This window comes from Quercus robur, chromosome 10 (genome assembly GCF_932294415.1).
Source record: "Quercus robur chromosome 10, dhQueRobu3.1, whole genome shotgun sequence".
NCBI lineage: Eukaryota > Viridiplantae > Streptophyta > Magnoliopsida > Fagales > Fagaceae > Quercus > Quercus robur.
In genome coordinates this window covers 48494621-48566709 of record NC_065543.1, presented here as the reverse complement: position 1 = coordinate 48566709, position 72089 = coordinate 48494621, and the positions used below count along the sequence as shown (strand labels likewise).

At 35.4% G+C, this 72089-nt stretch overlaps 4 protein-coding genes and 1 pseudogene across 4 annotated transcripts in view; 1 reads left to right on the top strand and 4 right to left on the bottom strand.

Annotated features, from left to right (window-relative positions):
• Window positions 1-3070, bottom strand: part of LOC126702910 (C2 and GRAM domain-containing protein At5g50170) — a 5993-nt gene extending 2923 nt beyond the window's left edge. The window contains exons 1-4 of the mRNA XM_050401770.1: window positions 2435-3070; window positions 520-1728; window positions 212-394; window positions 1-103 (exon numbers count right to left, since the gene is read on the bottom strand). The exon at window positions 1-103 is cut by the window's left edge and continues 181 nt beyond it. Coding sequence (XP_050257727.1) covers window positions 1-103; window positions 212-394; window positions 520-1728; window positions 2435-2783 — 1844 coding nt within the window. The 5' untranslated portion in view covers window positions 2784-3070. The remainder of the gene's footprint in view (window positions 104-211; window positions 395-519; window positions 1729-2434) is intronic.
• A 16014-nt stretch (window positions 3071-19084) lies between these two features.
• On the bottom strand, window positions 19085-22979 carry LOC126703382 (C2 and GRAM domain-containing protein At5g50170-like; annotated as a pseudogene).
• Window positions 22980-31296: 8317 nt separating this feature from the next.
• On the bottom strand, window positions 31297-58289 carry LOC126704273 (uncharacterized). Its single transcript, XM_050403282.1, has 3 exons — window positions 58122-58289; window positions 57660-58039; window positions 31297-31507 (listed from the first exon to the last, which is right to left on the bottom strand). The coding sequence occupies exons 1-3, from the start codon at window positions 58287-58289 to the stop codon at window positions 31297-31299; spliced, it is 759 nt and encodes a 252-aa protein (XP_050259239.1).
• A 6328-nt stretch (window positions 58290-64617) lies between these two features.
• Window positions 64618-66953, top strand: LOC126703031 (uncharacterized). The gene is made up of 2 exons (XM_050401929.1): window positions 64618-64821; window positions 66645-66953. Exons 1-2 carry the CDS (start codon window positions 64678-64680, stop codon window positions 66798-66800), a joined length of 300 nt encoding a protein of 99 aa, XP_050257886.1. The 5' UTR covers window positions 64618-64677; the 3' UTR covers window positions 66801-66953.
• Window positions 66954-71471: 4518 nt separating this feature from the next.
• LOC126702835 (uncharacterized) overlaps window positions 71472-72089 on the bottom strand; it is a 981-nt gene continuing 363 nt past the window's right edge. The window contains exon 2 of the mRNA XM_050401693.1: window positions 71472-72089. This exon is cut by the window's right edge and continues 38 nt beyond it. Coding sequence (XP_050257650.1) covers window positions 71712-72089 — 378 coding nt within the window. The 3' untranslated portion in view covers window positions 71472-71711.

Genomic DNA, 72089 nt, shown 5'->3' with positions numbered 1-72089 from the left:
GCATGCCCAAGTGAGGGGGTTTGGTCAAAGGGACAATCAAAATCAAAAACTTCCACATCTAAAACTGATGGCGGTTCTTCCATAGCATCAAACTCAAGTATCTCTGCATGATTTTATAAAGATCAGTCATGCAGTAAAATTTGGAGGAACACATGTCAATGGAAAAATAATTCAAAAACAATAGAACAAATCCAGCATTTAATGGCCTCACCATTCCATTGAGGCTTGCGAGGTTGGAGCTGGACAGAGCTTGTTCTTGTTTTACCATTGCAGGTGAAAACCACATAGGGAATGCAAAACTCTGTTGATTCCAAGGATGCTAAGTTGATCCCTTCAATTAAAGCTATGGTAAGAACCCAACCGTCACCTTGGGATTTAACTCCATGATCACTTCCTGTAGAAATCGAAGTGAAAAATAAGTGAATCCCAGGTCAAAGTTGGAAAAGTGGCACCGAGTGTGAAAGTGCTTTAGATTCCAGTTGGTTAATAAGATATGAGCTAGGTAGCATAATTTGTTACCTCTCTGAAACCTAGCTTGTATGAAGCGTGAGATCATGTTATAAACTCGCTCCAACTGAATGAATAAGAATCCACAAGTAATAAGCTCCTCAATGCTGTCGGGCAAATCAATTCCGTTAAATTCCAAGCCTTGCATTTTCCTGGGCTCAGAAAGTAGAATATGCACTAGAACATACAAAACCATAACAATGGTTGCAACAACAGTGAAATTCCAGAAGTATTCAGTTGTCAAATTCCAGTCTGATTGATGTTCTGTTTGCAAAGTTGCCAGCACATCATCCTTGTTGGATAAGTTCATGGAATCCAACGTTTTAAAATTCTGAGCAAGCAAGTTTGCAAACTGCTCAAAGCTCTCTTTCAGTCCCTGCCGAACTCCTCCTTCAATCATACCTCTCATCATTGTGTTTTGGAGAAAGTTGATGCCCCAAGACAAAACAAGATGGGAGGATTCTTCTCCTGAGGATAAAGCTGGTCCAGACATTATCTTGTAAAGCAATTCCACCTTGAATGTATTCCCATATGGAACTTCAGGTGTACTTACACTTACTAATACAGCAAATTCCCCTCCACCTGCTCTTATATAGGTTTGCTCCTCTGTAGCCTTAACAGCCTTGACTAACTTTGATGCAGCTTTTATGTAGGAAACATTTCGTGTCAGACATGATGTTTCTCCTGATTTCCAAATCCAACACCCCTCTTGCACATCTATTGTTCCCTGTAGTTCAGCTAATTCTTTTCTAAACTGTGAATCGGGAACAAAAAGAAATGCATTAAGATCATAGGGTGGTACTGCATATATCTGATCTAGAAGAATGCCGCCCTGCAGGTTTTCAGGCATTTCTTGTCCATTGTTTCTTGATAGCATTGTATCAATTCCCTCTTCAAAACTAAAAGTAGAGGGATGTTCTTCCATGCAATCCTCATAATCAGATAATGTACTGGACGTCTCCATAGAATCACCGTTTCTTGGGGCTTCTTCATTCTTATTGAATAGCCTCTCTAGACGACTAGCAACTGCCTTCATCAAAATTTTCCCTTCTGCCATCTTTCGTCTTGGAGCTTTTGAGCCAACTATGTCCTGACTTGATATATGAGGACCTTCCAATTCTTTAGGCTCCTCAATTTTGACATTCGAATGCACATAATGGGGTTGCTTGGTCAAAGAATCATGGCCTTTTCCATGAAGAGAAATGGTTAGAAGAATTTTCCCTGCATGCAAGGGGCAAAATTATGACAAACCTAAAACATACGTTCCCCAAGATGCCTAGAAAGCAAAAACCAAACGTTGATTGAATTGACAACAGAGCCGGTCATGACAACGACCACTCCATCAATCTAGCCTTCAAATGTTATGCCATTAACATACTGTCCCTCGAGTTAATAACAAATAAGTAATAACCAATATGCAAACTACAAATTTAAGGGCAAACAACAGGATCCAAGCTTAGTCAAAAGCCATAGTGCATTTTGTTACCTAAGATAATAAATTCACATTAGGAAAGAGGGTCACCTTTTTCCTATACTATAAGACAACAAAATTGGATCTCTTAAATCATGAGTAGAAAAGAAGAACGGAATTTCCAAGCGTCCCTCGCATACATGAAATCTGCATAATTTGCTTCTCACTAATTGTATTTATCTACTTATTTTTTTTCAAATGTTATCATTCTATCAATGGACGCCCTTAATTGTTGATAAACTATTTTAGGAAAGTTTTGACATTACTTTTATTAGAAATATAAAAAATTATCAACACAATTAATTGTTTAATCATTTTCCAATAAAATGTTTTTAAAAATAGTTCTTAAACCAATGCATTTGGCATTTGTTAACATTTCCCATTGACTTATTGCACAATATTGAAACCAATTGCTTAAAACATAATAAAAGAAATAGTACTGAGAGAGGTACTAACCATAATCTTCATTAATAAATTTCCCAGCCTTAGGCCTTTCAAGCGGAAACCATGTAGGCAGCAAGGTATGATTTTCCTCAGCAGCAATGGACCAGACAGGAATTCGAACCCGACCCACCAAATCCCTTGAGCCATGGAGCACTCTAGGCTCATCATCATGGTGAAACAAAGACACAACAAGCTCTTCATCCATGTCATGGACTCTGAACACAAACTCTTCATTCCAAACTGGCATCATGGTGTTCCTCAAAATCCTAGTCTTGGACTTGTGCTTCTCAACCTGAAGCTTCACGTACGAGTCCTTCACACTCAAGTCCTTGGCCTCCAACACGTACACATATAGCCTCATGTCTATTTAAAAAAAAAAAAAACTTACACCTCTAATACTATTTGAAAAAAAGAAAACTGGGTTTGAAGGGGCTTAAAGTTAGAGACTTGGGGTGGTTGTTGTTGTTGTTGTTGATGTATTTGTACTTGTTTGAAGAGAGAGAGAGAATTGTTTGTGAAGCCATGAGGAGACGTGGATGAAGAAGTAAGAGGACACGAGGGAGGTAAGTAAGTACGAAAATATGGAAACCTGTATCTAGAGAGAGAGAGAAGTAGTGTTGGTTTGGTTTACATTTTCGGTAAAGGTTAAATGGGGCTTTGATTTGTTGATATTGCTACTTTTAAACAGTTATCCACTTTGTGCTCTTTGTTTGTATTAGTTTTATAGTGACGCTTTTGCATTCCCAAAGCTGAGTTTGAGAAGTTTTTGGAATCAGAAAAAGAGTGAGGGGAGATGGGGACACAGGAGTACACGCTCCACATGGGACCAGATTTGATTTGAAGAGGAATCGAAACTGCTTTTATCACACGCTCTGATTTCCTTCGTTTATCTAGCTTTCAAAGCCTAATTAACTTCTACCTTTTTCAGTAAAAAAAAAAAAAAAAAGCCTAATTAACTGAACTAAGCAAGTTCTATTTAAAAACTCATTATTCGGGCGTGTAAAGTGTAGATCCTGTTTCTTATAATGGGCTGCACATGATTGGTCTGAAAAGTAGCATCAGGGACACCTAGAAGGTGAGTTTGATGGATTCGAAGAATAATTACCACATTATACCTTCATGAAAATTTTAAAGGGTCTCATAGATAAGGAGTGATATAGTCTGGCAAAAGATTAAGATGTAACTTCCTTCTTTATAGAATTCGGAATTGAACTAGAGTTTTTTTTTTTTAAAAAATTTATAATTCGATAAAAAATGAGAATTTAAACCATAGTTACTCTAATACAAGAGAATACATTATGTAATTAAATTACAAGATTTTGATGAGTTGAATTAGTTTGAGCATCATTATGACTTATGAGAAGCTTTTAATGAGTGAAGACCTATGGGAAGTAGCAAGCATTAGGAGAGATGAACTATGTCGCAAAAATCTATTTCTTTTTAATAACATATTAGCAAGAAATTGGACTATATTGAAGCACTCATAAAAGCCTTATTCATTCAAATTATTTGAAAACAATCTCAATCCAAATAGTTGAGTAAAAAATGGAAGTTGTAAAATAAGACACATTATATGTGGCAAAGTTTGGGAAAAATGGGCTTTTGCCCTTATTTTTAAAATATCTAGTACAATGTCTCTTTTTTGATATTATTAAACACGGTGTCTCTGTTTTGAAACTCAATTTAAAAAAAAAAAATTTTGAGTTACAGGTGGAACTTGATAGTAGTAATGTTGAGTTTTATATATATTTTGACACTTAATTTTTTTTTTTTTGAAAATTTGAGTGAAACTCAACATTGCTAATGTCAAGTTTCACTTAAAAATATACATATAACTCGATTTTGAGGATATTGAGTTTTATACAGAACTCGAGTTTCAAAAACATGGGTATTCTGCTTAATAGTTTCAAAACATAGACGTTGTGCTAGATATTTTAAAAAATGCTAAAATGCAAAACTCACCCCCTAAATTTCACATTTTTTCACTTCAGTCCTTTAAGTTTGGGTTTTGTCATATACCTCTTGTGTGTGGGACCTTGTTCGTATACCTTTTGGACTCATGAATTTTTCACAATCTAATAGAGGGACCTTTTCAAATGTTTGTTTGTATCCATAAATGTTTTTATTAGGGGTGTGCAGAAAACCCACCGACCCGCCAAACCTGACCCAACCCAACCCAACCCGTCGGGTTGGGTCAGTTTTTAAGGCTTGGTGGGTTGGGTTGGGTTACAAAAATTTTTTTTTATGGCGGGTTGGGTTGGTTTTGGGTCATAAAATTACAAACCCACCAAACCCAACCCAACCCACCCATATTTAATATATATTTAAAATATATTTCATATTTAATAATTTTTTTAAAATCAATTTTAGGGCACTTTTATATATATATATATATATATATATATATTATATTTAATAATTAAAAAAAAAACAGCTGTAGAGTAGCATTTCCTCAGTTCCTCCTACTAATACTAATTTAATATATATATATATATATGTAATATTATATAATTAATAATTTTTTTAAATAGCCAGTTCTTCCTATCCTATATAAAAGCCAATTAATTCACACAAATCCTAATAAATTACTATTGTTGTTTAGTCATTAGTGTTGTTTGCCTTTAAGAAGTTACATTAATACTAATCTTTAAGTTTTTTTAATATATTAATATTTTTTTTTCTACTCAATTTTATAATAATAATAATAATAAAAATTTGTCAAACCCATGGGTTCAACCCGACCCAACTCGACCCATGTGGGTTGGGTTGGACTTATGTGACGGGTTGGGTTGGGTTGAATTATTTTTGACCCACCATGATGGGTTGGGTCAAAAAATCCCCTCAACCCGACCCAACTCGACCCATGCACACCCCTAGTTTTTATACATATATACCTTCTTAGCAATGTCTAGTGGACCTTATGAATTATGTTTATGATAGGAATGCATAAAGTGTTTCGTGGAGGCCTTTTGTTCATTTACCTTGTGGACCTTATGATAGACATGCAAAAGTAGTGTTTCATAGAGGGACCTTTTGGACCTTTTCAAGTGTTTGACGGGAGTCATGGAACAAAGTTTCTCTCCAAATTAGTTTGGAAAGATACTCTTCAAACTTTTCATATATTTATTTTTTGGGGTTGAATTTTAAAAATCTAACCATTGAATTTCATATTCCTTATGTTCTTAATATGCATATCAAATTTTGTTCAAATTGGATGTTATTTACTATTCAATCAATAAACTTATTTTTTATACATAATTTTAGATCACAAAAACTTAAAATTTTAACTTTTGTTTGATGACATTACAATTGATTTTTTATATTTTTGAAATTTTGCAAGCATGAAAGATATAACAAGAACATGTAATTCAGCGATTAGAAAGCACTTAACACATCTCTATCACTTAACGTATATTAAGACAGTATGACCATGGGTTTTATAAATTTTATTATATTTTAATGGAAAAATTAACGAATTCTCTGAGGGTATTGGTCTAGTAAATAATTTTTTAAAATTTTTTATGAGTAAAAAAAAAAAGGCAAAATTTTGACAATTTTTTATATTTCTTATGAAAGTAGTATCAAAACTTTTCTAACTCGGTCAATTAATAAATACTCCAATGGCACTTGTTAATTGGATCTATATTCCAAAACTACCTTGTCAATGTGTTAGTTTATCAAAGATCTATTAACTACTCACCTTAATTTTTCCTATGTAGGAGTTATTAATTTAACTAAAGCGACAATTTAAATGTGAATATTCTTCTTTTTATTATTATTATTTTTATAAATATGATAAAATTGGAAAACTACAACAATTTAATTTATGATAATTTCTTTTTATCATCAAATCAGATTACATATAAATACTTATAGGATTTGATTAACGAGGGCCCCTAGAATATTTGTTAATTAACAATTTTAGGAAAATGTTGGTACTATTTTCATGAAAAATATAAAAAGCTATCAAAAAAAAAGGAAAAAGTTTAACTACAAAATTGGTTGTAAGTTTAGACTACAACCTTACTCAATATTAAATTATATATTCTTCTTATATCCTTCATGCTTGCAAAATTTCTAGAAAATTAAAGATCAATAGTTATATTATCAATAAATTGTTTAAATTGTAAGTTTTGTAATTTAAAATTATGCATAAAATATAAACCTAAATATATAGTAAATAATATTTGATTGACACAAAATTTGACATGTGTATTAAAAACATAGAGAATATGTAATTCAACGGTTAGCTTTTCAAAATATGTAATAATGTATATTTTATTGAGTAAGGTTGTAACCTAAGGTTACAACCAATTTTGTAGCTAAACTTTGTCTTCAAAAAAATCAGTTACTTTTTTTTCCCCTCAAAAAGAGTTTTTAAAAATATTTTTTGCACGTTATTTTATTCATAGAAAGTTTTAGCAATTTTGCGTTTTGGCCTTTCTAATTCCTTATTCATTGGACTGAAACAAAATCACTTCTTGGCTCATTACAAGATACCTAACAATGGGATGATTTAGTTGATCAATGATATTGATACCATTTATGACCCAAACTTGGCTCAGGCCGGCCATATTTGTCTTGCATCGTGTATAAATTGTGTGTGTATATATATATATATATATATATATATGTTTTGAATTTATCCATTGTACTTCATAAATTGATGTGAATAAAAATCTTCATAAGATTTAGTTGCCAATTAAAGTCCGTTTATTGTTCTTCATAGTCTATGCATGAACATTTTAATGGTATAGATCACCCATATATATTAATCTGGATCTCTTGCTGTATAACATGAAATATATAAGCAACATGTTAGCATGTTTACTTTCTTATTGTGAAAATTCACATAGGATTTCACTTTAGAAGGGTAAAGTGATCCAATGTTGCTCCTCAAACAATCCATTTCTTCGCTAGAGATGGCCTAATAAGTTTTGTTGTTGATCCACGATTAAAACGTTGCATCATTAATATCACCACTACATGAAATTGCAAGGTGATTGGAAATTTTACTTGTCACACTACCACTTGAAAATTTCAACATAGGACCACTTGCGCAATTTTACAGTTTTTTTTTCCCAACACAATTATGCAAGAGTTATAAAGAGTATTAGAGTAACTGAGTAAGTAATAGGTTAGAGGATTCATGGCTCATGCTCATCAAAAAATTTATACAAACAAATATTCTTTGCATTTTTCCCATCTCATTCCTAGCTCCTTCTCTCAATCAGGCCTCAAGAGTCATTGGCACTATAAATCTTGATGAGAATTCCTATATAATCTCTAATAATCAATTTTTTTTTTAGGTAAAGCAGTAATAGTGAAAAAAAAAAAATCCATCATTTTTTTTTTTCCCACTATTGTATTCTTTTGTTATTCATTAAGCTAATACATCATCAGGGCATTGCTTCTTCATCCTTTAATTCTTTTTAGTTTCTAGTGGTTTATTTATGGTTGGCAGTAACTACTTAAAAATATTTTCCTTTAGAGATTAAATTCTATAATGATGTGGTGTAAAACCTATGTTTTACCCTCCAATCTTAACATGCCACATCACCTTATCATATATTTAAAAATAAGCACAACCATACTCAATCAATTCTAATACCCATATATAAATTTAATCAACTTGAGAGTTCATAGAGATATTATTAGATGTGGTAGAATGTATTGAATTTTAAGTAAAATGCTGATGTATCAATATTTTATTGGAAGGTGTAAAACATGAGTTTTACACCCTATCCTTACCAAATTTAGACTCTCTTCTTTGCTATGGTTATTATTTTTATGATCAAATTGGCAATTAATTGATTGGAATATTTCTTCTCAAAAAACCAAAAAAAAATTGGAATAGCATTTAGATTAATTTTTGGGGAAAAAATGATTCATACTCTTAATTGTTAGTTTTTAGAGAGTTTTTTTTTTTTTTTTTTTTTTTTTTTTTTTGAGAAAATGGTTTTTGGAGAGTTAAATGGCCCAAAACAAATTTTCTAGTTGGGTTAAAATGTTGATCAACCCATTAAAACCAAATGTCTTCAACACTCATCTACCAAAGAGGTTAAATTTTTGGGCTATTTAGTTGCATGTGTTTGGGTCAATCAAATGGTTTGGATTCGAAGCTTAAGTCTAAAGGTCATAGGTTTCACTTGCTTCTCACTCCTAAATTTTATGAATTTGTATTGTACTATTGTATGTCCACTAACCCAAATTTGGCATTTGGAAAGTACTTTGTTATACCACATAAGAAAAGGGAAAGATGGCTCAAATGGACAAGGCAAACTTATCCCAAAAATAAAAAAAAAAAAAAAAAAATCCTTATTTGGTTTGTCAAAGAAAACAATAATGGAAACCTAGTTCCAGATCATACAAAAAAGCAATTAGATCTAAATCATAGTCCATGTTGATTGGTGATTAGGAAAATAACTTAGAACCATTTTTTTTAAAAATGATGAAAAAAAGTGACCTATCCATGTCGATTTGGGGCTTCTATAAAAATCCATACAAATCCACATTTAAAAAATGATGAAAAAAAGTGACCTATCCATGTCGATTTGGGCTTCTATAAAAATCCATACAAATCCACATCTCTAGTGAAGATTTAGCTTTGAGGCCCAAAACAATTTCCTCTATGAAAACTTCACAAACATGCCAGCAGAAAGAAAAAGGCCCAGATCCACACTATCATTCATAGACCTCAACAAGTTTTTGAGGAAAAAAAAAAAAACAGAGGATTAAAAAAGCCCACAGATCCACACAACATATATTTTCATGACCAATTAAAGAGGATTAAAAAGTACAACAGTTCAAATTTTCATGACCCATTAAAAGAGGATTAAAAAGTACAACAGATCCACACAAGATATATTCTGCAAAATGGGAAAAATAGTACGTAAGTAAATTGCAAACCCCACACTACAGGAAAATTCAATTCAAGCAACGTAATTCAAACATACCAACGAAAACAGAGCATGGATCATAGTATATTGGAGACTCAGACAGCGTTGAAGTTCAGAGCTATAAGTTCGATATTGTCATGGTTGCTGCTGTTAGTAATGCCATCGGTGCTAGCAACGTTGCCTTCAGGAAGAGTTTGGATAGCATTTCCAGTGTTGTTAGTTGTAAGCTTGCGAAATGCAAGAATGAGTGTGATGATGAGGACGAGCAGGCTAAGTATTTCTGCCGCAAGCTTAACGATTGAAAACAACGAGGTTTGTTCCCTGCATCAACAAGAGGAAATTAATTCTATGAATTACTGGAACCGACGAAAATAAAATTACAAAATAAATTGCTAATAAAAGAATATGTAGCTATTGTCACCTGTTTGGAGGAGGAGACAAAGAGGACGATAGGATTGAAGGAAAAGGGACCAGAGAATATGGAAAGAGTTTTGCCATGTTTTGGATTGAAGAGAGCAATTTTAAGTCTTATATATCGTAATATATATAGCTCTCTGTGAGTGATGCGTATATAGAAACTCATAAAGGTCCTCTCTCATACAACTCCTCTCCCATAGTTGCTCTATAGAAACTCATACAACTCCTCTCTCATAGTTGCTCATAGTCATAGTTTTTGGGACCCGCCCTATAGAAACTCATACAACTCCTCTCTCATAGTTGCTGATAGTCATAGTTTTTGGGACCCGCCCTATAGAAACTCATACGACTCCTCTCTCATAGTTGCTCATAGTCATAGTTTTTATAGAGGGTCCTTTCTTATAGTTGCTCATAGTCCTTTCTCATGGTTGTCCTTTCTCATAGTTTTTGGTACCCGCCCTTTCATACGACTCCTCTCTCATAGTCCTTTCTCATAGTTTTTGGTACCCGCCCTTTCTCATAGTTGCTCATAGTCATAGATGTTTTTTGCTCATAGTCATAGTCATAGATCCCCTATGACGTAGATAATAGATCTCCTAATAGTTTGCTCAGTCATAGTCAGATACCGTGAGGCGTTTTTTTTATAGGTACCTTTTTTGTTTGTGGGCCAGGCAGTTTTGTGAATATTTCGACTTCATTATATTTCGGAATAACCTTTGTCAATGGGTTAGTGCTACAAAGATGTATGAACCATTCATATGTGTTATTACTATCCTATGTGGGACTTAATCATTTAACTAATTAACTAGGTAACTTAAACATAAATTTAAAAATTAGAACATTTATTTATGATATTTCTCTTCATCATTAAATCAAGATATTATATGAATATTTATGTGTACTTTTTTGTATGTATACTCATATAGTATCATACTAGTATCTATTTCAAAATATGCAAAACATTTTACATCAATTCAAGACTGTGCTTTGTTCCTGCAAAGCAATATCAATATTTGTCAACCATTTAGCTAAAATATAAATGATTATAATTGATCTATTTCTCAAAATTATACTTGATGTGCTTTAAGAGATTTAATGTACAACAAATTCTAAGAATTCATAGTAGATTAAAGAAATATATAACCACTACAAATAGTATATAACTCAATTAATACTACATTAAAATTATTAATTTTTATCATCATTCTCTAAAAACATATACATAAAACAAACTAGATTTATTCTCTAAAAGTTTGGTGTATACTTATCGTTGCATTTGGTGCAACATTTTTTATTTAACATAGATTTTGTTGTTACATAATAAATGTTTTGAAATACTTTAACACATGCCAAAAGTCTTTAACTCACCCATCCCCCAATTATTGAATCATAAAATAAATAAAATTGACACAATAATTCTAACACATGTACACATATATATACAAAAATATAATTACACACACAATTTTAATTTTTATATAGAGATAAGCCAAAATTCAGGCAGATACCTTGGGTCAGGTTTATGACAACCCTTTGGGAAGCATGTTATCTTTCCTATAAGTTAAACCTTTGATACAATTCCTTAGGTGTGTTGTACATTATGTTTCTCATTTAAATTCAAACAACTGATTACATTAAATGTAATTGTTTAAGGGAAAATAACATAATTTGTATTGTATTGGTCAATGCAATAATGTATTTGATTTTAATTAAGAAACCTAAAGTAAAACAAATAAAAAATAGAACATAAGTTTGTCATTATATATAAACAGATTCTAAAAAAAAGAAAAGCACCAAATTAAATAAATATATAGTTACTACTTACTAGTAAAAATACATAATTAAATCAATATTGCATTATAATGATTAATTTTAATCATTTTCTAAAATTAGCCTTGTTGGCTTATGTGAAAAGATGTCAGTGAAGTCAAGCCCATCCTATTGAGTGTAGCCCTTGGCCACAAGTCTTACCTTATATCTTTCTACAAACTCAATAGACTTATACTTTTTCTTATAGACCCACTTACAACTAATTGTTTGTTTCCTAGAAGCTAAAGTTCGGTGCCTTACTTATACAGTTAAACTTATGGCATGTTGTTTTATTCATTGAAAATTTTAGTAATACGTTGTGTTTTGATCTTTCGTATACCTTATGCTTTATCAAGTTGCAAGGTGATTGGAAATTTAATGTGCCACACTGCCATCTGAAAATTTCAATGTACGACCACTTGTAAAATTATACAAAGAGTTAAAAAGAGTAAGTAACTGTTGAAGCCATTGAAGCTTTTGCTGCTAATGAAGTAGTTCAATTTGCCAAGGATCTTAGCATTCACAAGCTTGAAATTAAAGGGGACTCATTGTTGGTCATCTCGGCCTTGAGAGACAACAGACTTTCCTATGTTTTGCATGGCCATTTTATGGAAGAGACAAAAATCTTGTCAAAATCTTTACAATGGTTTAATTTTAAGCATGTTAAAAGGGAGGGCAACTATTTAGCCCATGCCCTTGCTAGAAGAAAGGTACATAACCTTCTCTTTGGTGTTGGTCACTACCCTGTGGCCAATTTGGATCCACAATAATAGAGTAGTGTTTGAAGGAATTGTTGCTAATGCTTTATCCATTTTGCATCTAATTTTAAATATACAATGCAAGTACAAATAAGTTGTGTCAATAGGAAAGAATAGCGAGAGGCCTCACCAGAAAGCCCAGAGAGACCCATTTACTGCTACACGTTAATCGTGAGAACTGAGAAGCATTTCCCACTCTAATCAATTAGTTTAATTTGTTACAAATTCTATTTAAAAGAAATGCAAAGTCATCTTGACTTGTCTCCAAATGACACACACGTACAAATTGAGGAATTAAATGCAACTGCCTACCTAAACAATCAATTATTGAATTACATTTGGACATTTGACACTTGCTCTCCAATCTTTATCATCTTAAATACAAGTAGTATTTTGTATCAAAAAAAAAAAAATACAAGTAGTATTTTGAAATATTTTACAAAAGTAATCTCCTATTACTAGCTCTTTTTACTTCAAGGGCTACGTTTTGAAGATTATGGTGTAAAATACAATTAGAATTGCATGACAGAGGACATAGTTATCTAATTCCAACTTGTCTCGACTTAATTTAATCCTCTCAAAACATCCGAGCCAACTGTCATGGAATAGTTAAATTAGTGAGTATACAGAGTTTCTGTTGGAATCAAATAAAGCAGATGAGATTCAGGAGAATGAAAATGTAACACTCCAAGAGTAAACAAAAATCAAATAACTTAACTTAGAGGTAAGAAAAAGAAAACACCCATGGCCCATTTGGCCAATTAACAAAAATGATATTAACTCTCACACCCTATAAAGATTGCCAAACTACAGCAATATTTGATGCCCAAATTGACAAACAGCAAGGTAGAAGGTATAGATAAGATCAACATATCCACAGTACCACAAGGCCAATTAGCTCTAAAAAAAAAAAAAAAAAAACCAAGTATAAGTAAAAACAGAGTTATGCCAACAATATGAAACTAGCAAGCAATTAAAATGAAGAATGCACATATATAATTTTTCTTCTATAATTGTAATTTGACAGTAATTATATAGCTCAAGGTTAGTTTTATGATTGTGAATAGAAATTTATGAAGAAAACCTAAATCTATAGTAATCCCCTCACCATAAATCCAAAACTTCGAGCCACCCCAAAATGAACTGTCCCACTACCATCAAACCACACTAGTGCATTTGATGTTCACGTGCATCACATATCAATTGAACGACAACACTTAAACTTAGCTTCTTAAATACTTATAGAATTCTTAAAATCCTATTTATTTATTTCAAAATAAGTGAATTGAAATTTACAATACTACTTTTTTATTTTTATTTTTTGGTGAAATACTAAATTTGGTGATAGTTAATTTTTATTTAAATGTTGTTAATGTAGTAAAATTCAATCCTTTTATTTCAAAATTGATAGATAGGATTTAGGAAATCGATGATAGAATTATCTTAAAAACTCTCAAAGATCTTAATCCACTAAGTTCATCTAGCGGTTATAAGTACTATATTAATTTCCTATCAAAAGTAGCTCCAGCTCCTTAAATACTCTTGGAGCAGTACATTGTAAAAATTACAATAAACTTGTAATCACAATGCGCCAAATATATATATATATATATATATATATATATATAACCTGTCCGGGCTAAATCTAATTCTCTCAATTCTCAAACAAAAAAGTCAAATATCATTCATTAACTAAATCTGTGACTAAAATTTCCTCCTAAAATAAAATAAAGTATACAAGAATGAGAATGATAATGTAGTAATAATAATATTAAAAGCACTCATAAATCATTCCACAACCCAAATATATTAAGAGAGGTGTCAGTCCAAAATCAAAACAGACCAAATCCGAAAAGTCCATGAGCAAAATGCAAGAGTCATGTGTGCACCTTTTTTATTCTAAGTTCGGCTATGGGCCTCGTAAGTTGTAACCCTCACAGCTTGGAACAGAACAGATAAAACCAACAAAAAGAAGAAGAAAAGAAAAGAAATCAGTCATTTTGCAATTCGTTGAGCAATTTGTCTCGCTCACATTTATAGTCTTTCTTTAAAAAATAAATAATTAAAAAAATTGTATGGAAAGCCTGTTAAAAATTTTATTCAAATCATAATGAATGAAGCACATCTTTGAGCCAGTACTTGCTTTTTAATATTAGGAGTTTCTTCAATCCTCAGTCCAGCTTAAATATTAGTTATTTTTTTTGCATGTTGAGCCAGTAAATGGGATCTTCCACCAGCCTATCCTCTTAATATTGTCTTATTGAACATTAATTAGGCTTAACACTCAATTTGTAGTAGGAATACACCTAATTTGAGAGTTAATTCTTTCCAAAAAAAAAAAAAAAAAAACAGCTTTAATTTGGAAATAATGGATCCAAAAATATAAGGAATAATTGATTGAGCTCATTTATGAACTCTATGGAAACTTGAACCAATAGTCTTGCAACCTTTCAAATTATTATTAGAGTAATACTAAGACCACAACTTTTGCCACAATTTATTCATGTGACGAGTTGTAGGTGGTGGGTCTTTTACTCCATTACTCACAATTTGTCACATGAGTAAATTATGACAAAAATTGTGGTCTTAGCATTTTTCTTCTTCTTTTTCTTCTTCTTCTTCTTCTTCTTCTTATTATTATTATTATTATTATGAAGAAGTAAAAAGCTTCATCAAAAAATGAAAAAAGAAGTAAAAAACAATTAAAATGCAGAATGAGATAGTGGAGTTGTTGGTATACAAGTCAAATAGAATATCTTGCAAAATAAGTACATTTAAAAACATGACCAAAAAGTAAAAGGAAAAACCCCCACAAGAAATTTAAGGCCAGAAGAAATCCTATTTAGACAATCAAAGAGAGGGATTTACTTCTTTTTTTTTTTTTGGTAAAATATTGTTGAGGACTCTATTTTCACCCCACATGGCACTACTTTATTGGCAACCCACGCCACATCAACATATTATCGATTTTTTGGGTAAATCTCTTTAAAGTCCAAAATAAGCTCATATCTCATTCAATTACATGGATTGAGCTCACATGACCCACAAGATCCTTACTTCAAGAGGTGGATTCATGGTCCACATTTCCTCTTCATCAATTGGGATCATAACCCCATGACATCATCAACATCAACATATGGATCAGGCTCAAGCAATGAATCAAAGCTCACTATCCATATTACCTCTCTCATACTCATGGAAAGCAGCTTCTCCAACAAAAGCCCATATTTACACAAAATGACAACAAAACCCAAGGTACATCATCTTATCTTCGGCTTATGATCCAAGCTCATGAGTCTCTTCGAGGAAACTTTAGGAGCTGTGGTTTGGAGGGCCAAGAGGTATGTTCAGTAAAACTCCAGCGATTTAAAGTTGATAAAAGAAACATGTTGCTTGGCATGTCTTCTCCAACTCCCTGAACTCTAACGAGTCCGTGTGTAGCTAGTAACATATGGTAAGCCTCTCTAATCATATAGTACTTAAGATGATAAAACTCCCCATTACTTGTTTCCTAAAACTTAATATTCATCATATGACAAATACTCAATATCTCCAGCCATCTGAATGCTGACAAAATAACTATTCATTCAATCTCCAGCTGTTGCTATACGAATTAAGAAACCTAATTCTATTATTCTACATAAATCTCATTACTACTTTCAGCTAAAATCCAACTCAAATGCATGGCCTAATCTGATTGGCTATCTTTAATCTCCAAATATATAGAATATTCATGATATCTCTAATACCTAGTTGTCATTTGTCACAATTAGACCAAATATTCCTCTACCAGTTGCTAGAGCAGAGCATTAAATGCTCTTCTTGCTCATCAAGATTAAATCACAACACAATGAGACCTTGATTAGATCTCTAAAGCTTTATTAACTATCGATCAATCATTCTATTACTTACTAAAAATGTATTGTAATAGAATCTTGGACCAAAAATATAAACACCCAAAAAATGAAATATTTCTAGTAGAACACCAGCAGTGTGTTCAGCACTTGACACCTGACTAAAATTGATATCACTAGCCATTTAATGCTCAAATCCCAGCAGCCAGCTGCTATACCCAAGATAGCAAGATATCCTTAAAAGAGATCTTACCATTTTCAGTCAAACCCATGAAATAAATGCTGAATATTCTCTCCAGCAGTCTGATATCATCTAGCTGACCTCCTCTACTTCTGCCCCAAGTAATAGTTGTCTTGTGACAGTCGTGACAGCTTTTTTTGACAGTTGAGATAGTTTTTCAGAACAGCTGTAATAGCTGACCTAGGAGCCTTGAAATTACAAATTTTCCTTATTTGGCTAAAAATCAAAACCAACTAAAGAAACTATCATTTTCTTGCTAAAATCATTTCCTTTTCTGCTACTCTTTCCTCCAGCAACTATTACCTAAAACAGTAAGAATGCCTTAAAGCTAAACATACCATTTTTGGCCAAACCTAGGATGGATTTTCTGAAGATTCATTGTGGATTGGGACAGATTTTGGTTAAGATTATTTGCTAAACACCCCCATAAACTCAGCTATAAATAGAGCCCTTCATTAGCACCTTAAGACACACCAATATAGAGAAGAACAACTCTCTCATAAACTTCTCTATTCTCTCTCCCTCTAATTATCTTCTTAAGCTCTTAATGAAGTCCTGAGCTTCTGAGTTTTTAGTTTCCAAATTAGGAACTAAACTCTTCAGCCCTTAACTCATAATTGCCCTTCATAAGCCCTTATCTATCCTCCTGCAGAAAATCCCAGCAGTATTGCTAAACACACTACAACACCATTATTCTCTTATTCTCATTCTCTCACTCTCCATATTCAAAAAATACATCTATCTTGCTGCCCATATCTCTAAACATCTCTTTCTCCACTTCTTTTACACAATCTTATACACACTTAATACATCATTACATATAACACACCACAACTCTTCTGAACTCCACTCTCATTCTGAAATTCTACTATTTTGTTGCCCATAAACACATCTCAATATTCTTCTCCACCTCTCTTATAAAAGCCCTTCTCATGGAAGACATAAACTTCTAATATTAAAACCCTTCTCCTAGAAGGCACCAAGATCTCATATCAAAACCTTTCTCATGAAAGGAATAAATCTATCTTACACAAAACCCTTCTCTTAGAAGGCACAAATACTCCATACAAAAGCCCTTCTCATGAAAGGCAACACTATTCATAAGTTCACAACAACTAAAAGAGCATTGTCAATGGGGAAACTCATTTAAGTGCATGATAAGAGGGGCAAGCTTAACCAACCTCTACACACAGCTGGACATACTCTCTCTCCCTCCAATTACACCAATTTTTCCCCTTCAATCTTGAAGTTATCATGGCAAACTGCCTCTCCACTGCTGGAGTCATTCTGCGGAAATATTATCAACTCATTGACGCTACACAACTGGAGCTACAAATCATACAAAGATAAGTGACTCTGCTTCCACATCTCTAAATTTATATCATTGAGTACATGATTACTTCACCTTTAAATACATATTACTTTATTTCAACTACTATTACAACTACTAATCAAATCTATTATATCAAACGCATATTATATATTTATTTAACCATTATCATGATTCTTAAACTTTGGGCTTTACCATTTTCTAGGCTTAAAAGTATGCAGGTAGCTATTGGACCATGTGGCCCAATGTTGAGTTTTGGATGCAACTCCCCATACCAACCCCAGGCCTAGCAAGGTCACCCCTCCAACAGACAACACGTGGCCGAGCAATTGAAAAAAGGCCCTCGAATAAATATCATTTTCGTCCCTAAACTTTTACAAAAGTTTTTTTTTTCGTCCCTAAATTATTTTTAGTTTGTTTTTCATCCCTAAACTTTGCAAACTGTTTTACTTTTTATTCTTCCGTCTACATCTGTTAGTTTATGTCACAATTAACAGGCATATGTGACTTAATGGAGGGCTGACGTGACATCTGACTTGGACTAAATTATTTTATATATAAAAAATAGATACGTGGCAAAGATTTATTGGTACCCTAATAACAATTATTTAAAAGGACAGAATTACGCGCACACCTTTAATGATCCAGCCATACTCTCTGCTCCACCACCCAATTTCTTTCTCTAAAATCCCATCACATTCCTCCTTCAATGTCTTCTTTAGTTCTTTACCTTTACTTACTCTTCGAGTCCAAAATACTATCTGACCCAACGGCAAGTTCTACCCGACCCAATCAGGTGATGACCCACCCGAAGCCCCAAAGGTTCAACTCATGGAGTCTTCGAATTCCAGCAAATAATCCACCGCCAAGCCTCTAGAACCCGAAAGCTTCAAGAGCAAGACTTTATTAACAACCGTTGGGTTTGAGAGGTTTGATAAAGATGAGATTAGTAAATTTGCAAATAGCAATAGTGGGTCTTTGTCAAATTCTAATTTTGATTTGGGTTTTGATAGAGTTATTGCAAAGTTAAGAGTGGGATAGTGAAACCCAAGTTTAGGATGAGCTTAGCTGAGCTTTTGGAGGAATGTATTGGGGATTAGAAAGAGAAAGTGGGGTGGTAGAGGGAGAGAAAGCGTGGCTGGAGGGGTGAAGTGAGGTCTGAAGGATCATTAAGGGCGTGGGGGTAATTTTGTCCTTTTAAATAATTGCTATTAGGGGGGACCAATAACACTTTGCCATGAGTCTTTTTTTTTTTTTTTTTTTAATATAAATAATTGCTATTATGCTTAATATTCTATGAATACAAGTTCAATGCATGGAACTTGTATACACTTTATGGATAGAAGTTACTATATCATTGTCAATGCCATCTTCATCACTGTATAGTATTTGATTATGCTCTGCAACTGTCTACTTAATAAGACCACTAGACCAACTTTAACAAGCTCATTTTTTGGCGCACTCTGAGTTTAGTTTAAAGACCATTCCTTAAACAGACACGTACTCCCCTGGTGAATATATCTAGTACCTGTAGATGCATTTTTCTCTTCAGGGAGCATGCATAGTCACTGATAAGAAACTCTTCTGGTGGCAAGCCGAACAGTTTCTGGAATGTTGAATTCTTCTGAGGTGATCGTAGATTCAACTGTCAAGCAACCAACAAGCCATTAGATTCACAATTCTGACAGAAAAATAAAAAGGCTGGCAGGTTCAACAGCAAAATGCTAAATAACTAGCACCACCATGACAGAAAAATTGTTATGCATGAGTATAGGTTGGATAAAACTGAACTAGATCTCATCATATGCATTCACATATAAATTACAAAAGATAATCAAACAAGAAGGTATATTAAGTGCTTACCTTCTTCCCAACTTCCTTTTCCATCTTGGTCAAATACACCCTAATTGTTTCAACTCCATTGTTATTGTCCAAAAAAATTCTCAAGTGCAATTTTGACTGAGAAGACTGAGCAAACTTTCCTTCAAGGGACACCCACATGTCCGCGAGTTCAGTAGATGTGTGTTTTACAAAATTGATCTCAGCATGCCCAAGTGAGGCGGTTTGGTCAAAGGGACCATCAAAATCAAAAACTTCCACATCTAAAACTGATGGCGGTTCTTCCATAGCATCAAACTCAAGTATCTCTGCATGATTTTATAAAGATCAGTCATGCAGTAAAATTTGGAGGAACACATGTCAATGGAAAAATAATTCAAAAACAATAGAACAAATCCAGCATTTAATGGCCTCACCATTCCATTGAGGCTCGCGAGGTTGGAGCTAGACAGAGCTTGTTCTTGTTTTACCATTGCAGGTGAAAACCACATAGGGATTGCAAAACTCTGTTGATTCCAAGGATGCTAAGTTGATCCCTTCAATTAAAGCTATGGTAAGAACCCAACCATCACCTTTTGATTTAACTCCATGATCACTTCCTGTATAAATCGAAGTGAAAAATAAGTGAATCCCAGGTCAAAGTTGGAAAAGTGGTACCAAGTGTGAAAGTGCTTTAGATTCCAGTTGGTTAATAAGATATGAGCTAGGTAGCATAATTTGTTACCTCTCTGAAACCTAGCTTGTATGAAGCGTGAGATCATGTTATAAACTCGCTCCAACTGAATGAATAAGAATCCACAAGTAATAAGCTCCTCAATGCTGTCTGGCAAATCAATTTCGTTAAATTCCAAGCCTTGCATTTTCCTGGGCTCAGAAAGTAGAATATGCACTAGAACATACAAAACCATAACAATGGTTGCAACAACAGTGAAATTCCAGAAGTATTCAGTTGTCAAATTCCAGTCTGATTGATGTTCTGTTTGCAAAGTTGCCAGCACATCATCCTTGTTGGATAAGTTCATGGAATCCAACGTTTTAAAATTCTGAGCAAGCAAGTTTGCAAACTGCTCAAAGCTCTCTTTCAGTCCCTGCCGAACTCCTCCTTCAATCATACCTCTCATCATTGTGTTTTGGAGAAAGTTGATGCCCCAAGACAAAACAAGATGGGAGGATTCTTCTCCTGAGGATAAAGCTGGTCCAGACATTATCTTGTAAAGCAATTCCACCTTGAATGTATTCCCATATGGAACTTCAGGTGTACTTACACTTACTAATACAGCAAATTCCCCTCCACCTGCTCTTATATAGGTTTGCTCCTCTGTAGCCTTAACAGCCTTGACTAACTTTGATGCAGCTTTTATGTAGGAAACATTTCGTGTCAGACATGATGTTTCTCCTGATTTCCAAATCCAACACCCCTCTTGCACATCTATTGTTCCCTGTAGTTCAGCTAATTCTTTTCTAAACTGTGAATCGGGAACAAAAAGAAATGCATTAAGATCATAGGGTGGTACTGCATATATCTGATCTAGAAGAATGCCGCCCTGCAGGTTTTCAGGCATTTCTTGTCCATTGTTTCTTGACTGCATTGTATCAATTCCCTCTTCAAAACTAAAAGTAGAGGGATGTTCTTCCATGCAATCCTCATAATCAGATAATGTACTGGAAGTCTCCATAGAATCACCGTTTCTTGGGGCTTCTTCATTCGTATTGAATGGCCTCTCTAGACGGCTAGCAACTGCCTTCATCAAAATTTTCCCTTCTGCCATCTTTTGTCTTGGAGCTTTTGAGCCAACTATGTCCTGACTTGATATATGAGGACCTTCCAATTCTTTAGGCTCCTCAATTTTGACATTCGAATGCACATAATGGGGTTGCTTGGTCAAAGAATCATGGCCTTTTCCATGAAGAGAAATGGTTAGAAGAATTTTCCCTGCATGCAAGGGGCAAAATTATGACAAACCTAAAACAAACGTTCCCCAAGATGCCTAGAAAGCAAAAACCAAACGTTGATTGAATTGACAACAGAGCCGGTCATGACAACGACCACTCCATCAATCTAGCCTTCAAATGTTATGCCATTAACATACTGTCCCTCGAGTTAATTACAAATAAGTAATAACCAATATGCAAACTACAAATTTAAGGGCAAACAACAGGATCCAAGCTTAGACAAAAGCCATAGTGCATTTTGTTACCTAAGATAATAAATTCACATTAGGAAAGAGGGTCACCTTAGTGCATTTTGTTACCTAAGATAATAAATTCACATTAGGAAAGAGGGTCACCTTTTTCCTATACCATAAGACAACAAAATTGGATCTCCTAAATCATGAGTAGAAAAGAAGAATGGAATTTCCAAGCGTTCCTCGCATACATGAAATCTACATAATTTGCTTCTCACTAATTGTATTTATCTTTTTTTTTTTTTTTTTCAAATGTTATCATTTTATCAATGGATGCCCTTAATTGTTGATATACTATTTTAGGAAAGTTTTGACACTACTTTTATAAGAAATATAAAAAATTATCAACACAATTAATTGTTTAATCATTTTCTAATAAAATGTTTCTAAAAATAGTCCTTAAACCAATGCATTTGGCATTTGTTAACATTTCCCATTGACTTATTGCACAATATTGAAACCAATTGCTTAAAACATAAGAAAAGAAATAGTACTGAGAGAGGTACTAACCATAATCTTCATTAATAAATTTCCCAGCCTTAGGCCTTTCAAGCGGAAACCATGTAGGCAGCAAGGTATGATTTTCCTCAGCAGCAATGGACCAGACAGGAATTCGAACCCGACCCACCAAATCCCTTGAGCCATGGAACACTCTAGGCTCATCATCATGGTGAAACAAAGACACAACAAGCTCTTCATCCATGTCATGGACTCTGAACACAAACTCTTCATTCCAAACTGGCATCATGGTGTTCCTCAAAATCCTAGTCTTGGCCTTGTGCTTCCCAACCTGAAGCTTCACGTACGAGTCCTTCACACTCAAGTCCTTGGCCTCCAACACGTACACATATAGCCTCATGTCTATTAAAAAAAAAAAAAAACTTACACCTCTAATACTATTTGAAAAAAAGAAATCTGGGTTTGAAGGGGCTTAAAGTTAGAGACTTGGGGTGGTTGTTGTTGATGTATTTGTACTTGTTTGAAGAGAGAGAGAGAATTGTTTGTGAAGCCATGAGGAGACGTGGATGAAGAAGTAAGAGGACACGAGGGAGGTAAGTAAGTACGAAAATGTGGAAACCTGTATATAAGGAGAAAGAGAGAAGTGTTGGTTTGGTTTACATTTTCGGTAAAGGTTAAATGGGGCTTTGATTTGTTGATATTGCTACTTTTAAACAGTTATCCACTTTGTGTTTTTTGTTTGTATTAGTTTTATAGTGACGCTTTTTCATTCCCAAAGCTGCGTTTTCTGAGTTTGAGAAGTTTTTGGAATCAGAAAAAGAGTGAGGGGAGATGGGGACACAGGAGTACACGCTCCACATGGGACCAGATTTGATTTGAAGAGGAATCGAAACTGCTTTTATCACACGCTCTGATTTCCTTCGTTTATCTAGCTTTCAAAGCCTAATTAACTTCTACCTTTTTCAGTAAAAAAAGAAAAAGCCTAATTAACTGAACTAAGCAAGTTCTATTTAAAAACTCATTATTCGGGCGGGTAAAGTGTAGATCCTGTTTCTTATAGTGGGCTGCACATGATTGGTCTGAAAAGTAGCATCAGGGACACCTAGAAGGTGAGTTTGATGGATTCGAAGAATAATTACCCCATTATACATTCATGAAAATTTTAAAGTGTCTCGTAGATAAGGAGTGAAATAGTCTGATAAAAGATTAAGATGTAACTTCCTTCATTATAGAATTCGGAATTGAACTAGTTTTTTTTTATAAAAAAAAAAAATTTATAATTCGATAAAAAATGAGAATTTAAACCATAGTTACTCTAATACAAGAGAATACATTATGTAATTAAATTACAAGATTTTGATGAGTTGAATTAGTTTGAACATCATTATGACTTATGAGAAGCTTTTAAAGAGTGAGGACCTATGGGAAGTAGCAAGCATTAGGAGAGATGAACTATGTCGCAAAAATCTATTTCTTTTTAATAACATATTAGCAAGAAATTGGACTATATTTAAGCACTCATAAAAGCCTTATTCATTCAAATTATTTGAAAACAATCTCAATCCAAATAGTTGAGTGAAAAATGGAAGTTGTAAAATAAGACACATTATATGTGGCAAAGTTTGGGAAAAATGGGCTTTTGGCCTTATTTTTTAAAATATCTAGCACAATGTCTCTGTTTTGAAACTATTAAACACCGTGTCTTTGTTTTGAAACTCAATTTAAAAAAAATTGAGTTACAGGTGGAACTTAACAGCAGTAATGTCGAGTTCTATGTATATTTTGACACTTATTTTTTTCTTTTGAAAATTTAAGTGAAACTTGACATTGCTAATGTCAAGTTTCACTTAAAAATATACATATAACTCGATTTTGAGGATATTGAGTTTTATACAGAACTCGAGTTTCAAAAATAGGGGGATTCTGCTTAATAGTTTCAAAATATGGACATTGTGTTAGATATTAAAAAAAATACTAAAATGCAAAACTCACCCTCTAAGTTTCACATTTTTTCATTTCAGTCCTTTAAGTTTGGGTTTAGTCATTTCAGTCTTCTAAGTTTTATTCATTCCCAATTGAGTCCTCTGTTAGTGTTCTATTAGTTGCTGCCGTCAACTTACCAAAACGGCGTCGTTTTGGTCATTAGTTAATTTTTTTTTTTTAATTTTACAAAAACATTAATTAAAAAAAACATAAACTAAATTCCCCACGACTGAAGAACAAATATTCCCACCCCACCAATACCTGAGAGACAGAGGGAGAAAGAGGGGGTTAAGAGATACCAAAACCAAAGAGACTCATATGCTCAACAACATTTTATCCTACAAAACAAAAACACAAACCACATTCTGAGCTCAGAAACAGACAAAAGAGACACATTACAATGATTCTTGAACCACTAAGCACTTTCATGTGCAAACTGTTCGATCCTATCCTCACCAAGATTCAAATTAGCATTGCTATCCTCCAACCCACAACTAGTCTCCACCAACACATATAGATCATTGTAATGCCTAACAACTTGAATTATGCCCTAAATATGCTTATATGGATCCAAACAATTGAAAATCTTAGACTCCAAGAACATGCCATCATAGCCTAATTGCATCATCAATGCTGTGTCGGCCGGAGTCACGATGCTTCCGACGGCAAATTGAACCATTGGCAACCTACCCATTTGCTTGGTTTAAGCCACGAGATCATAGGGTGTACTTTTTCTCTCTCTTTCCCCACCTCGATCTCTCACACACTCTCTCTCTCTCTTTCCCCCTATTTCTCCTTCAATCTCTCGATCTCTCACTGGCAGTTTTTTTTATTATTTTTTTTATAATAATAAATAACGTTTTTGTTTAATTAAGAAATAAAAAAAATTATATATTAATTAATGACCAAAACTGCATTGTTTTGGTAAGTTGACGACAACAACTAACAGAACACTAACAAAGGACTTAATTGGGAAAGAATGAAGCTTAGAGGATTGAAATGACAAAACCCAAACTTAAAAGACTGAAATGAAAAAATGTGAAATTTAAAGGGTGAGTTTTGCATTTTGGTCTTTTTTATTTATTTTTTTATTTATCAATTCCCATATATCTAAAATTAAAGTACAATTACAATTATAAATATAGTAAAAAACATATAAAAACAATGATAAATTAAACAATAATATCAAAATAACTAATAACTTTATAAGCAAAACAAGTCAAACAAGTTTACAAGTTGAATACGAACACGGCTTATTTATAAAACAGGTTAGTTGTGTTAACCCAAATATAATCCAAACCCGTTTAGGCTCAGCCCATGACGTGTTTATAAACGAGTTAGTTATGTCGGGTTTGTGGATCGTGTCAAATTTTGCCACCTTTAATCCATGATATAGTTGAGCATTCATATCCCTTTACTTCCAAAGTCCATCAAATTGGGGGAATTTCAAATGGTGGGTTTTCCTCCCCATCTCCTTCCCTTTTCCTCTACACCATCCATATCCTAAAGTTGGTGGAGAATTCTCATCTTAGACAACAGTCCCATAAAGACTTTCTTTCCATTCTACACCTTGCTTAAGGATGGTCTAATGTTGTGCATTAGTTTAAATCTTTTGGTAGTTGAGATAGAGCTTGATGCAAATACTATGCTTGGTTGAGTTACTGAAGAATTTAATAGTAACTTACAAATGTGCAAAAACCTTAGCAAGAAAGGCTTGGATTCAAGTCAAGATTATGCTTTTTAATAGTCCGCCTATGGACTTAAGTATGTTGTTATTTTTTGATAATTCTGGTTTGTATTGTGGTCTTTCAAGATAGTGACAGTTTAAAACAACACATTTGAGTTGCTTAATTGCTTTTGTTACCAATAAAGGAGGGTAGGCCATCTTAGATTCATTCCTTTAGTAGGGCATAACTTCCCACCATTTATTTATGGTTTATTTTTGGCTGACACTAAAAAATTGTAAAAATAAAAGTTTTTTTTTTTAAACATTTTTACTATGAATGTAATTTTAATGATCAAATTTTGCATTTACTTTTTCTAACTATTATTAAAAAAATGGCAACTATTTGATTGGAATTGTCAACTTTTGGATAATTTTGGTAAAAGACCGTTTGTTAAATTACATATTCATTTGTTAACTTTTGGTTTTTGTTCCAAAATTATTATTATACTTTAAAATGTTTCAAAAATGTCCTTCAAAATATCTAATGAATAAAAAATATTAACGTATAAAAAAATTCATTTAATCGAGGCCACTTCAATGACATGAAGCCCATGATGTTATATAAAGGACAAAGTTTAGCTAAAAAATTTGTTGTAGTGTAAGGTTACAACCTTACTCAGTATCTTTTTATTGGAGGTGAATTTTAACAAATCCACTATAGGATTACATCTTCTTTTTATATCTTCCATGTTTGCAAAATTTCTAGAAAATTAAAGATTAATAGTTATGTCATCAATAAATTGTTTAAATTGCAAGTTTTTGTAGTTTAAAATTATGCATCAAATATAAGCTTATAAATCATATAGTAAATAATATCCGATTGATACAAAATTTGACATGTGTATTAAAAGTGTAAAAAACATATAATTCAATGGTTAGATTTTCAAAATATGTAGTAATGTTTATTTTATGACTAAACATTGTCTTGATATAAATTCCGTTTATCATATCAACATTTGTCATCCTTACATGTTAATAACTAGCTTTTTGAAATAATTTTGAAAATATAGGAACTAAAGTGAAATCTAAAAATAATAAATAAAATAAAAGTTTGTTTGGTACTTTTAAATGTTCGTCTCTAGGAGTTGATAGTACAAAACATTTGAATCGGTGATACTGAGTTTGCCTCATTCCTTATCATAAATATAGCCCAAAGCAAACCAAAAATAATTATACTAGTTGAATTAAAAAGGATTGTGAGACATGATCAAATTTAGGGCCACTTATTATTGATCTAGTTTTTGTTTTTGGTTAAACCCAATATTTTGGATTGGATGCTATATTTGTACTTTTATAGGTCACACATTAACATTATATCCGCCAGCCCCAATTTTTTTGAACTTGTATTGTATACCCATTGACTATATGATAGGGTAGAAGGAAGTGGAGGACGAGGAATAGAGAATATGGAAAGGGTTTGGTCATGTTTTCTTCTAGGAGACTGGTACCCAAAAAATGCCCGAAGAGAGCAATTCTGAGTTGATTATATCATGGTATATAACTCTTTTGTGTGGGAACTTGTTCATATACCTTTTGGACTGATGAATGTTTCATAATCTAATAGAGGGACCTTTTCAAATGTTTGTTTGTATCCATAAATGTTTTTATATATATACCTTCTGAGTAATGTCTTGTGGACCTTATGAATTATGTTTATGATAGGGATACATAAAGTGTTTCATGAAGGCCCTTTGTTCATTTACCTTGTGGACCTTATGATAGACATGCAAAAGTAGTGTTTCATAGAGGGACCTTTTGGACCTTTTTAATTGTTTGATGGGAGTTATGGAACAAAGTTTCTCTCCAAATTAGTTTGAAAAGATACTCTTCAAACTTTTTATATATCTATTTTTTGAAGGTGAATTTTAAAAATCTAACCATGAAATTTCATATTCCTTATGTTCTTAATATGCATATCAAATTTTGTTCAAATTGGATGTTGTTTACTATTCGATCAATAAACTTATTTTTTATACACAATTTTAGATCACAAAAACTTAAAATTTTACTTTTTGTTTGATGACATAACAATTGATTTTTGATCTTCTTGAAATTTTGCAAGCATGAAAGATATAACAAGAACATGTAATCTAGCGTTTAGAAAGCACTTAACGCATCTCTATCACTTAACGAATCTTAAGACAATATGACCATGGGTTTTATAAATTTTATTATATTTTAATGGAAAAATTAACGGATTCTTTAAGGGTATTGGTCTAGGAAATATTTTTTTTAAAATTTTTTATGAGTAAAAAAAAAAAAAAAAAGGCAAAATTTTGACAATTTTTTATATTTCTCATGAAAGTAGTATTAAAACTTTCCTAACATGGTCAATTAACAAATACTCTAAGGGTACTTGTTAACTAGATCTATATTCGAAAATTGCCCTGTCAATGTGTTAGTTTATCAAAGATCTATTAACTACTCACCTTAATTTTTCCTATGTAGGAGTTATTCATTCAACTAACACAACAATTTAAATGTGAATATTCTTCTTTTTAATATTATTATTTTTATAAATATGATAAAATTTGAAAACTACAACAATTTAATATATGATAATTGCTCTTTATCATCAAATCAGATTACATATAAATACTTATAGGGTTCGATTAACGAGGGCCCTTAGAATATTTGTTAATTAACAATTTTAGGAAAACGTTGATACTATTTTCAAGAAAAATATAAAAAACTATCAAAAAAGGAAAAAAGTTTAACTACAAAATTGGTTGTAAGCTTAGACTACAACCTTACTCAATATCTTTTTATTGAACGTGAATTTTACCATATCCATTATTAAATAACATCTTCTTTTTATATCCTCCATACTTGCAAAATTTTTAGAAAATTAAAGATCAATAGTTATATTATGAATAAATTGTTTAAATTGTAAGTTTTGTAGTTTAAAATTATGCATAAAATATAAACTTATAAATATATAGTAAATAATATCTGATTGACACAAAATTTGACATGTGTATTAAAAACGTAGAGAATATGCAATTCAACGGTTAGATTTTCAAAATATCTAATAATGTATATTTTATTGAGTTAGGTTGTAACTTAAGACTACAACTAATTTTGTAGCTAAATTTTGTCTTCAAAAAAATCAATTACTTTTTTTTTTCCTCAAAAAGAGTTTTTAAAAATATTTTTTGCACGTTATTTTATTCATTAAAAGTTTTAGCAATATTGGGTTTTGGCCTTTCTAATTCCTTATTCATTGGACTGAAACAAAATCACTTCTTGGCTTATTACAAGATACCTAACAATCTGATGATTTAGTTGATCAATGATATTGATACAATTTATGACACAAACTTGGCTCCAGACCGACCATATTTGTCTTTCACTGTGTATAAATTGTGTGTGTATATATATGTTTTGAATTTATCCATGGTACTTCATAAATTGATGTGAATAAAAATCTTCAGAAGATTTAGTTGCCAATTAAAGTTCGTTTATTGTTCTTTGTAGTCTATGCATGAACATTTTAATGGTATAGATCACCCATATATATTAATTTGGATCTCTTGTTGTATAACATGAAATATATAAGCAATATATTAGCATGTTTACTTTCTTATTGAGAAAATTCGCATAGGATTTCACTTTAGAAGGGTAAAGTGATCCAACGTTGCTCCTCAAATTAACAATCCATTTCTTCACTAGAGATGGCCTAATAAGTTTTGTTGTTGATCCATGATTAGAACGTTGCATCATTAATATAACCAGTACATGAAATTGCAAGGTGATTGGAAATTTTACCTGTCACACTACCACTTGAAAATTTCAACATAGGACCACTTGCGCAATTTTACAAATTTTTGTTTTTGTAATTCAATTTTTTTTAGGTAAAGCAGTAATAGTGAAAAAAACAATCCATCACTTTTTTTTTTTTTTTTTCTAATTTTCTTTTCCACTATTGTATTCTTTTGTTATTCATTAAGCTAATACATCATCAGGGCATTGCTTCTTCATCCTTTAATTCTTTTTAGTTTCTAGTAGTTTATTTATGGTTGGCAATAACTATGTAAAAAATATTTTCCTTTAGAGATTAAATTCTGTAACGATATGGTTTAAAACCTATATTTTACCCCCCAATCTTAACATGCCAAATCACCTTATCATATATTTAAAAATTAGTACAACCATACTCAATTAATTCTAATACCCATATATAAATCTAATCAAATTGAGAGTTTATAAAGATATTATTAAATGTGGTAGGATGTATTGAATTTTAAGTAAAATGCTAATGTATCAATATTTTATTGGATGGTGTAAAACATGGGTTTTACACCCTATCCTTACCAAATTCAGACTCTTTTCTTTGCTATGGTTATTATTTTTATGATCAAATTGGCAATTAATTGATTAGAATAGTTCTTCTCAAAAAAAGAAAAAGAAAAAATTGGAATAGTGTTTAGATTAATTTTTGGGGGAAAAATGATTTTTACTCTTAACTGTTGGTTTTTGGAGAGTTTTTTTTTTTTTTTTTTTTTTTTTTTTTTGAGAAAATAGTTTTTGGAGAGTTAAATGGCCCAAAACAAATTTTCTAGTTGGGTTAAAATGTTGATTAACCCATTAAAACCAAATGTCTTCAACACTCATCTACCAAAGAGGTTAAATTTTTGGGCTATTTAGTTGCATGTGTTTGGGTCAATCAAATGGTTTGGACTCAAAGCTGACTAAAGGCCATAAGTTTCACTTGCTTCTCACTCCTAAATTTTATGAATTTGTATTGTACTATTGTATGTCCACTAACCCAAATTTGGCATTTGGAAAGTACTTTGTTATACCACATAAGAAAAGGGAAAGATGGCTCAAATAGACAAGGCTAACTTAGGAAAATAACTTAGAACCATTTTTATAAAAAAAGATGAAAAAAAAGTGACCTATCCATATCGTTTGGGGGCTTCTATAAAAATCTATACAAATCCACATCTTTAGTTTGTTAGCTCAAAGAGGAAGATTTGGTTTTGGAGGCCCAAATCAATTTCCCCTATGAAAACTTCACAAACATGCCAGCAAAAAGAAAAAGGCCTGGATCCATGCACACTATTATTCATAGACCTCAACAAGTTTTTGAGGAAAAAGAAAAACAGAGGATTAAAGAAGCCAACAGATCCACACAACATATATTATCATGACCCATTAACAGAGGATTAAAAAGTACAACAGTTCAAATTTTCATGACCCATTAAAAGAGGATTAAAAATTACAACAGATCCGCACAACATATATTCTGCAAAATGGGAAAAATAGTACATAAGTAAATTGCAAACCTCACACTACAGGAAAATTCAATTCAAGCAACGTAATTTAAACAAACCAACGAAAACAGAGCATGGATCATAGTACATTGGAGGCTCAGACAAGGTTCAGAGCTACAAGCTGTATATTGTCATGGTTGCTGACGCCATTGGTGCTAGCAACGTTGCCTTCAGGAAGAGTTTGGATAGCATTTCCAGTGTTGTTAGTTGTAAGCTTGCGAAATGCGAGAATGAGTGTGATGATGAGGAGGAGCAGGCCAAATATTTCTGCAGCAAGCTTAACGATTGAAAGCAACGAGGTTTGTCTACTGCATCAACAAGAGGAAATTAATCCTATGAATTACTGGAACCAACAAAAATAAAATTACAAAATAAATTGCTAATAAAAGAATATGTAGCTATTGTCACCTGTTTGGAGGAGGAGAAAAAGAGGATGATAGGATTGAAGAAAGAGGGGCCAGAGAATATGGAAAGAGTTTTGCCATGTTTTTAAGCAATTTTAAGTCTTCTGTGAGGATTGAAGAGAGTAATATATATATATATATATATATATAGAGGCAAAAAAGAAAAAAGTTTGGGTGCAACCTAAACAGTGGCAGTTCGCGTATTTGCCATCATAGTTGCCGTCATAGGTTTTTTATACTTAACCTTTTTTGTCTGTGGGCCAGGCAGTTTTGTGAATATCTCAAATTTTTTATATTTCGGAATTACCTTTGTCAATGAGTCGGTGTTACAGAGATATATTAACCATTCATATGTGTTATTATTATTCAATGTGGGACTTAATCATTTAACTAATTAACTAGGTAACTTACATATAAATTTAAAAATTAAAACATTTATTTATGATATTTATCTTTATCATTAAATCAAGACAATATATGAATATTTATATGTGTACTTTTTTGTATACTCATGCAGTATCATACAAGTATCTATTTCAAAATATTAGCCTCAGCTCCCTCATCTTCGAGCTTTCTCTGCCGCTTCTTGCAGTTGTTGTCTTTCATTTCTTGCCGATGTGAGGCAAGTGTTAAGAGTTTTCTGGGTTTATTATAACAAAAGGGAAGGGAAGGGAAGGGAAGGGGTTGCAGGGACGGAACCAGGATTCATACCTGAGGGGGGCAAAGCTTAAAACCAAAAAAAAATTTATGAAAATAAAAACTAGCATCTATTTCATATTCAACAAAATACTACATACAAAAGAAGTATTTCTTAAACATTTCATATTATAAAACACATTAACAAAGTATAACAAACAAAATGAGTGTTTCTTATTTTGTTCGCGATTTTTGTTTGGTCCATATTTATTTTTTTATTTTGTTTTTGTAGTTAAAAGGGCATGAATTTTTTTCATTTATTTATTTTCTTGTAGGTCAATATCTAAATATTTTAGAGGAGGAGAGACAAATATATATATATATATATATAAAATGGCAAATCTTAATTTTTTATACTAGTTTTTTTTTTTTTTTTAATGGGGGGGGGGGGGGGGGGGTGGTGCAATGGCCCCCCTCTGCCCCAACGTAGATCCGTCCCTGAGGGGTTGAGAGTTGAGACACGCAGAGTTAGAGAGAGAAAGAGAGAGAGAGAGAGAGGGGAAAGGTCTTAGTCTTGGCTTTCACTGGTGTGAACGCGAAACAATGTGTCAACGCAAAGATTGAAAAAAGCTGATGGCTTACTTTTGTATCTAATATCAGACTACAATAATGACCAGGAAATGTTTATGTTGTGTGGCACACTCCATCCTTGCTACTGTGGACTTCATCTTTACACGTCCACTTACCATACCAAGGACTAATCCTCATCCTTCAAAAAAGCATTTTGACAATGAATAATAACATGAGAAAATATAAGACCACAACTTTTTGTGCCACAATTCTAATAAGAAATACCGTAAATGGTGGAGCAAATATAGTGGATTTATGTGAAAGTCCGATGCCTTACTTATACAGTTAAACTTATGGCATGTTGTTTTATTCATTGAAAATTTTAGTGATACATTGTGTTTTGATCTTTCTTATACCTTATGCTTTATCAAGGTGCAAGGTGATTGGAAATTTAATGTGCCACATTGCCATTTGAAAATTTCAATGTACGACCACTTGTAAAATTATACAAAGAGTTAAAAAAAGTAACTGTTGAAGCCATTGAAGCTTTTGCTGCTAATGTAGTAGTTCAATTTGCTAAGGATCTTAGCATTCATAAGCTTGAAATTAAAGGGGACTCATTGTTGGTAATCTTGGCCTTGAAAGACAACATACCTTCCTATGTTTTGCATGGACATTTTATGGAAGAGACAAAAATCTTGTCAAAATCTTTACAATGGTTTAATTTTAAGCATGTTAAAAGGGAGGGAAATCGTTTAGCCCATGCCCTTGCTAGAAGAAAGGTACATAACCTTCTCTTTGGTGTTGGTCACTACCCTGTGGCCAATTTGGATCCACAATAATAGAGTAGTGTTTGAAGGAATTGTTGCTAATGCTTTATCCATTTCGCATCTAATTTTAAATATACAATGCAAGTACAAATAAGTTGTATCGGTAGGAAAGAATAGCGAGAGGCCTCACCAGAAAGCATAGAGAGACGCATTTACTGCTACGTGTTAACAGTGAGAACTGAGAAGCATTTCCCACTCTAATCAGTTAGTTTAATTTGTTACAAATTCTATTTAAAAGAAATGCAAAGTCATCTTCACTTGTCCCCAGATGACACACGTACAAATTAAGGAATCAAATGCAACTACCTACCTACCTAAACAATCAATCGTTGAATTACATTTGGACATTTGACACTTGCTCTCCAATCTTTATCATCTTAAATACAAGTAGTATTCTAAAATATTTTACAAAAGTAGTCTCCTACTACTATCTCTTTTTACTTCAAGGGCTACATTTTGAAGATTTTGGTGTAAAATACAATTAGAATTGCATGACAGAGGACATAGTTATCTAATTCCAACTTGTCTCGGCTAAATTTAATCCTCTCAAAAAATATCCAAGCCAAATGTCATGGAATAGTTAAATCAGTGAGTATATAGAGTTCTTGATGGAATCAAATAAAGCAAATGAGATTCAAGAGAATGAACATGTAACACTCCAAGAGTAAACAAAAATCAAATAACTTAACTTAGAGGTAAGAAAAAGAAAATACCCAGTACCCATTTGGCTGTTTAACAAAAATGATATTAACTCTCACACCGTATATAGATTGCCAAGATATAAACTACAGCAATATTTGATGCCTAAACTGACAAACAGCAAAGTAGAAGGTACGAATAAGATCAACATATCCATAGTACCACAAGCCCGATTAGCTCTAAAAAAAAGAAAAAAAAGCCCAAGTATAAGCAAAAACACAATTTATGCCAACAACATGAAACTAACAAGCAATTAAAATGAAGAATGCACATATAGAATTTTACTTCTATAATTGTAATTTGACAGTAATTATATAGCTCAAGGTCAATGTTATGATTGTGAATAGAAATTTATGAAGAAAACTTAAATCTATAGTAATCCCCTCACCATAAATCTAAAACTTCAAGCCACCCCAAAATGAACTGTCCCACTGCCATCAAACTACACTGGTGCATTTGATGTTCACGTGCATCACATATCAACTGAACGACAACACTTAAACTTAGCTTCTTAAATACTTACAAAATCTTAAAATCCTATTTATTTATTTTAAAATAAGTGAATTGAAATTTACAATACTAATTTTTTTTTTTTTTTGGTGAAATACTAAATTTGGTGATAGTTAATATTTATTTAAATGTTGTTAATGTAGTAAAATTCAATCCTTTTATTTCAAAATTGATGGATAGAATTTAGGAAATCGATGATATAATTATCTTAAAAACTCTCAAAGATCTTAATCCACTAAGTTCATCTAGCAATTATAAGTACTATATTAATTTCCTATCAAAAGTAGCTCCAACTCTTGGAGCAGTACATTGTAAAATTTACAATAAACCTGTTAGGTTTTGAGTTTGTAATATTGGCAAACCATGACAAAACATGACAAAAACTAAGTCTCATTAGTTTAGAATGGTCTACATTGAAGCCCAAGACAAAAAACTCAAGTTCGGGATAAAAACAAATGAGTTACAAGCTGGTTGGTTTGATTGATACTCGATTGATGCTAGTGATTTTCGATTGATCGAAAATCGCATATCAGCAAAATCAGCAAAGGTAAAAAGGCCATAACTTATCCATTTGAAGCCCAAATCGCGAGCCGTTTTTTCCAGTATTTAAAGGACATTATAAGCTAACCCTACGTGGGGTTTTGAGAGTTTTTTAGAGAGATTAGAGTGCATCTTGTGCTTCTTTTGTAGATCTAGGGTTTTGTACCCAAAAACTCTCTTATATCTTCTGCAGGTGTTATTCCTTGAAGAATCTCAATATCCGGTGTTGTAGAAGTTGCTGCCTTCTCTAGTCATCAAAGGTGCTGATGATCTAAACCTTCAAGGGTGGTCTTGGAGTTACAAACAGGAGAGTTTGTGTTGCTAAACCTTTGAATGGGATCTCAAAGTCACAAATGTGGGTGTTTTTGTTTTGCAAAGGCCAAAGAAAGAAGGAGTCCGTGGTCTCGGAGCTTGCACGTAGTCGTGTCAATAAGTTTCTACTGGTGGGTAGCAATAGGATGTTAGTGGTCTACGTCACTATTGTAAAACTTAGATTCTTTCTAATGGATTTGCTTTTTACCTTGAGAATAGCTAGGTTAAATCCTCCTCAGGTTTGGTTTTCCTGGGTTATCATATCGTTGTGTTTTTTATTTTCCACTACTATACATTGATATGATTGTATGATTGTGATAACCTAGATTTGGAATTTGGACTAAGTAATAACTTGACTATTTACCTAGGTTAATTCAATTGTGTTTTTAAAGGATCTAAAAACTATCAAGTAGTATCAAAGCATTCTGTATTTCAATCTAGGATATGTGATGATATTTCTCCTGCCATAAATCCATACAAATTGTTTCATATTCTTTTGAAAAGTTTAAGCTTGTTGGTTTGTGAAAGGAATTTGTAGGATTTGAGTCTTTCTCAGAAGATTGGTGTAATCCCTCAAATACACTCTACTTCTCATGGATTTTCACCTACAAAGCCGAAAACTCGTGCTATATGGGTGAGAAAAGATTTGCTAAGGCGAGTGTTGCTTACCTTAGCAACACTAAGGTACATTTAAACATTCTGAATGATCATCAGGTTGATTCAATTGAGCTGCTGTCTACACTTACAACTGATGGAGAGTAGTTAGGATTGGATTTGTTTTTATGAGCATTATTTTTTTGTAAAGGGCTTTTCTTTGTAAACTTTGAGCTTTTAGTTGTGTTTTGTCATGGATTGCCAAAGGGGGAGTTTGTTAGGTTCTAAAGACTTAGGATCTTATGTATTTAGAACTCTAATGTGTATTGTTGGCAAACCATGATTAAAACAAGATGTTTAGTCGTGTTTAGACTTGCTCAAAATTGGTTCATTTATGTAAAGTTGGAACTAGTTGATGCAGAAATTAATATTCCTTCTCGGCCTAGTTCAATCGATCGAAGCTAGGACAAAAACGTGGCTAGGGTTATCCTAGGTAATTAGCCAAGTTGTTACTTAGTTCAAATTCCAAATCTAGGTTATCACAATCAAACAATCATATCATGCAAAGCAACGAAAAGATAAAAAACACAATGATATGATCACCCAGGAAACCAAATCGATAAAAACCTGGGGAGGATTTAACTTAGCTATTCTCAAGATAAACCTGAATCCACTATAATGATCATTAATCCACTATAATCTTAACACAAAAATCCTAACAAACTCAAAGCCGAAGACTCGTGCTATATGGGTGAGAAAAGATTTGCTAAGGTGAGTGTTGCTTACTTGTCCTTGATTTAATTCTTTCAATTAATTGTGGACATGTTTTCTTTTAGTTTTTGGTTTTTTTTTTTTTTAGGTTGTTTTTTTAAAAAAAAAAAATCCAAAAACATTGAAAAATTTTCAAAAAGACAAAAATATTTTATTTTGAGTCTTGTTTTATTTTTCTTGAGGATTACATGAATTATAATATCTCTCTTGATTTAGAACATGCTTGACATTGTGGAGAAACTTGAATAGTATGTGTTATATAAGTGCTAAGCTATTTATAATTTTGTATGAGTATGTACTAGTTTGTACATGTACTCATGGGTTAATTAAGAAATTGATATTTCTTATTTGTGTACCCTCTATAGCTTAGTTAAGCATTGTTATGCATTCCATCTGCATTGTTCATTTAGCATAATGTGTGCTTTTTTTTTTTTTGTCATAAATTTTTTAAAAACCAAAAAGATATTTGTGTTTTGTATTTCATATCTTGGATTTATAATCAAGGATTGGCCATTTTATTTTTACATAACAAGTTTATGTACCTTGTTTAACCTGGATGAGCTTATTTATTGCACTTTATTAGTTTGACCTTTGTAGTGCATGTTGTGTGGGAGATGTTTATAGTTTTTAATCACTTTGTCTTGATCTTGAAGTCACATGTCTTTGATTGTCGGACTTTAACCTTTTAAGAAAAGCATAAATAACCATATCACCACTGTTTACTAGCTAATCATGAACACCTTAGTGCATATCGTAAGATTTTGTGCTAAAGAAAGTGTAGCACATGCACAAAAAGATCATAAGGTGTAGCCTAGGTTTAAATGCTAAAATTGGTGTGTACATTATTGAACTTAAAGCTAAATCAAATAAATGCTAAAATTGATGTGTACATTATCCTAGCTATTTTAATAAGTTTCTAAACAATTAAAATTTGTGTGTACAATATGAGGCAAAATCAAGAAACTTACATGATTGCAAGCTTATGATCTAGGAGATGTAGGAGTTATATGATGTAACTCTTTAGGTGATAGTCTATTTCAAATTCTATGTGATGAATTTTGTAGACTTTGTGGTTGATTTCTATTTACATATCATCTCACATGTATCTTAAGTTTTTGCTAGTTGCACACATTACACAAGTTACTCTTTGCTAAACTTGGTACATGTTATTGTGTGTGATTTTGTTTTGGCCATCCAAGATTGAAAATGCCTTGATTTTGATGCAAAATGTGTTTAAATTTTGAGATTTGAGGACAAATTGATTGATAATCTTGTTTTTGGAAGATCTAGGTTAAATTCTAGTGTTTTTGAAAAACTTTTAATCTCATACTCATGCATTTTATTCATAAATCAATGTGCAAATATTTTATCTACTCATGCAACTGTTTATGGGTCACATAGTGTCAAGTTTGCATTTATTGAAAGAGAGAATATTTTTCTTTATGTGTATTCTCAACTTAGTTTTTAAGTTTCGTTTGTGTGTCTTTATTTTCCCCACCTCCTAAATTTTTCCCTAAAACAGTTTTTTTCCCAAACACTTGTTTTGTGTTTCCTATTTTTATAGGGGGAGAAGCTTGTTTTTAACCTTTGTTCTTCATAGGGGGAGTTGTCTCTATTTTTTTATAGAGTTAATCTGTTTTATGTTCCCTTGGTTTTCTTTTTTCTCTCTTGTTTACTGTCACTCTACTCTTTGTTTGAGTTGTCTTTGTCAATACGTGACAAAAAGGGGGAGAAATAAATAAAATGTGGGAATCCTATTTGTTTTTGAAAGGGGGAGAATATAAAAACTTTTTGATGTATCTAACTTAGGGAGAGTTAGAATTTACTTTTGTTTTTCATATTCTATTTCATATTATTGTTTATATGTCTTTCTTTCCACACATGCGGTGATGTGTTTGTTGAGTGTTTCAGGAAAGATAGGTACATTCTGATTAAGACCTTTTACCTCTTCTTGCAACTTCTTGGTTAGGAGTCTTAAATTGGGATTTGTGATGTATTTGGGCATTTTATTGTATATGGACATTATGTTGTATGTGTGTTTTGTCACGGATTGCCAAAGGGGGAGATTGTTAGGTTTTGAGTTTGTAATGTTGGCAAAACATGACAAAAACTAAGTCTCATTAGTTTAGAATGGTCTACATTAAAGCCCAAGACAAAAAAAAAAAAAAAAAAAAAAAAAAAAAAAAAAAAAAACTCAAGTTCGGGATAAAAACAAATGAGTTACTAGCTGGTTGATTCGATTGATACTCGATTGATGCTAGTGATTTTCGATTGATCGAAAATTGCGTATCAGCAAAATTAGCAAACGTAAAAAGGCAATAACATATACGTTTGAAGCCCAAATTGTGAGCCATTTTTTCTAGTATTTAAATGACATTATAAGGTAACCCTAGGTGGGGTTTTAAGAGTTTTTCAGAGAGATTAGAGTGCATCCTGTGCCTCTTTTGTAGATCTAGGGTTTTGTACCCAAAAGCTCTCTTATGTCTTCTACAGGTGTTATTTCTTGAAGAATCTTAAGATCCGGTGTTATAGAAGTTGCTGCCTTCTTTAGTCATCAAAGGTGCTAATGATGTAAACCTTCAAGGGTGGTCTTGGAGTCACAAATAGGAGAGTTTGTGTTGCTAAACCTTTGAGTGGGATCTCAAAGTCACAAACGTCGGTGTTTGTGTTTTGCAAATGCCAAAGAAAGAATGAGTCCGTGGTCTCGGAGCTTGCACATGGTCGTGTCAGTAAGTTTCTACTGGTAGGTAGCAATAGGATGTTAGTAGTCTAGTCGCTATTATAAAACTTCGATTCTTTCTAGTGGATTTGCTTTTTATTTTGAGGATAGTTAGGTTAAATCCTCCCCAGGTTTTTTACTAGTTTGGTTTTCTTGGGTTATCATATCATTGTGTTTTTTATTTTCTGCTACTATACATTGATATGATTATTTGATTGTGATAACCTAAATTTGGAATTTGGACTAAGTAATAACTTGGCTATTTACTTAGGTTAATTCAATTATGTTTTTAAGGGGACTAAAAACCATCAAAACCTGTAATCACAATGCACCATATATATATATATATATATATATAACCTGTCCGGGCTAAATCTAATTCTCTCAATTCTCAAACAAAAAAGTCAAATATCATTCATTAACTAAATCAGTGACTAAAATTTCCTCCTAAAATAAAATAAAGTATACAAGAATGAGAATGATAATGTAGTAATAATAATATTAAAAGCATTCATAAATCATTTCACAACCCAAATAAATTAAGAGAGGTGTCAGTCCAAAATCAAAACAGACCAAATCCAAAAGGTCCATGGGCAAAATGCAAGAGGCATGTGTGCACCTTTCTTTTTCTAAGTTTGGTTGTAGGCCTCGTAAGTTGTAACCCTCACAGCTTGGAACAGAACAAATAAAACCAACAAAAAAAAAAAAAAAAAAAAAAGAAGAAGAGAAAAGAAATCAATCATTTTGCAATTCGTTGTGCAATTTGTCTCACTCACATTTATAGTCTTTCTTTAATAAATAAATAATAATAATAATAAATTGTATGGAAAGCCCGTCAAAATTTTATTCAAATCATAATCAACGAAGAATATGTTTGAGCTGTGGGTTCCAGTTAATTCAACTGGTAAAGTTTTTAATGGTTGTATAAGAGATCTAGAGTTCAATCCCTACCTACACCAAAAACTGATTAGTGTCTTGGTCTGATGATAAAGAGCTATTATCAGGAGCGGATACTATAGGTTTGAAACTCTCTCTAAAAACATGTTTGAGCTAGTACTTGCTTGTTAATATTAGTAGTTTTTTCAATCCTCAGTCCAGCTTAAATATTAGTTTTTTTTTTTTTTTTTTTTTTGGGCTTTTTGAGCCAGTAAATGAGATCTTCCACCAGCCTATCATCTTTATATTGTCTTATTGAGCATTAATTAGGCTTAACACTCAATTCGTAGTAGGAATATGCCAAATTTGAGAGTTAATTCTTTCAACAACAAAAAAAAGCTTTAATTTGGAAATAATGGATCCAAAAATATAAGGAATAATTGATTGAGCTCATTTATGAACTCTACAGAAATTTGAACCGACAGTCTTGCAACCTTTCAAGTTATTATTATAAGTTATTATTATTAGAGTAATACTGAGACCACAATTGTTGCCACAATTTATTCATGTGGTGAGTTGTAAGTGGTGAGTCTTTTACTCTATTACTCACAACTTGTCACATGAGTAAATTATGACAAAAATTGTGGTCCTAGTATTATTATTATTATTATTATTAAGAAGTAAAAAGCTTCTTTAAAAAAATGAAAAAAGAAGTAAAAAGCAATTAAAATGCAGAATGAGATAGTGGAGTTGTTGGTATACAAGTCAAATAGAATATCTTGCAAAATAACTACACTTAAAAACATGACTAAAAAGTAAAAGGAAAAACCCCACAAGAAGTTTAAGGCCAGAAGAAATCCTATTTAGACAATCAAAGGGAGGGATTTACCTTTTTTTTTTTTTGGGGTAAAATATTGTTGAGGACTCTTTTTTCGCCCCACATGGCACTACTTCATTAGCAACTCACGCCACATCAATATATTATTGATTTTTTGGGTAAATCTCTTTAAAACTCAAAATAAACTCATATCTCATTCAACTACATGGATTGGGCTCACATGACCCACAAGATCCTTACTTCAAGAGACGGATTCATGGTCCACATTTCATTTTCATCAATTGGGATCATAACCCCATGACATCATTAACATCAACATATGGATTAGGCTCAAGCAATGAATCAAAACTCACGGTCCATATTACCTTTCTCATACTCATGGAAAGTGGCTTCTCCAATAAAAGCCCATATTTACACAAAATGACAACAAAACCCGAGGTACGTCATCTCATCTTTGACTTATGAACCAAGCTTATGAGTCGCTTTGGGGAAACTTAGGGAGTCGTGGTTTGGAGGGCAAAGAGGTATGTTCAGTGAAATTCCAGCGGTTTAAAGTTGAAAAAAGAAACATGTTGCTTGGCGTGTCTTCTCCAACTCCCTGAATCTGACGAGTCCGTGTATAGTGAGTAACATATGGTAAGCCTCTCTTACCACATAGCACTTAAGATAATAAAACTCCACACTGCTCTTTTCCTAAAACTTAATATTCATCATATGACATATACTCAATATCTCCAACCATCTAAATGCTGACAAAATAACTATTCATTCAATCTCTAGCTGTTGCTATACGAATTTAGAAACCTAATTCTATTGTTCTAAATATATCTTATTACTACTTTCAGCTAAAATCCAACTCAAACACATGATTAAATTTGATTGGCTATCTTTAATCTCCAAATATATAGAATATTCATGATATCTTTAATACCCAAATGTCATCTGCCACAATCAGGCCAAATATTCCTTTGCCAGCTGCCAGAGCAGAGCATTAAATGCTCTTCTTGCTCACCAAGACTAAGTCACAACACAATGAGACCTTGATCAGATCTCTAAAGCTTCATTAACTATCAATCAATTATTCTATTACTTACTAAAAATGTATTGTAATAGAATCTTGAACCAAAAATATAAAACCCAAAAAATGAAATATTTCTAACATAACACTAGCAGTGTGTTCAGCACTTGACACCTGGCTAAAACTGATATCACTAGACATTTAATGCTCAAATCTCAGCAGCCAGCTACTATACCCAAAATAGCAAGACATCCTTAAAAGAGATCTTACCATTTTTAGCCAAACCCATGAAATAAATGTTAAATATTCTCTCTAGCAACCTAACATCATCTAGCTGACCTCATCTACTTCTGCCCCAAGCAATAGTTGTCTTGTGACAGCTGTGACAGCTTTCTCTGACAGCTAGGACAATTTTTTCAGAACAGTTGTAATAGTTGACCTAGGAGCCTTGAAATTACAAATTTTCCTTATTTGGCTAAAAATCAAAACCAATTAAAGAAACTATCATTTTCTTGCTAAAATCCTTTCCCTTTCTACTACTCTTTCCTCCAGCAACTTTTACCTAAAATAGCAAGAAAACCTTATGGTGGGCCTTTTTGTGATTTTGGGCTTAACTGCCTCCTGCTACACTGAGCCCTAAGTGTTCTAGATAAGGGAGTTGAGACCAGTCCAACTGCAACTTACTTTGGTCCGACTTGTGCACAAACTATGCCTCATTTGCTAGAAGCTTTGTTCACAACGTTAAGAAACACTTGTAAAGAAAATGGTGGAAGTAAATAGGGAAGAAATGAGTTATCCAAAAGAAAGAAAAAGATCAATCTGTCATACCAAGTTATATCGCAGGACCAGGACCAAGACCAAGGAGGGAACCATTTTTCTCAATGTGAATAATCTCTCAGGAAGATCCTGCCGTAGAAATTAATCACTTTGAGGGAAGTGGACCTAAATGGCTTGTGCCCAAAAGAATCCTTTGCCTCTGGTAGAAAGTATGCCTTTAGAGGGAGAGAAGGGATTAACTTATTGGTGCATGTCTGCTATTCTACACTCTCCGTTTCCTCTTACTATTCTATCCTTTCTCATTGTTTTTTATGACTTCTAATTCTTTTCTTTTCTTCTTTTAGCGCTTACCCATCTAATAAGTTGTGATTCTTTCTTAATGGTTACTCTTACTATTCTCCCGACCCCTTCTGTGCATGGCAAATGTCCTTTATATATTGCCTGCCGTGACTGGCTTTTTATCATTTTAGCCTTTAACTACCTTTGTCTGGTCTAGGTGTCCTTGCTGACCATTACTGGTTTGTCAACTGACTAGCCACCATTACTTACATGTGCTGGCTGCGCCACTCCCCATTACCAGACAAAGAAGATTATTTTTTTTGCTTGCTTACCATGGCATTCCCCCAAAAGAACCCGAGCGAGAACCCGAGCGAGAACCCCATAATAGGTTTTCCACTCTCCCCACTGCCAAACCATACCCTCTTACCTTTGACCTATAACCCACCACTTCTTGTATTGGCTGGGTACAGGCTAGTGATGTCTGGGCCTTGCGCATGCTCTACTTCCGTGTATGTCCAAAACTTGCCCGCTGCTCATGTATTTGCCGTGGTCTGGAGACTCTTCTACACATTCTGCCACCCATCCTTGACTTCTTATAGCGTGAGCTATTTTTTGATCCCCATTCTTTATGGCTTACTCCCTTCAAGGGCTGGGCTTTACTTGATTGTGTGCTCTTCTTCCTTCAGCCTACTCTCTTACTCCTTCTGCAGTCTTGCCACCATTTCCTGTTGTACCACTCTGCCATTCCTATTGTGATGTTATTTGATCCCAGCCTGCTGGGCCTCTTTGGGCCTACTGGGCCTCTTTGGGCTTGCTGCTTATTCTTTTCTCAATGACTCAATATGGTCATTTGGGCTTTGTATTACATTGCTTGTGGGCTCTTTTGTCCCATTTATTTTCTCTTGGGCATACTTGGTCCATTTGCTTTCCTTGGGCTTCCTTGGCCTTTTTTCTAACTCTGCGTTCCCATGAGATTTTACTAACTCTTTTGGACTTCCCTGACCCAATTATTTTATCCTTTATCCTTGGGGCTCATGGGCTTGCCATTAACCCCTTACTTTCTTTGCTTGCATTACTTCAGGCTTGCTGTGGCCCATTCTTGCTTTTCTACATCACATACTACCCATGGGTTTGCTATTTCTCTCTCTGGGCTCCTTTAGGCTCGTTTGCTTCCTCAAGACTCATTTGTTTATTTTATAGGCCTATGATTCATTATTCCTGCCATTTGGACTTAATGATTTTTTCTATCCATTCCTTAACTCTTCTCTGCCCACACTGCTTGGATTCTTCCTTTTACCGGGCTTCCCAAAATAAGCATCAACACACCTTAAAGCTAAACATACCATTTTTGGCCAAATTCTAGGATGGATTTTCTGAAAATTTATTGCTGATTGGGACAGATTTTGGTTGAGATTAGTTGCTAAACACCCCCTTAAACTCAGCTATAATAAAGCCCTTCATCAGCACCTCAAGACACACCAATATAGAGAAGAACAACTCTGTCATAAACTTCTCTATTCTCTCTCTCTCTCTAATTATCTTCTTAAGCTCTTAATGAAATTCTGAGCTTCTGAGTTTTTAGTTTACAAATTAAGAACTAAACTCTTCAACCCTTAGCTCATAATTGCCCTTCATAAGCCTTTATCTATCCTCCAGCAGAAAATCCCAACAGCATTGCTAAACACACTACAACACCATTATTCTCTTATACTCATTCTCTCACTCTCCATATTCAGAAAATACGTCTATCTTGCTGTCCATATCTCTAAACATCTCTTTCCCCACTTCTCTTACACAATCTTATACACACTTACTACACCATTACATATAACACACCACAACTCTTATGAACTCCCCTTTCACTCTAAAATTCTACTATTTTGCTGCCCATAAACACATCTCAATACTCTTCTCCACCTCTCTTATAAAAGCCCTTCTCATCAAAGGCATAAACTTCTAATATTAAAGCCCTTCTCCTAAAAGGCACTAAGATCTCATATCAAAACCCTTCTCATGGAACGCACAAATCTATCTTACGCAAAACCCTTCTCTTAGAAGGCACAAATACTCCATACAAAAGCCCTTCTCATGGAAGGCAACACTATTCATAACTTCACAACAACTAAAAGAGCATTGTCAAGGGGAAACTCATTTAAGTGCATGATAAAAGGGGCAAGCTTAACCAGCCTCTACACATAGCTGGACATACTCTCTCTCCCTCCAATTGCACCCATTTTTCCCTTTCAATCTTGAAATTATCATGGCAAACTACCTCTCCACCGCTGGAGTCATTCTGCTAGAATATTATCAACTCATTGGCGCTACACAGCTAGAGCTACACATCATACAAAGATAAGTGAATCTGCTTCCACATCTATAAATTTACATCATTGAGTACATGATTACTTCACCTTTAAATACATATTACTTTATTTCAACTACTATTACAACTACTGATCAAAGCTATTATATCAAATGCATATTATATATTTATTTAATCATTATCATGATTCTTAGACTTTGGGTTTTACCTTTTTGTAGGCTGGCTTAAAAGTACGTTGGTAGCCATTGGACCACGTGGCCCAATGTTGAGTTCCGAATGCAACTCGCCCTACCAACCCCGAGCCTAGCAAGGTCACCCCTCCAGCAGACAATATGTGGCTGAGCAACTGAAAAAAGGCCTCCAAACAAATATCATTTTTGTCTCTAAACTTTTACAAAAGTTTTTTTTCGTCCCTAAATTATTAAAAGTTTGTTTTTCATCCCTAAATTTTGCAAACTGTTTTACTTTTTATCCTTCCGTTTATATCCGTTAGTTTATGTCATACGTGGCTTAATGGAGTGCTAGCGTGACACTTGACTTGGACTAAATTATTTTCTATATAAAAAATAGATACGTGGCAAAGATTTATTGATACCCTAATAACAATTATTTAAAATGACAAAATTACCCGCACACCTTTAATGATCCTTTAGGCCTCCACTTCACCCCTTCCAGCCATACTCTCTTCTCCACCACCCAATTTCTCTCTCTAAAATTCCATCACATTCCTCCATCAATGTCTTCTTTAGTTCTTTACCTTTACTTACTCTTCGAGTCCAAAACGCTATTTGACTTGACAGCAAGTTCTACCCGACCCCATCAAGCAACGACCCACCCGAAGACCCAAAGGTTCAACTTATGGAGTCTTCGAATTCTAGCAAATAATCCACCGCCAAGCCTTTAGAACCCGAAAGCTTCAAGAGCAAGGCTTTATTAACAACCGATGGGTTTGAGAGGTTTGATAAAGATGAGATTAGTAAATTTGCGAATAACAATAGTGGGTCTTTGCCAAATTCTGATTTTGATTTGGGTTTTGATAGTTATGGCAAAGTTAAGAGTGGGATAGTGAAACCAAAGTTTAGGACGAGCTTAGCTAAGCTTTTGGAGGAATGTTATGGGGATTGGAAAGAGAAAGTGGGGTGGTAGAGGGAGAGAAAGCGTGGCTGGAGGGGTGAAGTGAGGTCTGAAAGATCATTAAGGGTGTGGTGGTAATTTTGTCCTTTTAAATAATTGCTATTAGGGGGACCAATAACTCTTTGCCATAAGTCTTTTTTTTTTTTTAAATATATATAATTTAGTCCAAGTCAGATACCACGTTAGCACTTCGTTAGGCCATGTATGACATAAACTAACAGACATAGACGGAAGGATGAAAAGTAGAACGTTTTGCAAAGTTTAAGGACGAAAAAAAAAAAAACTTTTGATAATTTAGGGATTAAAAACAAACTTTTGTGAAAGTTAAGAGACAAAAATGATATTTTACCCTTTGGATGGTTGCAAGAGAACCCCCATAGACAAATGCCATTTTCACAAACAATTTAGAAGCACTTCTATCAACCATTGATTCTTCACATAGAAATTATATACTTGTAATTACAGAGTAATTAAATATATCAAGGTTAGTGATATAATTATGAATAGATATTTGTGAAGAAACCCTAACTCTAGTTAACTCATTACCAACAAAAGTCCAAGTTGCAAGTTATTCATTGGTTCAGTTTCAGCAATGTTGCAGACATAGTAAATGACAAGTAGTTTAGCTATAGTTACTATAGCTAAACTTGTAGTACTGTACAGTAACTATAGCTAAACTTTTTTTTTTTTTTTTTTTCATCAAAAAAAAAAAAAAAAGTTTAGCTATAGTTACTGTACAGTACTACAAGTTGTATATGCATTGTATTTAATCAGTTAGGCGTTAACACTTGTCATGTTTTCAATATGGTGCATCAGGTCAGTTAGTTAGATTTTCCGTTAGTAGCAGTTACTACATTGTTAGTTTTTTTTCTGTTAGTTACTAATTCTTGTACATAAGAGCAGAGTAATGTAATGTTTATCCCTAATGAGAAAGATGATCGCTTTTCTCTCATCTAAGCTACATTGTTGAGATCATATCATTCCCATTTTAACACTTATCACCATAAGTCCACAACATCAATCTACTCTAAAATGAACTGTCCCAGTGTCATCAAACTACACTAGTGCATTAGATTTCAACATCACATATCAGTGCAACGACAACACTTAAAACTAGCATCTTAAATACTTTTCTGTGTATCATATAGAATAACCAGCCATGTTTACTTAGCTCAATAGCCTTCAGCCGAACTTGGAAAGTGAATATTACAACATGCAAAAAACCACCCATTGCTATACACTTAACACTAACATGGCCAGAACCACTCATCATCTACTGATCTTGACCTCTCTTATATTATTTGTCCTGGTTAAGTTCAATAACTTATTTTTCACATGCTGAAATGATCCAAACTGCAAAGTTCAGAACTTTATTTACCTTTCCTAATTAAGCAACCAAAACTGAACTTATTTTAAGAATTTTAATGCGCATGGTTTGATCACAAAAGGTAGTTGTGTCTATGGTTCTAGAACAGTCATGTATAAGCAGAGAAGCACATATCAAGTAGTTTAACCAAATATTAGCTCAAAAAAAATCCATATTTCCCAAAAGTACAAAAGCTCAAGAACAACATTTTCAACATCCAATTACAAATTTACAATGCAAAGCCATCTTGACTAGTCTTCAAATGACATAGCAAAAGAACTTGAGGAACCAAATGACAATTGCCCATTTGTCCACCAAAATAATCAATCATTGCATTTAAATAACTTTAATGGAGATATTTAAAGTTCAAATCCCATTTCTAATCTATCAAATTATCAACCAAAAAAAAAACTATATGGCTGCAGTTGCTTAAACCGCCTATGTATTAGGATTATAATCAGTTCTTTCAAATTTTTACTTCAAGGAATACTTTTTGAAGAGTCCATAAGATTCACAATATGTTGCAATTACAATTTGCCTAGAAAGGAAAAGGACATATATCTTATGCCAACCTATTTGGGCTAAATTTAACTCTCGATACAACAAAGTCAATCATGCAATAATTAAACCATTGACGTATATTCTCCAAAAATCAAATAAAGTATATAAGAATAATATCTAATAATATAAAAAAGAAAGACCTAGACGATCAAATAGTTAAACTGAAAATTGAAACTAAAAACTAAAAACTGAAAACTGAAAATTATTTGGGATTAACTTATTTTTGCTGAAAGTACTATAAATAAAGGTAAAAGTTAGTTGAAATAGTATAATGAGACTTATAAATAGTACTAAAAAGTGTAGTGGAACCCATGAATAGTAGTAAAAATAAGCTAAATAGTAAAATAAATTAACAAAATTAATCATACCAAACGGACACTTAGAAATGTGAAATACGAAACATTCATTTCACCAAAATAATATAACTCTCACACTCAATACATATTGCCATTTTTTTAATATAAAAAAAGCACATATTACCTAAATCAAAACCACATCTACATTTAATGCCCAACTGACAAAAGCACAAAGTAGCAAGGCAGAGATTAATTAAGATTCAATATAACTTAAGGAGCCAAAATGCTCTAAAACAGAAAATGTAGTGAGCTCAAGTACAAGCGAAAACCAGATTAATGCCTACAATGTGAAACTAACAAACAATCTAAATAGAGATTGTAGATAGAGGAGGTGCAACATGAGCAAGTATATGCCAGGTACAGCATATAATTTTCGGGTGCAACATAGGAAGGAAGTGGAGTTATTGGTGTATCTCTAGCAGTTTCTCTAAATTCTTATATTGTTTGGAGAATGAATAATTACTTTTAGCTTTCACCTACTTACTTTTTCAAATACATTTCAAATAAACTCTCTATCCTTATTCTATTCGATTTAAATATTATTTCTTGAATCATTCTTTAATCTCCTTTATTTATTTTTTAATATTTATTTATTCATCCTCAACAACTTTTTTTTTTCTTATCAAATCTATCCAATTTGGAATGAACTTATTCATTAATTTTTCCTTAAAAATTCTTAATTTTTGTCTAGTTTTTATTTTTTTAATTATTAATATTCATTAATTTTTCATTATCCTTTTATATTTTTTCTTTTTAAAAAAACTATCTAATCTTAATCTAAGAGTAAGAGATTATTATTCTTAAATTATAATTATTTTTCCTTAAAAATGTACTTATCAGTTTCTTCAGTAAAAGCTTATCATTAAATTTTAATAAAAGAAAAACTTAATTTAATGGCCAAATCACGTTTCTCAGTACTACTTTCTCAAAATAAAATAAAATAAAATAAAAATAAAAAACAAAACGTTTCTTAGTACTACTAAATCCTCTACCATTCATTTTTCACAAAGAAAATATCTCCTTCCCTTTTGCCTTTCTTCTCCAGCAGATTCTTCTTCTTTTAGCCAAGCGTATACTCTTGTGTTGGTTATAAAAATTCTTCTATCTGCCAATTGCTAAAATCATTTAGATTATCAATGACCATTTGAAGATGGTAAAATATAGAGCCTGATGGGCCTACCTTAATGGGCCTGACGGATCGAAACTGCTGGGCCTATATAAAAGATGATCCCCTGCGCTTTGAAGGCCCATCGCTGACAGACGTAATAAGGGCCCATGATCCGAAGCCCGTATCGCCTAGAAAAGCCCTAAGATCCAAAAATGGAAATCCTTGCTCACCACGCTCAGAGGAATTTGTATTAGAGTCCCACATGGAAAAGATTTGGAAACCAAGAAGAAAAGTCAACCCTTTATCACTATAAAAGGCCTAACACCCTCAGAAATCGAGGTACGCTTTAATTGACCCTTTCTATCGCTCTAAGTAAAACAGAAGAATTCTAACTTGACCGTCGGAGAGCTTTTGGCCGGCATCACACCGGTGCTCTCTGAAGGACTTCTTTCGATTGCTTCTGTCGTGCAGGTTCGCTTCGAGTCGCGAGTACGGTGTGACCCATTGGTGGCAATTTTTCGACGTCATCAGTTGGCGCCGTCTGTGGGAAGACAAACGTAGTGCACTATCGCTTCCTGGACAAAAGAGTTACATGGTACTCACGCGCTCAATGGCAACCACTAACGACGTTCAAGAAGAGGAAGCCCCTACGACTGCCCTTGAGAGACAGGTCAGGACGCTCACCGCAGCCGTGGAGCGCCTCACAAAACAAAACCACGACCTAGAAGAGCAGCTGAACCAAAAGAGTGCGGCGGTCAATAACCAAGGAGCGGATCAAGAAGGAACCAGCGCTGAAAGGAGGAATCATGACGGACCACAGGAGAGTAACGCCCCGAGCAAACAAGTGCGACGGGACGCTAGCATCCCTTCAGTGACGAATACAGCTCCACAACCCATCATCACGGAGATGCAGGCGATGAAGGAACAGATGGAAGTACTGATGAACGCTCTCAAGGGGTGAGTGTCCAGTGATCTTGACTACCTTGTCAACCGGACTGACTCGCCATTTACGGCAACCGTCAATTCCTTCCCCCTGCCAAGTAAATTCCGCATGCCAAGTATGGATAGTTATGATGGAATCAAGGACCCTCTCGATCACCTAGAGACCTTCAAGACCCTGATGCACCTTCAGGGAGTGGCAGACGCAATTATGTGCAGGGCATTCCCTACAACCCTAAAGGGCGCAGCAAGGATTTGGTTCAGCCGGCTAGCACCAAACTCCATCGGCACCTTCAAGGAGCTGAGCGCTCAATTCACTACGCACTTCATCGGAGGACATCGGTATAAGAAATCCACGGCTTGTTTAATGAATATCAAGCAGAGAGAGGATGAGACGTTACGGGCCTACATATCACGCTTCAATAAAGAAGCGCTCTCGATCGACGAAGCCGACGACAAGATACTAGTGGCAGCGTTCACGAACGGGCTGAAGGGGGGTAAGTTTTTGTTCTCCCTATACAAAAACGACCCAAAGACCATGTCGGAGGTGCTTTACAGGGCCACCAAGTATATGAACGCTGAAGACGCACTATTAGCCCGAGAAGATAGACCCAAGAAAAGAGACAGACAGGAGGATCCCCGACAGGACCAGGGGCGGAAGAAAGGAAGGATGGGAGATCGAAGGGAGGAGAGACGTCCAAAACCCATGGGCGCAAGGTTCACAAGTTTCACCCCGTTGACCGCTCCGATAGACCAAGTCCTAATGCAGATTAAGGACGAGGGATCCCTGACGTTTCTGGGAAAACTGAAGAGTGATCCCAACAAAAGGTCCAGAGACAAATATTGCCGCTTCCATCGTGACCATGGTCACGACATGGCCGATTGCTACGACTTGAAGCAACAAATCGAAGCACTTATCCGACAAGGGAAGCTGAAGAAGTTCGTCAGCAAGGAGAGAACGGATCAACCCCCACAAGAACAACACCCCCGTCGAGAAAACGAGCGACCAAGGCCCCCATTAGGGGACATAAGGATGATAATTGGAGGAACAGCCGCGGCCGGATCGTCGAAAAAGGCTCGCAAAACATACCTTCGGATGGTACAGAATGTCCAGTTGGCGGGTACAGTGCCAAAGATGGCAAGAAGGGAAGGCCCCATTATCGGGTTCTCGGAAGAGGATGCAAGACGCCTACACCATCCACACGACGATGCCCTCGTCGTCAACTTGCGGGCAGGCGACTACAATATGCACCGAGTGTTGGTCGACAACGGTAGTTCGGCCGATATCTTGTACTATCCGGCGTTCCAGCAAATGAGGATTGACAGGGAGCAGCTAATACCGACAAACGCCCCGTTCGTTGGTTTCGGAGGGAGTAGAATATTCCCTTTGGGCGCGGTCACGTTATCGGTGACAGTAGGAGATTACCCCCAACAAATCACCAAGAACGTAACATTCTTGGTGGTCGATTGCTCGTCAGCCTACAATGCTATTATTGGACGACCCACGCTCAACTCGTGGAAGGCGGCAACATCAACTTACCACCTAATGATCAAGTTCCCAACGGAGTATGGGGTAGGAGAGCTACGCGGAAGTCAAATTGCCGCACGAGAATGCTACGTAGCTATGATGGAGGTGGAAGACCAGATCCAGGCCTTGAACATAGAAGAACACCGAACGACGGCAGAACCTACAGAGAAGCTAGAGGAGATAACTCTCGACAGTTCCAATCCAGACCGAACCACCAAGATCGGAACGCTTGCCAAACCCGCAATCCGTCAAGAGCTCGTAGCTTTCTTGAGGAGCAATAAGGATGTGTTCGCCTGGAGCCATGACGATATGCCAGGAATCGATCCCTCGGTCATGGTACATAAGTTGAATGTGCTGCCCTCGTTTCCACCCGTCCGACAAAAGAAGAGAGTATTTGCCCCGGAACGAGACCAAGCAATAGCGGAAGAGGTCCGCAAACTCCAAGAGGCAAGCTTCATCAGGGAAGTCTACTACCCCGATTGGCTGGCGAATGTGGTAATGGCGAAGAAAGCGAGCGGCAAATGGCGGATGTGCGTGGACTTCACCGATCTTAACAAAGCATGCCCCAAAGGTAGCTATCCCCTTCCAAGGGTCGACGTCCTAGTAGACTCGACGGCTCAACACCAATTGCTAAGCTTCATGGACGCTTTCTCGGGTTATAACTAGATCCGCATGCACGAGGACGATCAGGAGAAGACTTCGTTTGTAACCAGTCAAGGACTCTTCTGTTACAAAGTAATGCCATTCGGCCTGAAGAATGCAGGGGCAACATACCAAAGACTAATGAACAAGATGTTCGCACAGCAAATCGGGAGAAATGTCCAAGTCTATGTCGACGACATGCTGGTGAAGAGCCGGAAGGAGGAAGACCACTTGGAAGATCTCAAGGAAACATTCGGCACGCTTCGATCCTACAACATGAAACTTAATCCGGGAAAGTGCGCATTCGGTGTAACGGCAGGCAAATTCCTAGGATTCATGGTATCTCAAAGGGGGATTGAAGCTAACCCGGACAAAATCCGAGCCATAATGGAGATGGCCCCCCCGAGAAACGTGAAGGAAGTACAAAGCCTTAACGGCAAGGTAGCGGCATTGAATAGATTCGTGTCGAGAGCGACGGACAAGTGTTTACCCTTCTTTCGAACATTGAAAAAGTCATTCGAGTGGACGGACGTGTGTCAGCGAGCCTTCGAGGAGTTAAAAACCTATCTATCTTCACCACCTCTACTGAGCCCCTCGCAACCAGGTGAAGAACTCTTCCTCTATTTGGCTGTCTCCCCGGTGGCCGTCAGCGCGGCCTTAATCAGAGAAGAGGACAGGGCACAGAAGCCCGTGTACTACGCCAGCCGGGCGCTCCGCGGTGCCGAAGAAAGATACCAACCTATGGAGAAACTCGCTTTTGCATTGGTCACGGCGGCTCGCAAGCTCAAGCCCTACTTTCAAGCCCATACCGTGAATGTAATGACCGACAAGCCCTTGCGAAGGGCACTGAGTAATCCTGAAGCCGCGGGTCGACTGACGCTGTGGGCAATAGAATTGAGTGAGTTTGATATCAAGTACCGTCCACGTGTGTCCATTAAAGGACAAGCTGTAGCCGACTTCATAGCAGAGTTTACGCGTGACGAGGACAAGGGGGCAGAAGAACCCCCCCAGTGGAACATCTACACCGACGGATCATCCAATCGGCGAGTTGGAGGAGCCGGCATAGTATTGCTGTCACCTGAAGGAGACAAGATTGAATGTATGGTCCGTCTCGACTTCCCCATTACCAACAATGAAGCAGAATACGAAGCGGTGGCGGCAGGACTCGACCTAGCCAAAGCCACCGGAGCTGAAAGTGTGGTCGTGTATTGCGACTCTCAAGTCGTGACCAATCAAGTAAACGGAGATTATGAATGCAAGAGGGAAAGGTTGAAGAGATATCTTGATCAAGTAAGGGTGAGAGTCGACGGGCTAAAAGCAATGGTCGTCCAGATCCCGAGGGGAGAAAATGAGCTCGCCGATCGGCTAGCCAAAGCCGCTTCAGCAGAACATATGATGACACCGGGTAATGTACTTTCCTTTGTTCAAATCTTTCCACTAATAGACCCCGACAACATGCAGGAGATACGCTCCGAAAGAAACTGGACTACACAGATAACTTCATACTTAAAGGACGGGATACTGCCAGAAGAGAAGGAGGCAGCGAGAAAGGTAAAAGTCCAAGCGGCAAGGTTCGTCTTGATAAAATACATTTTTTATAAGAGAGATTTCTCCCGTCCTTATCTAAGATGTCTCGGGGTTGAAGAGGCAGACTACGTAATGAGGGAAGTACACGAAGGAATATGCGGGAACCATTCCGGATCGCGGTCGTTAGTGCACAAACTGGTACGAGCTGGGTATTACTGGCCAACCATGCAGAAGGATGCCGAGTCTTACGTTAAAAGCTGCGACAAATGCCAAAGGTTCAGTAATTTCATCGGACAACCAGCTGAGGAGCTAACCCCTATAACGGCTCCATGGCCGTTCGCTCAGTGGGGACTAGATATCATGGGACCTTTCCCAATGGCGGTAAGGCAGCTGAAGTTCTTGGTAGTGGGTATTGACTACTTCACAAAATGGGTAGAGGCGGAAGCCTTGGCCACCATTACAGAAAAGAACATTAGAAGTTTTGTCTGGCGGTGCATCGTATGCAGGTTCGGTATTCCTAGAGTTCTTGTCTCAGATAACGGGAGGCAGTTCGACAACGGCCACTTCCGAGATTTCTGCACACAGCTAGGAATAAAAAACCACTACTCATCACCCGCCCATCCTCAGGCTAATGGCCAGGTTGAAGTCACGAACCGATCCCTGTTAAAGATTATCAAGACTCGGCTCGAGGGGGCAAAGGGCATATGGCCCGAAGAATTGCCGAGCATACTATGGGCATACAGGACAACGGCGAGGACTCCGACAGGAGAGACGCCATTTCGACTGACATACGGGAGCGAGGCGGTCATCCCAACAGAAGTTGGACTCACAAGTTACAGGGTTCACAACCATGACGAAAGCAGGAATGACGAATCCATGAGGCTACAGCTGGACCTGATAGATGAGGTTAGGTCGGCGGCGGAGCAAAGGATCGCTAGATACAAGGATCGCATGTCCAGACATTACAACACCCGGGTCCGACACAGAAACTTCCAAGTAGGAGACCTCGTACTCAGGAAGGTCATGGGTGCAACTAAAGACCCTGTACAGGGCAAACTCGGCCCCAACTGGGAAGGACCTTATAGAGTTACGTCATGGAAAAGGAAAGGAACATACCACCTGGAGACAACAGATGGAGAGAAGCTACCGCATCCATGGAATGCCGAGCATTTGTTTCTCTTTTAACTGTCTTTTTTGCTAAAATCTTGTCGTGCCCTTTTTAAGCCCAAAGGGGGCAGGCACTTTTTCCTTTACGTATTTCTATAATCAGATATTACTTTGATCTTCTACTTGGATGTCATTATAATTGTCTACAAAATTAACGGAAACTAAATAAAGTCCACAAGATGGACGGACACAAATGCAGTCCACAAGATGGACGGATCATTCTACGGGGATGATAACCTCTTAAAGGGATGATCATTCAAGTCCACAAGATGGACAGATACAAATGCAGTCCACAAGATGGACGGATCATTCTACGGGGATGATAACCTCTTACAGGGATGATCATTCAAGTCCACAAGACGGACGGATACAAACGCAGTCCACAAGATGGACGGATCGCCCTACAAGGACGATCACCCTCAGTCCACAAAATTGACGGACACAAAATGTCCACAAGATGGACGGATCATCCTACGGGGGTGATATCACCCTACAAGGACGATCACTGTCAGTCCATAAAATGGACAGACAAAATAAAGTCTACAAGATGGACAGATCATCCTACAAGGATGGTAGCCAAAATCCACAAGATGGACGGACCATCCTACAGGGATGATATCATCCTACAGGGATGATAACTCAAGTCCACAAGGTGGACGGATACAATCGAAAGTCCACAAGACGGACGGATCGTCATACAAGGACGATCACTGTAAGTCCTTAAATGGACGGACATAAAATAAAGTCCACAAGGCCGACGGGCCATCCTACAGGGATGATGACATCCTACAGGGATGATTACTCAAGTCCACAAGGTGGACGGAAATAATAGAAGAACGTGTCCGCGAAGTGGACGGACCACTAACTACGTTAAAATTTTTTACAAGTCCATTAAGTAGGCGGTACATTTAAAAGTGATATACAACGCCACAAAGTGGACGGATCCTCATAATAAACCTCTAAAAATAGACGGAGAAGGAAAATCCTCACGGATGTAAATGCTCAATCAACACAAAATAATAAGTCTGCAATGTGGACGGAGTATCACGGATAAACGAATATTCTCATAAAAATCCTTCCTCAAGAAGAAGGACGGACTTTTAAACAAATTCCAAACAATGATAGAAAGCATATGAACATTAAGCCAAAAGCCCGGAAGGCAAGTGTTTAATACAATTAAAGAGGACGGATTGTTCTGAAAAGTAAATTAAAAAAAAAAAAAAAAGAAGAAAAAAAAAAGAAGAGAAATGACGGATTGTTCTCAAAATAAATTACATAGAGATTAATCTTTCTTTGGTTCAGCGACTTGGACATCCTTCGACGGGACGGATTCTCCGTCTCCTTGAACAGCGTCTTCGCCAAAAAGGTCCTTCGTATTTTCGGAGGCGACGGGGAGGGCAGAAGTCTGGCCTTGGTCCTCAAGTTTGACCATTGACAAATCCAGCTCTGGGTAGGCCTTCTTGATCTGACGGAGAGAATCATCGAAGCCTTGAAGGAAAGACTCCGACAGCTCGCCCAAACAGGACTCTGAATCGCGGTACTCCTTGACGGCTACCTCTTTCACATGACGGATCTCTTCCTTGAGTTCTTTAATCTCCGCCTCCTTTTTCTCTATGACCGTCAACGCATCGACCGTCTTCTCCTCCAGCTCTTTCCTTGCCTTCTCAGAAAGCTCCAGCTTCTTCTCCATATTGGACCTCCATTTATGGAGTTGACCAAGCTCTTCCCCCGTCTGCTCCGCCTTTGCGCGCACCCGGTCCAAGGTACTCTCACGATTGAGACACCGGTCCAGTAATCCCTTCATCATGACCAAGGACTGCAAACAAGAAAAGAGCCAGTCACATAATGTAAATAACAACGAAGGAGAAAAACAAACATATTTGACGGACATAACCAACCTGAGCAACGGCAAAGAGGCCCGTCTCCCCCATGGCCTCCGTCGAGTGGTTTCCAAGATCTTCATAGTCTTCCGCCGTGATGATAGACGACAGCTTCTCCAACGCATATTTGGAGTCGTCGCGGAGAAGGGAAGGAGGTCTCTCTTGCTTACTGTCTGGGGCCGTCATGAATCCTTTTCCCGTCCCCTGCTTAGCTGGGGTGACGGTCTTGTTACCCTCAGCCATTAAACCAACCACAGGTTCAAGAGAGACCTTTGGTTGCTTAAATGGACGGTCGGATTTTGATGTCGGTTTCCTCTTCGGTGCTGAAGTCGACACCCTAGGTACCACCTCGCCGGATTCCCTCTTCTTGACGGCTTGAGACTTAATTAAAGCTCTCCTTTTTGCGTCTTCCATCTCTGCAAATAATGACGGATGAAATTAAAACTAAGTAAAGTCAGTTAAATGGCAAAGTAAAGTCGACGGGCTTACGTCTATGAACTCGCTCGTCGTATCTAATTGCCTCTTGGGTGGGCTCAGGACCGTCGCAGTACCAATGTATGGTCTTCGGGTTCACCAACTTAGCCCAAGTCCTTTCCTCCGGCGTAGTTTTTCTGCAAATCTTTTCAAGGAAACTAAATTCCTCAAGGCTAACTTGTGGGCGCCGTCTACCTGCAGAGAAAGGCGATCAAGATATACACATAAAAATGGACGGATACGAAAAGCATTACAAAATTAAGACGGGTGCATACACGATTGATTTATCACTGCCCAGGTTGTGTCGACGGGCATGTACTCCGTCTCCCCTGGACGGCCCATCCATCTGTCACCCTCCAGGAAGAAGTAGCGACTCTTCCAGTCTCTATTTGAGTCTGGGGTCTCAAAGATCACCTTCAACAAGGGGCTCCGACTAGCAAAACTATACATCCCCCTTGATCCAGAAATCTCGTCTGGACGGTAACAGTGGAGAAATTCACGGACCGTCAGTCTCCTTTCCCCATCCGACATTGCACCGTAAAGAATCTCCATGGCTATGAAGACCCTCCAGGCGTTAGGGGATATCTGGGTGACGGACAACCCCAGATAGTGCAAAAGTTCCCTATGAAGTCTAGAAAGCGGGAATCGAAGCCCAGCCTTCAACGCCTGCTCGTATACTCCGACACCGTCTACCCCTTCATAGTAACACTTCTCCGACACATATGGTAGACGGATGGAAACGTAGTCCGGGATTTGGAAGTTGGTTCTAAAAGTGCTGAAATGTTTCTCCCTGATGACGGATGTAAACCTATGCACCGTCCACTCTGGCAACATGATGGACCGCCTTAGTCCATCAGCACCTACAACGGACTCCAGTGCTTGATTCCCGTCGTCATCAGAACCCTCTATTTCAACTATCTCCACATCCTCATTTGTTGAGGATGAAGAAGAGGCAGACGGACTCCTATCTTCGCCGGGGCTCTCTTGGTCTTTATGACCGGACGGGTATACATCCTCGTATTTCGTCCCATCACGAACCACCGACTGGTTACTTGACGCACTAGACATTTCCTACAATTGACGATGAAACCTAAGACCGACGGGTTTTAAAGTATTGACGGGTATGGAAAGCCTAACAACAATGCATGGACGGAAATGTAACTTGATTATGGTATTAGAAGTACTTACCACACTTAGCAGAGGAGAGGTGACGGTTGGTGTAATCAGTAGATACTCGTCCTCGACGGATTGCTCTGACAAGGTTGACGGCTTCGCTCTGACAAACGATTTCTGATTGAAAATTGAAGAAATGAGAGAGTGAGGCGCCTTATATATATAGAAGATGCACGGAAGACGAAGCGACGCTTCGATCCTATACAACGGCCATTCAGAGATTGACACGTGGCATGCTCAATAAATGCTGACAACCTGTCAGTACGCATCAACAGATTTGTACCCATCATGTAACCGTCAACCTGATGAATCTTCCTCTGAAGGGTTGATCCGTCTGGAACCGTCATCCTATCTTGCGTAAATCCGTCAACCAGTTGTGACTATAAACTTGAAACCTTCTTTTGTCCAACGGATTTCACTCCGTCATAAAATACCCGTCAAACCCATACGTTAGGATCGTCACCCCATTGATCCTTTGACCTAAAAGGTGACGGACCATTGGGGTGAAGGGGGCAACTGAAGATGGTAAAATATAGAGCCTGATGGGCCTACCTTAATGGGCCTGACGGATCGGAACTGCTGGGCCTGTATAAAAGATGATCCCCTGCGCTTTGAAGGCCCATCGCTGACAGACGTAGTAAGGGCCCATGATCCGAAGCCCGTATCGCCTAGAAAAGCCCTAAGATCCAAAAATGGAAATCCTTGCTCACCACGCTCAGAGGAATTTGTATTAGAGTCCCACATGGAAAAGATTTGGAAACCAAGAAGAAAAGTCAACCCTTTATCACTATAAAAGGCCTAACACCCTCAGAAATCGAGGTACGCTTTAATTGACCCTTTCTAACGTTCTAAGTAAAACAGAAGAATTCTAACTTGACCGTCGGAGAGCTTTTGGCCGGCACCACACCGGTGCTCTCTGAAGGACTTCTTTCGATTGCTTCTGTCGTGCAGGTTCGCTTCGAGTCGCGAGTACGGTGTGACCCATTGGTGGCAATTTTTCGACGTCATCACCATTCACCCAAAGTCTCTTAGATTGATCTGGTAGTTTTGGAGCTTCGGTTTTGCTAGGTTTTCTGGGTTCCAACGGTAGATCATGAAGGTTTTCAAAGACATAGGTGCATGCTTTTGGTTCGACTTGTTAAGACTCTGTGCATGCGGCCGGATTGGGTTAGATCGACTTCTATATTTTTTTTTTGTTCTAATTTTTGTTTGGGGTTGAAGGATTTTCCAGATCATTTTTGTGAGAGAAAGTTGTGTTGATTTTGTGTGAGAGAGTTGCTTCCCCTTTATTTTTTAATGAAAAAAGAGACTGTGGAGACTACAAGAGAGGGAGGAAAGAGGAAAAATAATAATCTTTTATTCAATCGGGGATTATTTTAGCTGAGAAAAATATTTGAAGGTGCTACAGTAAACACAAAAATATTCTATACTCAGGAGAGGTACTGTAGCAACTCTTTAAAAATAAATAAATAAAGATAGAAAAGCTGTTGGAGTGAGTTTTTGGTGTGTTTGCTCTCCTAAATTGGTTTTAGAGAGCTTATTGGAGATGCTTAAGAAAGCTAAATTAGATTGTCTTGCAAACTTTGATATCAAAACCAGAAATGCAGTCATACAACAATAACAAAATTGCAAAACAAGGAAAAAAGAAGAAGCAAAAATCCACTAGAGATTTAAGGTTAGAAGAAAATCCCCAACAGAAATATCATTTTCCAAAACTTTTTAGAACATTCCTATCCATCATTATTCTTCACATACAAATTCAACCATTGTAATCTGGCAGTAATTATATAGATGAAGTTAGTTATACAATTGTGTGCAGTAATTTGTGAAGGTAAGAGCATTAGCATTGGAAAATTCTAATTTTACTCTATTTTACCATTACAAAAAGTCATTTTATCATTATACCATACCATTTTACAATACTTTCAGCATCCCAAAACTCCATTTTTATTAAAATATTATTTTTTAATCTTTTTTTATTATTTCTTTCCAAGTGTTTTTCAGTCACAGTTTCCTGGCTTTCCAACAATATTTTTTTTTTCCTCTCTTTCTCCCTCAACCTCTAGCATCGGTTCAACACACAGAGCCCCCCCCCCCCCCCCCCCCCCACACACACACACACACACACACACACACAGATCCATGATACACCGATCAACCTATCCAAACCCATCACCACACACACACAAACACAAACCATCAACAGAGCCACACACACACAAACCATCAAAGTAGTTGGAGCCAACAACGGCCACCACACCCACCACTCAAGCCATCGATCAAAAATCCATGCTGCCGATTTGAAACCCAGGCCATCGATCAAAAAAATCATCATTGGAGCAAACCCATTCAAAAAAAATCATCACCGGAGCAAATCCATTCAAAATAAATCATCATCGGAGCAAACCCATTCAAAATAAATCATCACCTCTACAAATATCAACAACAATTCTTTGATCAAAACTCAAACACAAACACAAACACAAGCTGAATCCCTCTTTTTCTTGCAGAGAGAGAAAAGAAGCACAAACACAAAAACTCCTATACATTGATCAAATCCACCTTATAGTCAGCACCAACACCGATAGAGCTGAATCCCCCAACACCAACGAAGCTTCGTTTTTGCAAAATCTTAACCCAAACCCAAAAACCCTTGAGAATGGGTAAGGGTGAGGGTGAATGGGTGAGGGCGAATCGGTGAATGGGTGAGGGTGAATTAGTGAATGAGTGAGGGTGAAGCTTCAGCAATGGAGATGGGTGAGGGTGAATCGATTGAGATGGGTGAGGGTGAATGGGTGAGAAATTTCGGAGATGGAGATGGGTGAGAAATTTCGAAGATGGAAATGGCGATAAAGCTTCAGAGATGAGAGAGCAGATGGAGAAATAGAGAAGGAAGAGAGAGAAGAGACCGTGCAGAATGTGTTGATGAGAGAGAAGTTTCAGGGGAAAACATCATAAAATATTATTATTCTTTTACAATACATGCTACAGTAAAATTCTATGTTTAGAATTGTACTGTAGCAGTATTGCAAAAAAATTTGCAATACTGCTGTTTACAATTCTCTGATGCAAGAGTTTTTGGGGTTGCAAATGCCAAATGACCCTTAGATTTGGCATTAGCATTCCCCAATGCTAATGCTCTAATAGTATTCTAGTAAACTCATCATATTGACCACATTCCACAACATCACGCCACCTCAAAATGAACTATCCTACTGCTATAAAAATACAATAGTTGTAGTAGCACATAACATATCAATGCAACAACAACACTTAAAACTAGCTTCTTAAATATTTATCAGTCTATCATATAAGATAACCAGCCAACGTTTACTTAGCTCAACAGGCTTTACCTTTAATTGGAAAGTGAATATTACAACATTCAAAATCTTGTCATTGCTATCCACTTAACACTATAACATGAACAGAGTTGCTCATGTGTTCATCTATCGATCTTGACCTCCCTTATACTATTTGTCTTGGTTAAGTTTAGTACCTTATTTTTCACATGCACGAAGCAAGCAGAGAGTTGAGAGAGAAGAGAGTTTCAGAGGGTCAAAGAAAAAGTAAGAGAGAGAAAGAGAGCAAAAAATGAATAAATCAATATTAGGCTAAAATGCAAAACTCGCACTCTAAGTTTCACTTTTTTTTCATTTCAATCCTTTAAGTTTGGGTTTTGTCATTTCAGTCTTCTAAGTTTTATTCATTTTCAATTGAGTTCTCCTTTAGTGTTCTGTTAGTTACTGCCGTCAACTTACCAAAACGACGTTGTTTTGGTCATTAGTTAATTTTTTTTTTTTAATTTTACAAAAACATTAATTTAAAAAAAAAAAAAAACATAAACTAAATTCTCCACGACCGAAGAACAAATATTCCTCACCCCACCGATACCTGAGAGACAGAGGGAGAAAGAGGGGGTTAAGAGATATCAAAATCAAAGAGACTCATATGCTCAACAACATTTTATCCTACAAAACAAAAACACAAACCACATTTTGAGCTCAGAAACAGACAAAAGAGATACATTACAATGATTCTTGAACCACTAAGCACTTTCATGTGCAAACTGTTCGATCCTATCCTTACCGAGATTCAAATTAGCATTGCTATCCTCCAACCCACAACTAGTCTCCACCAACACATGTGGATCATTGTAATGCCTAATAGCTTGAATTATGCCCCGAACACGCTTATATGGATCTGAACAATTGAAAATCTCAGACTCCAAGAACACACCATCGTAGCCTAATTACATCATTAGTGTTGTGTCGACCGGAGTCACAATGCCTCCGACAGCAAATTGAACCATTGGCAGCCTACCCATTTGCTTGGTTTAAGCCATAAGATCATAGGGTGTCCTTTTTCTCTCTCTTTCCCCACCTCGATCTCTCACACACACTCTCTCTCTTTCCCCCTATTTCTCCCTCAGTCTCTCAATCTCTCACTGGCAGTTTTTTTTTTTTTTTTTTAATAACGTTTTTGTTTAATTAAGAAATAAAAAAATTAAATATTAATTAATGACCAAAACTGCGTCGTTTTGGTAAGTTGACGGCTACAACTAACAAAACACTAACAAAGAACTTAATTGAAAAAGAATGAAACTTAAAAAACTGAAATAAATAAATAAAATGTGAAATTTAAAAGGTGAATTTTACATTTTAGCTTATTTTAAAAAATAAGGGCAAAAGCCCATTTTTCTCGGCAAAGTTGTTTCGAATTCATGAAAACTGCTAGGAGGTCAAAAGATAAGATCTTTAGAAGCAAATGACAATAATTCTTGCCGTTTAACTAAACGACAACATGTAACGAGACGTTTACATTAAACGACACTGATAATTTCTGACGCTAGAAAATACGAACTCACTTTTTCACAATTCCCAGCAACACATAGATAGAGAGAGAGAGAGAGAGAGAGAGAGAGAGAGAGATGTTACAGTTTCCAGCGTTCATGACACAGTACCCGTGGTCGACGAGGACAATTCCGACGTCGTTTTTGCTTCCCTCTCAGTGGCCTCAACCCCACAGCGAGGAGCTCCTCCTTGCCACGGAGGAGTCCGATTACGAAGAAAAGGTACACCCTTTTAACCCAACCCCTTCTCTCCTTTTACTTAGATTTCATCCAAAGTTCTAATCTTTTTCATTCTCGTGGAGTTTGAGAACTTTTAATCAAAATTTCATTATCTGGGTTTTGTTAGATTAATCAATATGCATTTGTGAACTTGTAATCAAACTTTCATTATCTGGGTTTTTGTTAGATTTATCATATATTGCTTACCCATGTAACAAATTTTTTTTTTTTTTTCCTAAATTTATGTTGTTATTATAGTTGAGAATTAGAGTCTAATGCAATTGGACCACACTCTAGAGACAATGCCTTTTAGCATTGGAAAGATAAAGTTATCTAAACCATCATTGTGACATGATTACACTGCTAAAAGGGTTTAGTTTAAACATCTGAGTTTTGAGAGTGGAGGTCATTTATACCTGTATGACTTAGTAAGATTAGGATATTCTTAGAGTAACTTCAGCATAAAATTCCTAATATTTTATCCATTTGTTTTGAAATGAGTGAATTAAATTTTACCACATCGTCAAAATTTAAATAAACATTAACAATCATTACTTTTTGTTTTTGTTTTAATTATTGCTACTATGGCCAAATTGAATCCATTCCTTACAAATTATTAGTAAGAATTCTAGAGGATCTTAATCTGACTTAGAAACTTCTGCCTAACTAGTGATCTTGATCTATTGTGGTGATGATGATCAGTTAAACTTGGTTTCAAAGTTGTTTTATGTGGAAGCAATATTCAGTGCTAAGAGTACAGTCATTCATAACTAAATGTATTGAAATCCAAATTAAAATCACTGTAGGTGGATGCTAGAAAAAATTTCTGGTTCCATGCCCTTTCTTTTTCAGGGGAAGCTAGTGTTTGAGTTGATTTTATGTTACATAAGTGCTATAAAAAGTTATTCTATGTTCTGATCTTGGAGTGTCAGGGATAGGATTTGGCTGAGCTGTTAAGAAGATTTTCTGCTTTTTCATGCTATGAGAAAGGGTGTGAATTTGAAAAAGAAATTGCTGTCAATGCTAGGATTTTTTGAAGGATAGTGCAAGAAATCAGTGAATGTGGTTTATCTGCCAAGACTGTCTTTATTAGCGCCATTCGTACTTGGTTCCTTGGTTAAGTTGTTATACTGAGGTTGTAGTTATTTGAAGTTATGTCATAGTCATAGTTGGGACGTTTTGTTTCTCAGTAACTGTGAAGGAATAATCACTTCACGATATCAATCCATCTCTTTCTATCTCTAAAAAGGTTTCTCTTCCCCACCTTGATTTTAGATTTAGGATATTAGTCAGGGTAGTCACAATTTATAATCCAAACATTTTATGTCTGATTACAATTTGAAGGAAGATGTGGGCATATGATTTTAAGTCCTAATTGCACCCCACCGGGCATAAAAAAGTTGAATGAACGCCTTGCCATTGAAGCTATCTTAAGGGCAGTCAGGCAGGTAATTTTTCTATATGTTAGGGTTAGCTATGCATAACAAGGGAGTTTCAAATGATCATAAATATGTTCCTGTAAATAACACAATATGCCAATGAGATCTAACTCAACTAGCACCTCCTCCCTTCGTAAGTGCTAGGTGGTGGGTGAGGTCGTGCTTTCATGACCCATTGGATGCATGTGTAGCTTACCAATAAAATAAAATTAAAAAAAAAAAAAAAAAGAATAATAACACAACATGTTTTATATTTAACGTAGTTTTTTTCATAAGTATCTAACATAAAATAATTTAGGGACTCAGTTTGGTTTTTATGCTGCTGATTTTTCACCCATTTCTCTTTCAAATGGTTTGCTATTAGCTTGATATGTGAGCCTTTTGCAGTGCAATGAAATTGGGAAGACTAATAGCAACCTGATTGTGATTGGGAAAACCACTGTTGACAATGATAAGGAGGACTTTGATAATGATGCTGATGATGATGATGCTGACAATGCAGAGGAATCTGAGGGTGAAGAGTTTGAGCAGGAAACGAGTTAAAAATGCTGCGTATTTGTTCCCTGTTCTTGTTGTTTTTTTTGGAAGGTTCTAAATGTTGGCATACTCTATGTCATTGAGTATTATACGAACATCTCTGGATAGGCTGGACTTGCTCTTTTAATAGCTTATAAATAGAACAACTGTTGACATAAATTTCCAATTTCATACTTTGTTACACCAACCCATACACGCACCCATGCATTCACACAGACTCTTAAATCAGATGTGCAGAGGCAGATGCACTTAAATCAAGTGTTTTTATCTCCCTTTTCCCTGATTATTTCTATTGAATTTCTCTTTCAATAATCAGTGGAAAATTTTAACTTACCTCTACAATTGTCTAGCATCTTTACCAGATTACTCTCAAACCAATTGAAATTGTTAGAGAAATTTGTCGCATAACTTTATAAATTAAACAAATATTGCCATGAAGGCTGTACAATAGTTGGCTGATCTCCAGATAGTCCATTTTCATATTTGTTAAGGGAATCAGGATAGTTTCAATAGGGGATTCAAAGTTATTATAACCTTCCTTTATTTTGAACTGGATTGATAAGCTTGAACTCAATGTGTGCCTTTTAGGGTGTTTGGAACAAAGAAAGTAGAAGAAAGAGGAGAGAAGAGGGGAAAATGACTAGAATATACCAAAATTTACTAATGAATTTAGTACATTTTGGTCACTTACTCTTCTACTCTCTTCTACTCTTTTCTCACATTATCTCTCTCCATCCAAACACGGGGTCAATCTTTATCTAGTACTCCAATTTCTCATTCTCTCCTCTCAAATACTTCAGTATTACGTCTATGAATGATTGATTACACTCTGCTTATTTGGTCCATTTTGGCTGATTGTTAAGGTGAAAGTTTGGTCATTTATGCTAGCTTCCTGGTACACGCAAGGTGGGACATGTCACAATACAATGACATTGACTTTTTGATGAACATACAATGACGTTGACTGAAAATGTTATTTTGGGTATCTACAATAAAAAGAAATATTATTCTAGAATAATTTTTACATTATATTCTGTGAGAGAAACGAATAAATTATTTTATACATCCAATGCATGCATGAGATGTCTCATGAATTAGGGGAATAGTCATGTAATCAAAAGTTCAAAAAAAAACCTAAATTAACAAAAGAAGATATCTGTTGGGAGATAAAATCTCCTTTGATTTAAAACATAAAATTTCTTTCAATTTTAGTCATGCTAATAGTATGCCCATGTGATATACAGATTAATTAAAAATTCTATGTAAAAGAAAATTATAATTTAAAAATATTATCGAAACATTTGTGAGCCACTTGAAATTTAAAGTTTCATTTAGACTAAATTATATAAATGCAAACATAGGTTGAGCTACTTGGCATAAAAATGGAATGTAATATGTAACTTTTTTTTTATATTAAAATACAAAATTATGAAGAAGATCAAAATAGTTAAAACAAAATTTACAATTCTTGAAATTTTTGAAATAGAATGGTAGTTGGAGCATAATTTAAAAATTTTTGGGACTTAAAATATAGAAATTTACCTAAATTGAACAATTCTTGGAGAGTGAGTGTTTGGATCCGACTTATTTGCGCGTCTGTGTTTTACATCACGTTTTTTTTTTTTTTTTTTCAAGCTGCAACTTTTGACTATTCTCCTGTGAACAGTGCACCTGTGTACTATTCACGGGTCCCACAAACTTCACTTTTCAACCATTTTTTCATTAAAAATAGGTCCCATGACACTATTTACACATTTAAAAATTATTTTGCTATAATATTTTCAGTTTTCAGCTCTCAGTTTTCAGTTTTCAACAAAAATAAGTTGTATCCAAATGGACCCTAAATTTCTTAAAACTGAACTAATAAACTTTTACTTAAAATGAAATTTCCTAATTAATGAGTACTTAACCATTAGTAGCAAAGAGAAGACAGTTGTAAGGACACAATTTGGCTCCCAAACCCAAATGATGGATGAACTTAGGCTCAAAGAGCCCAATATAATGAATTTGTAGAGGATGGGTTGAAAAACTGGGTTTTAATGAGTCAGACAACAAGCAAAGTGGATCTAGATGGCAAGAAAATGAAGATAAATTGGTTTAATCTAAAGAGAATCGTCCTTGGCACAATTTGAGGAGATCAGTTCTTATATATTTCTTCTCAAGTTTGATTACAAGTTCAATTCTTGATTGCTATAGTGTTTTTCTTTTAATTTCTCGATCCCTTTTCCTCAGGGTCTTCTTTTTTGTTTTATACTACCTTCCTTCTTTCTTCTTTACCCTTCACGTGTAGGGTATATTGCTGGTGTTAGTCCTTGTCTCATCAGCACTTTCCTGAAGTCTCTGGTAGTAGTTGTAAGGCTGAAAATTACTGTTCTGGTATCACCTCCACCTTCATGCGGCCAGTTGGTTAGGTGTATAGTATTCAATGTGGTGGTAGCAACTTTCTCTTTAGGTATTTTAGGACTTCCCTCTATCTTATGCTTCTGTGATGCTTATCCGTATTAACATAATCTCCTAGAACATTGCCCTAGATGGTAGACCACCCCCTTGAACCTCGGCTTTGCTCAACCGAGGAGGGATTCATCCTCGGACCACCCTCATGGGCCCTTATGATCAAAACTAATTTCTTCACATACTAATATGGACTCCTCTGATTATGTTCGCCCCTCCTTGGACTACTTCATGTCCTCAGATTGGGGTTTCGACCCAATATATATATATATATATACATACATATATATATATATATATATATATATATATATATATATATATATGTATATATATATATTGATTGCTGGGCCTAACACCCCTACAACAGCCATTTAGTATAACCACAAATTTTAAGCCCAACTTTTATATGATAGCATATGATGTGAAGCACGTTGACATTTATTTAATTTCATATGTTTTATATGGATTCTTAATACGCTAAAATTTTTTTAAAAGAAATGATACGTCCACAACATTTTCTTAACAAATTCTAAATGGTAAGTTGTTACTAATTCTAATTTAGTAATTCTTAAGTACTCTCGAAACATGAAGAATGGTGATTCCTCCTCTCATATTCATAGTAGGGTCCACTCATTAAATTCATGGTAAACCATTTTTTCGCGTTTTGGGACTGGGAGCACCTAAGAATTTTCCGTTCTAATTTGAACATACAACTTATATTACTTTTTTTTTTTTTTTTTTTAACTAATAACCGCTAGTAACAATCTGCCACTCAAAATTTTAAATAGTAAATATCACCTAAAATTAGATTGGAAGGAATTATTTCCGCATCTTGTGTTTCTCACTCCAATTATAAGAGATTTGACGTGTATATAGTGGTTACATGAGTTACATGAAAGTATGAAACATTGTTCACTTTCAAGAGGAAGGTATAGCGTATGATAATCTTCCTCTTTTTGTTTGTTAGCCAAAACCGTTTGTTCCATTTCCCACTTCCGTTTCAAATTGAAAAGAAAAAAAAAAAATAGTAAAATGAAATTTAACCAAACACATTCTTTCTTAAGTTTTCCTGTATAAAACAACCAACAAGTTCTTGTCTTGATTCGAGAAGAAGTGGGAGGAAAGTTCTGGTTTGCAATATACTTTTTTGACTCCTCCTATTCAACCAAGTGTGGAAAAAAATAGTTCTTCCTCACTCCTCAGTTCCTTGCATTTTACTCTTTGACTCATTCCTTGTTTAGTTTCAAGCCTTAAGCCTTAAGGGGTATCTTTGAAATGGAATTAGTTTATTCCAACAATCTTCTCCTCCTAAAATTAAGGCGCCTCCTTCCTTTATTTATTTGTTTTTATCAAAATTAAGTTGGCTTTCGAAGCCCCTCGAAGGTACCACAACATAGTGCTAGCTAGTATTATTAATAAATCTCTCCAACTTGCCAAATTGCCAAACCAAGGCAATGGTAGAGTATATGCTTTGGGCAATTTGGCTTTAATTATTGAAAAAGTCTAGGTCCAAAAACATTTTCACAGCTTCTTACGACAATTCTCATAAGAATTGTGATATATGGTAGAGCAGGAGTGATGAAGAAAAATAAAAATAACGGGTTAAAATGTCCAATCACAATCTGCTCATAAGTTTACTCTTAATTATCAATTGTTTGGTTAGATTTAATATAACTATTCCTTGTCCTATTCTTTTTTTTTTTTTTTTTTTTTTTGATGAAACCTTGTCCTATTCTTAAGCACGTTTAAGTCGCAATTCCTTGAAATGTTCAAGATTCTGATATTTTAATTTTATATAGTTCCCACAAATAAAAGGCATTCCCCAGCTGTTATTTTTAGAACCAAGCTTGCCTACTCCTGGAGAGAAAGTTCAAACGCAATTCCCCTTTTATATTACTCTTCAGAATCTTCAAACGTCCGCAACCACATATATGGTATCTAATGCCTCATTTTTCTTGACCTGCAAAATCACACAAATAAACGCAACCCGTTAAATTCAAAAATTCAAATCAAATCAATTCAAACAACTGTATAAAAAAATTAAAATAAATAAATAAATAAACCCAAAAAAGTCAGTGAGTCTAGCTCTGTAAAAACGACACACGTGGCACAAACAGACGGAATTGACGGCGAGTAACGGAACCCCAACTGTGAGATGTGAAAATTCATCGCCAACAATCCAAACACATTCCCATTGAAATGAATAGCACCAAAAAAAATGAATTTCATGAATAATAGAACCTCCATTGAAAAACACAAAGTCCTTCAAAAAAATTCACACCCAAATCACAAAAATTTAACTCAGCTATTTCTCACTCTCTCTTCAAATTTTTTTTTTTTTAGTTACTGTATTTTACTAATTTTTCGTAATCATCAATTTTTTCTTTCATTTTTCTTCATCTACTGGTATATATATAAGCATGTCTTCAATCTACGATTTTTGTTTTTGGTTCTTTTCGGTTCTCAGTGCCAGTAATTGCAGTGGGGGCCACAATACGAATACGACACCCTAGGATACTCCTGTACTTGGCAGCTATACGGATAGGTTTTCCGGTTGCAATTCCGAGCGCCGACGGAGTAACCGGCCGGCGGCGAGTGAGTCCGGGGAGCGAATCGGTAGGAAGGAGAGTTTCTCAACGATTCGGGGGGAGTTTGAGGAGGAGAGATTTGTTTGAGAGATTTCGGCGGCGAAAGCACCGCTCTGATCTTCAAAGGACGGTTGTTCACCGACGACGACGAAGCGCGATCGTACTCTTCGATAACATTCGCCAAGTCCTCGTCGGACGTGATCGAAATTAGGGTTTCCAAGTCGCCGGTCGGCAATTGACACCTCAGATTCAC

Coding starts and splice junctions, on each gene's coding strand:
- LOC126704273 (XM_050403282.1), bottom strand. CDS start 58,289: ATGACGGCCCCAGACAGTAAGCAAGAGAGACCTCCTTCCCTTCTCCGC. Junction 58,040..58,121: donor GCCTCTTTGCCGTTGCTCAG/GTTGGTTATGTC, acceptor TCTTGTTTGCAG/TCCTTGGTCATGATGAAGGG. Junction 31,508..57,659: donor GCCTACCCAGAGCTGGATTT/GTCAATGGTCAA, acceptor TTGTTGATGCAG/TAGACAAACCTCGTTGCTTT.
- LOC126703031 (XM_050401929.1), top strand. CDS start 64,678: ATGTTACAGTTTCCAGCGTTCATGACACAGTACCCGTGGTCGACGAGG. Junction 64,822..66,644: donor AGTCCGATTACGAAGAAAAG/GTACACCCTTTT, acceptor AGCCTTTTGCAG/TGCAATGAAATTGGGAAGAC.